Source organism: Ptychodera flava, chromosome 3, assembly GCF_041260155.1.
Source record: "Ptychodera flava strain L36383 chromosome 3, AS_Pfla_20210202, whole genome shotgun sequence".
In the NCBI taxonomy this organism is placed as follows: Eukaryota; Metazoa; Hemichordata; class Enteropneusta; family Ptychoderidae; genus Ptychodera; species Ptychodera flava.
Genome location: NC_091930.1, coordinates 34,273,636 through 34,336,536, shown reverse-complemented (window position 1 = coordinate 34,336,536; position 62,901 = coordinate 34,273,636). Strand labels below are relative to the sequence as shown.

The 62,901-nt window shown below is 37.2% G+C and overlaps 3 protein-coding genes across 3 annotated transcripts; all 3 read right to left on the bottom strand.

The window, feature by feature from the left end:
* Window positions 1–4,974: 4,974 nt before the first annotated feature.
* Window positions 4,975–31,315, bottom strand: LOC139129229 (uncharacterized). Its single transcript, XM_070694872.1, has 10 exons — window positions 30,903–31,315; window positions 22,787–24,056; window positions 22,259–22,334; window positions 21,632–21,811; window positions 21,032–21,142; window positions 20,413–20,523; window positions 20,136–20,255; window positions 18,181–18,567; window positions 16,750–17,472; window positions 4,975–5,889 (listed from the first exon to the last, which is right to left on the bottom strand). The coding sequence occupies exons 1-10, from the start codon at window positions 31,013–31,015 to the stop codon at window positions 5,429–5,431; spliced, it is 3,552 nt and encodes a 1,183-aa protein (XP_070550973.1). The 5' UTR covers window positions 31,016–31,315; the 3' UTR covers window positions 4,975–5,428.
* A 17,538-nt stretch (window positions 31,316–48,853) lies between these two features.
* On the bottom strand, window positions 48,854–49,789 carry LOC139129228 (uncharacterized). Its single transcript, XM_070694871.1, has one exon. It carries the CDS (start codon window positions 49,787–49,789, stop codon window positions 48,854–48,856), a length of 936 nt encoding a protein of 311 aa, XP_070550972.1.
* Window positions 49,790–58,485: 8,696 nt separating this feature from the next.
* Window positions 58,486–59,100, bottom strand: LOC139129227 (uncharacterized). Its single transcript, XM_070694870.1, has one exon. It carries the CDS (start codon window positions 59,098–59,100, stop codon window positions 58,486–58,488), a length of 615 nt encoding a protein of 204 aa, XP_070550971.1.
* Between the last annotated feature and the right edge of the window lie 3,801 nt (window positions 59,101–62,901).

Here is a 62,901-nt window from a genome sequence, read left to right as displayed (position 1 = left end):
CCTTGCTCCGATCCATAAAATCATCATACGTATGTTTATTACAAATACCCGTACATAGCTATGTAGCATACAATTGTACCTGTGACGTTTGATAATTTAATCTCATAAAAATAAGGTGTTTCACCTTTGTATTCTGATTTTCACTTTTGGAAAGGATTTTGAAGACGCTGAAGACGGCATAGGTAAGAACAACTTTAAATAGTTTAAAAAAATGGGGAAATGATCATTAAACCGGATTTAAGGAGATTGAAATTGGACATATCTCGAATGATTTTAATTTGAAAACGAGTAACACCATTAAGTAACCACGATATGCTTTATTTTCCTTCAGAAAAACGCCGTATGCATTTGGGATTGCGAGTAAGTTGTTACCGCCTTCTTAAATATTCGATTATTGAACAAGTTCTATTCATTGCTGTGGCTCTTTGATAATAATGTTACCGCTTTTAAGAACGGCACAAATAAATAAAACTTTCATTTTGTTTTCAAACTTATTTACACGGAATTATTACTTTTCTTTTTCCGACGGCTACTTTCAGGACCTAATAGGTAGGTTTTAACAATTTCAATCTAGTATGCAAATTTTAAAATATGTTTGCTTTTTCTGTTAACTCAGAGAAAATTCCACAATGTTGAGAAGTCTAGATTTTAGTATTGCTTATCATTGACAACTATTCATGATATTCCACATTAATAATCTCATTGGCCCATTTTGTTCTACAGAAAAACGTCGTATGCACCTGGGACTTCGGGTAGGTAAACGGAATGTTACCGTTCAGTCGCTCGCCTGTCTATTGTTTGAAAAAGGTTTCACTTTCCTTTTTGTCATTTTGATTGTCTTGTCACCAATGGCTTCCAAAACAAATTGGATTTATAATATTTTGTCGAATACTTTTTTCTAGGACATTTAATTCAACGGGGATTGGAGACACAGACGGTTTGATCAGACAGACGCTCACAAAATACGCATCACATGGTTTTTCGTGCTGTTCAACTCACGGTGTCAGCAAAATGCCACTCTCCAGAAGAAACGCTGCCGGGAAGTGTTCTTCCAAGAATATTTTTTTTCACTGTGTAAAGAATTATACGATAAAAAAACCATCACCGACTGAACATCTCTATTATTTTGCATGGTACCAGAACATTGTGCATTACGATCTGTGATATCACTAACGCTCTTCTGATCGATGAAAATAGCAAATAAAAACCAACAAAGTTAAACATAATTTTTTGACGATATTTTTGCTTTTTTATACTGGTATGCCTGTGCGTTCTTTTTTGGTGTGATTGCAAATATCTGTTTGTTTGCCTTGTCGCTCATCACCGATCTTGGTAGGCATTGCTAGAGATGGTCTGAATTCTTGAAGCATATTGATATCAACACTGTCAACACAAGATACATGTTTACATCTATCTCAGCATAATTTCATCCGAAATTCTCCTTCCTGTACAATATTTGAAACAATTAGGCTCTCATATTTTTTTTCTTTGATGTAATGTACAACCGTTAACTCCTGTGAGAATGGATCATGTTTCACTGACTGACCAACATAAAGTGGGGTAGTTTACAGACATTTCTTTGTAAAATGTCACAAAAATATCTGAAATGATATGTGGTATGTCCAATCAACGATTATATCCATGTACCTCTGATTCTCTATCTGTCTCTCTGTCTCTGTCTCTCTGTGTCTCTCTCTGTCTCTGTCTGTCTGTCTGTCTGTCTGTCTATCTGTCTGTCTCTGTCTCTCTGTCTCTGTCTCTCTCATTATATTGTCTGCGGTAAATTACTCGTTGAGTCGATCGATCATCAATTACCTGTACCCAAGATCCGGTTTATCAATAAATCGAGAGTTTTGTATGATGTCACGGAGTTCATTTGTTGAGTCGTAGGTAAATGTCCGTCTACGCTAATCTATCCTCTTCCGGCCCGTCATCATTGATTCAACATTCAACAATTGATATAACACACTCGATATCAAATAAACAAAGGATGTCCGGCAGTAATAATCTCTATATGTCACTTTGTGTAACGCCGGTGACTTACGAAAAACACGATCACGATCTAGCTTTTAGAAAGTGCCGTTGGAAATGCCACAATAGCTGCGAATTTCACGCATTATTTTCATGGTTTTATTTTCAAACCAATGTTGGTTCGTGTAAATGTGCTAACTGAATGACGTGTATAGAAGTATCACTGTTCGCTGATTTGGACACAGTCACCTGCATTCTAAAATTCCGCTGAGCGCCTACACGCTCCATAGACGTGTGTACATATGCATGAGAAGATCTTCTTCTCAGGCATAGGTACACACGTCTGTGGGGCGTGTAGGCGCACCGCGGAATTTTTGAACGCAGGTGACTATTTGGACCATGCCTAAACTTTTTAACAGGTTAAAATATTAAACAACGGGTGCCACACTCGTAAAATGGCGCCTCCGCGGAAAGTACAAAATATGCAGTATTTACTGCACATACACATCGTGATCATACAAGAAACAAGCATGCTGTCATTTACTTGAATGCACAACACATGATGGCTAAAATTTTATTATTGTAATCTTTATTTTCCTCGTCACGCGTGACGTGATTAATTTTTGAAAATGACGGGGAATCTAAAATGATGGTAAAACTCTTGAATTTACATGCCACTTTTGACACTCATAAGAATGCTATAAACTGCTTCAGTCTCCGATGGGTCTTATTCAATGAAAACTCTTGGAAAACTGACGATATTTTGAGATCAGTTTATTAAACATTTACTGCTATTTTAGCTTTAAGTTCAACATTACAATGGTTTTCTTCAAATACAGGATCATTAAAAGAAGTGATCTCTAAATACACTATAGAAACTATGGAAGGAAACTTCACATCCTACAGTAACTTTATCCATTATTAAGTACAGAAAAATGAAGTGAAAATGTGTTCACGCATATTGGTGAGAAGTGCAAAAACACTCCAACGTTTCAACATTTCCAGAATATACATCGTCAAGTTTCATCGAGCCAAAGTGAAGCTGTGTCCTATAAGCTAAACATGTGATAAGGAACTTTTCTGTCAGAAGTACACAGGTGAATAAAAAAAAATCTTCCAGCTAGTAAGCTTATGGTTTGAACATAACGAACTGCGATACATCATGCATTGCGTGTAAAAGAAAAATTAAATAATTTACATACAATCCGACAAACATCTTTAGTGCAGTACAACGAATAAAAAACGCTTCACAAAATCCTCTTAAATAGAATAAAAATGCCAAACTAAATTGCACTACGAATAGTAATATCTCCGTGTGTACTACAATGTTACACTCTAAGTGTTCCGGGCTGATGGCAGAAATTGTAATAGCGCCATCTATCGGCAGATAACATACATGCGTCAGTATTCTGCGGGGATGTGAGCTGGCTCGATGTTACATCGCATATAAACAAAAATTCTCAAAAACTGAAATGATGAGAGACGCTTCAAATCCACTGCAAGAATCTATAACTATGTAATATAACATCAAAGTTTTCAAAATTTCGAAAACATCTGAATAGTGCTACTTTAAACGGGACTACTTTTGCAGTAGCGTAAGTTATCTGATGAGTAAAGCGTTCGCCTACAGTCAAAACACAGCTGACAGATTGCCAGCTGAAGTCATCTGTGGATTTACTCCTGGAATTTTATAAATCTGACGACGTTACAAGAAATCGGAAGGAATTATCCTGACCAGGATTAATAGCACAAGGTACGTACATTGTTCAGGTAAGATCTGATGAGTTTCTTTCTTGAAATCGAAACAAATATGAGAAGATTTCACAGCGATGCTTTGATGAATGTTTACAGTGAATACAACTGTCATTGCAATGCTGTACAGAATTAACAAATGTATTTTGTATAAAAATATGAAAATTTCAACCGATCACTTGGATTTCCACTTTATGAACGTAATTACATCAAGAGGTAAAATTCTAACCCAAACATGACCAGGGAAATCTGGACATTAACTCAGAAATCTAGAAATCATGTTGAAATTTGATTGAATGTTGAATGGAAGTCATGTCAACACAGTACATTCTACAGAAATATCAAAATATCTCTTTATAAAAAAACATGAAAATTTCAACTGATGACTTTAATATTATGATTTTCGAATTCCTTACATCAAGACGTGAAATTCTAACCCCAACATGACCAGGAAAATCTGGACATGATCTCAGAAATCTAGAAATCATGCTGAAATTTGATTGAATGTTGAATGGAAGTCATGTCAACACAGGACATTCTGCAGAAATATCAAAATATCTCTTTATAAAAAAACATGAAAATTTCAACCGATGACTTTGATATTATGATTTTCGAATTCCTGACATTTAGACGTAAAATTTTAACCCCAACATGGCCAGGAAATTATGAACATTTCTCAGAAAAATGAAATTATTTGTATTCACTGTGTCAAAACAATTGCATCAAAACAAACCTGATCACAATTTCCCTACAGTTTTCAAAAATCACTCTGAAAAATTACAAAATCTCAACTGATGTCTTTGATTTTATGATTTTTGAATTCTTTACACCAAGACGTAAAATTCTAACCCCAACATGGCCAGGAAATTATGAACATTTCTCAGAAAAATGAAATTATTTGTATTCTCTGTGTCAAATCAATTGCATCACAACAAACCTGATCACAATTTCTTCACATTTTACAAAAAGTTGACTCTGAAAATAATACAAAATTTCAACCAATGACTTTAATTTTAACATTATTGGATTCCTTACATCAAGATGAGAAATTCTAACCCCAACATGACTAGGAAATTATGAATAGTTTCTGAGAAAATGAAATTATTGACATTGTTCATGGCATCAAAACAAAGCAGATCACAATTTCTTCACATTTGACAAAAAATTCACTCTGAAAAAAATACAAAATTTCATCCAAGGGTTTCAATTCCACTTGGAATTATTTCCTGACATCATAACGAGAAATCTAACCCAAACTTGGCTGACAAATATTGAGTTTTGATGAGAAAATCAGGAAATTGTGTCAGTTATGGTGGTGATGTGTTTGCATGTTGTTCAGTTGTACAAGGTATTGGCTGCAATATTTGCATTGACTGTCTTCTCAGATTTCTTACTTGTAAATGACCTTGACAGTGAAACCAGCTGAATAAACTATTCTACCGTCTGTAAACACTACAATGTCATAAGGGAATCCATGTACAGTTACAGTTTCCTGGTATTCACCCTGTCTATCAAATTTCACTATCTTCCTATTATCTGCCACATAAATATTGTCTGCATTGTCAACTGTAACTCCCCATGGATCCACTAAGTGATCACTTCCAAATTGATTCAATATTTCAAGATTACTGTCCAAAACATAGATACACTTTTCATCACCCCGACATGACACTATGAGTTGATATTTGCTATTCATGGTCAGAGACTAGGGCTTACTGAGTTGTTGACTTGAAATAATGTCCCCATCTCCATTACATTTGATTACACAGTCTGCATGGTAGTCTGCTATGAAAACATTTCTGTCTTTATCAACAAATACACCAGTGGGGAATTTCAGTTTACCCATTGCTATTATTTGTTTCACTTCACTCTTTGCATCACTCACTACAATGCATTTGTTGCCGATATCCGCTGTGTAATAGTCACCATTGTCTGCCATTTTTGTGTCTGTTGGTTTGAAATTGTGAGGTAAGCCATGAACTGTGACAGATGTTAGAATCTGTGCAGTGTCTGCTGTTACTGTCTTCACACTGCCATGTCCATTGTCACAGACAAGTACATGTCCATTCTGGTTTATTGTCAATCCCCATGGGTCAAAGACTTCTCCTGATGATTTCTTGCCATCTCTGGACAATAAAACCCTGACAGTGTTGGACAGTGGTGTACCTATAGGTGTAAGGTAAGAATTTGCAAATGTAGGTCAAAGGTCACGAGCTGATAAAACAATAGTACTGCCATTTAAACATGGTTTTTTTGACATGAAGGTGACAATTTCTGGAAAAGATCTTTGGAAATGACAAATTAACATGCTAAAAATATTATTACTATGCATAATTAATTAAAATTCATTAATTAACAATATTTTTAGGCTGGTAAATGTATTTTTCAGCTATCAAAAAATGTTTGTTGTTGATCCGTTGATTAGTAATGTTGTCAGTGTTTGGCAGTGTCATTGCCAGTTTTACCAAGTAAATTTTGTCTATTTATTAATTACTAATTTGCATAATTAATGAATTTAAGAAATTAGGCTGTATCTCAATAACGGTTTGATGTAGTATGCTACAATTTTCTGGAATTGTTACTTACAATTTTGTGGTGTCATTGCATTTTTTCTAGTGAATTTTATCTTTGTGGTAATTACTAATTAGCATAATTAACGAATGTAGGTAATTAGGCTGTATCTCAATAACGGTTTGGTGTAGTATGCTACAATTTTGTGGAATTTTTACTTATACCTTGGTGGTGTCATTGCATTTTTTCCAGTGAATTTTATCTTTGTGGTAATTACTAATTAGCATAATTAACGAATGTAGGTAATTAGGCTGTATCTCAATAATGGTGTGATGTAATATGCTACAATATTGTGGAATTGTTACTGTATGTGTTGTAGTATCATTGATTTTGTGCAGTGAATGTTATTGCTATGATAATTACTTATTTGCATAATTAATGAATTTACATAATCAGGCTGTATCTCAATAATGGTATGGTATAACATCCTGGAATTTTGTGGAGTTACTTCTGAAGCCGTGACAGAATCATTGCCTTTTATCCGCGGCATTTCTTCTTGGTGGTTATTTGCAATTTGCATAATTAATGAATTTAGGTAATTAGGCTGTATCTCAAGGAATAATTGGAGTAGCATGCTAGAATTTTGTAGACTTATTTCTGAAGTCATAGCAGTGTTTTGTTTAGTGAATTTTATCATTGCTGTAATCACTGATTTGCATAATTAATGAATATAGGTAATTAGGCTGTATCTTAATAATGGTTCAATGGACAAATATGCCACAATATTGATAGATTATCATTGACGCCATGGCAGTGCAAGGCTTGAACCTAACTTTTTTACGTCCTTGCCCTTTTGGGCAAATATCCAGAAATTTTACTTGCCCAATAAGTAAACTTGCTTGCCCCAATTTTTTTGTCTGTTTACATTTTTTGTTTTGTTTGTACTGATGTTCATGTCAATTGTAACGATCCATAAGTGTTTGTCCTCGTGATCTCTGCGTACTCGTCCACCAATATTCCAGTGCAGGGTTGGGGTCATAGAGGTGAAGTGCAGGCCTATCAGTAGATATTGGCAGAAGCATATCAAGTGTCTTTGGAGTTGTGATAAGTGCAAGTTTTACGTTAATGAGATTTCCCAATCGAGGAAAGACATCAGCTGGATATCACTTTGAGTTGTTGAATGATGATGTCTCTCAGATTAATTGTTGGCTTGTCAGTGTAATCCCCACTTCAGTGACTTGAAACTCTATAACAGCGAGCATTGTTCAATAAAATTTCTTGAGTCTTTTATTTCAAAAATATGTAAATTCAATCAAAGTCTGTCACTTGCCCGAACAGGAAAGTGCAATTTATTTTGTACTTGCCAATGTCAGGTTTTACTTGCCCAGGGCAACTGTTAAACTCCACCCTGCAGTGTCATAGCCTTTTGTCAAGTCAATTTTATTGTTATTAAAACATATTTGCATCATCATTAATGATTTTGGTAGTTAGGCTTTTCAAAAGTAATTTGATGCAATATGCTACAATTTTTTGGATGTTTTGCTGAAGCCATGGTAGTGTCATTGCATTTTGTCTCTCCATGGGTATATATTATTTTCATAACTAATGAATTTTAGACTAGGGTATTAGGAATTATCTCAATTTTTGTGTGGTGTTATGACTAATATCCTACAAATTTTTGAAGCTTTTACGTTAGCTATGGCAGTATCTTTGCCTGTTGTTCAATGAATTCTGTGGTAATTACTCTAATTACTAATTCAAGTGTCTTTTGAGTTAGTTGTGACAAGTGCACTTAGGTAATGAACCTAGGTAATTACCACATATCTCAATGATGGTCTGATTTAAGATGCTACAACTTTGTTAGTATTATTGTGTTTGTCAGTTTGATTTTATCTGTGTACGGTCATAGCAGTGATGTTCAGGGTTACAAATAGATTTTTGTCAACATGCAGACTATGCATGTGACTTTGTGAGATTTTTATTCAGCTTTCCTGAACTTGGTAAGTTAACAGTGACCCTTTATACCTGTAGTTGTTAATAATATATTGAGATTCACACTTCACATCATCTAAGGTATGTTCCTTCTTTTTGCGCAGCACTATTCATGTTTCATATGATAAAAGCAACACATTACATGGAATGAAACTGTTAGCAATCAGCAGACAAAACACAGATTTCTCCTATTCAGATTTGCTTTCCAATGGCAAAACAAATTAGTGTTTTTATTAAACCCCAGCAGTGGATGGAATTAGTATCCATCAGCATTTTTGCTGGCTGTAATTCAGGAAAATTAGTATTTAATATCAAGGAAACTGATGATGACTTTGACTTCAATATCAGGTGGTTTACATAAAAACGACAGATGTTTGGACCCCATAAGGACAGCAAGCTTTTATTAGATTGTCATCAACATCGCCCCATATGAGTTCAGAGTAGTTTTTAGTGTTCGCGCCATATGCATTATATCAGAGGCTGAAAGTAAGCCTGTCCTTCGTTTTAAGTACAGGGTTGTCAATGTGACAATAGATGGAGACAAAATAGATGGCAAGTTGTCAAAGATCACTTTGTGGTGTTGGGTTGCACCTGATACAGTCTTCCTATAGATTTCTGATTCATTTTGAGGAAGTATCGAATCAGGAATTTAATTTTTTTACAACTTGAATGTCTATTTAGAGCAGATTATCAAAACCATGTTTACCACTACCCCGGTATGTATCATAAAATCAGGAAAAGTTTTTTTTCAAGTGGGGTTGGTTTACAAGTGATCTTACTGTTATGGTAGCATTCTCAATTGTAAATTATACGTCTAAAATACTTGAATATAGTTTTTAAAGTTATAATTATGGTATTAACAGAAAATAGTGGTTCGTAGAAATATAGATCGATCTTCATGTTGCCCTGCTTTGATGTATTCACTCAAAATTGTATTAGATTCAATGTTGTTTCCTGTTTTGACATTGACCAAACACAGTGGTCTGTTTGAACACGTCAGTCACCACTCTACTGTTAAAGATGACACATATCAAAACCAGACGGGGTTATTGGAAAATCTGATTCTCCTTTTATTGGGTTTCAACAAAACAGTAATATAGATACAAATAGTCGCTGTATTGTTTTTTCCATGCTGATACCATAATTGATTCACCAAAACTCTATTCTGTTTAATATTCTATTTTTGTATTTGAAAGCATACTTTATCAGCAGTTGTGTTCCTCAGATTACTCCCTAAACTGCATCAATATTGGTTGAAGTTTTTTCATATTGGCTTACCCTCGCTATTTCCTCCAGTTTAGGGTTTGAAAAAACTAAATAGGCCAAACCCGGAATTCTAATCGACCATGGTACAAACAAAGCCATGTGCGCAAACGCGCATAGACGTACGTGCATTGCCATATGCGTTAGTATACATGTGGGTTTGTTTGTACCGGCATCACGTGATTAGTTGGGCGTACTGAGTCTGTAGAACGCATCGCATCCTTTTTATTCCGGAGTAGAACCATTACAATACAAATTACTTTTACAATATTGTGTGAAGAAAAATGAGTGTTGCTGTCTACTTGATGTTCAAAATGATATATATTTTTCAAAAGTAACTGGGAAAAACTGCTGAGTCAGCATTTTTGTGAAGGTTCATTTGTACTGAAAGGAATTTAATCTTACCATTTTATCCTGAAATGTAGATTGGTGTTTTCTCCTTTTGAATGCCATTTCGAAAATTTACTTTTTATTCCAAATCTCTTATGAAAGTTTTAAGAAGATTAAAATATTACAGAAATGTTTTTTTTCTTGTAATTCTACATTCAAACCAAGGAGTTGGTAGACACTGTCAGTGTTTTTGCTAAGGTTCTGGAGTGTTGGTAAATGATTTGGGAAGCCCGGTAACATTACTGTCCCCTAATCTGATTGCATTGATATACCAAAGGGAACACCTGCAAAATGACTGGGGAACCCTTAAATATCTACCAGGGTACCAACCTTAACTAAAACACTGACTGCGCCATTCATGGGTAATCCCTTACCTTAGCATTGCCCTTACATTTAGCTTAGCACATTTGTGTATTATGGTAGGATATTTCGTGAGTATGTTGCTAAGCTACTGTTCCAGTGTTGTGTTGGTTTAAAACAATTATTATGTAAACAACAAGTATCTTATAATATAAGCAAACTTAAAATGTTCATCTGCAAGCTGTACTACTTTTACTTTGTAAGAGAAACAACTTCAGACAAGCTAGATTTCAAGGACGATAGCTATGGCAAAGCTATATGTAACTGTATATTTTTATATTTTTGTAAGTATACATAAAGACACACAAAATAACATTGATTTAGACTGCAGTGTAATCCCTCACAGTATCCATTTCTTTTCCTCACAATCACGTCATCTCTGATAGGCTCCAGCTCTTGTTTGAAATAATAATATAGTTCAACTGTATTTATTTGTTGTGAATATCTTTACTGTGTTTGTAAAGAATTTTGCTTGAACTAAATTATTAATGAGTATGTATGTTTAATTCTGTTCTTTCCCACCCTGATTGCTGCAAAAGGCTTGAGTTACACCTATTCCGCAAATACACTTGTGTACATTTGAACAATTTTTACCCAATCATAACTGGGGGTTTGGCAAAAGTAGCCAATGAGAAGTCAATGACATTATCAAAACCTGTGTACGAAAGTAGGAACTTGGTACATATCATTCATTCCACTGAACTTCAGAAGGCGAAGTGTCAGACTTGCTTTCACGTTTAGCTCACATGTAACTTGGTGTTCAGGTGAGTATGTCGCACTGATGTGTCTATCTGGAACATCGATTCTGTTTGGAAATGGCAAGAACTGATTAGTTTTCAGTGGGTGTGGCTTGCATATATCATGCTCATTTGCATAATTTATGATTTTAGAAAAAAACCATATACACTGAGAATGGGTGAACAGAATGCAAGCATTCTGCTGTCCTAGCATGAGCGTCTTCTGCAGATATACCAGATTAGCTCCCATGCAAGTACATCACGTTTGCTCTGTCTCACCATGGGGTTCTGTCATCCCTTGATACTATTTATATGCATGCATGCATGTATGCATGCATGCATGCATCCATACATGCATCCATCCCCTCCCTCCTTTCCTCCCTCCCTCTCTCCCTACATCCACCCTGTGACCCACCCACCCACCAATTTCTTCTGGTAACTTAAGGGCTAAGAAAACATCATCGATATTGGCATAGTCATATGATCATAAAATACTCCTGCAAGTCATTCATTATCATAAATGGATAATGCAGAGAGTCCTCAGTCATAACAGATTGAAATTTGTCGTAATACTACTGTTCTGAGAAAACTTACTCCGGTCAGTCCTTGGGAATGGAGTCATATAGCTATGACATCACACATCAATATGGGAAGCGTTTGCAAACATGAATGCAGTTATGAATAGCTTTCACTTTTCCATAATTCAGTTTAATGTAAGACTTTGCTATTACAGTTCCAGTTAAATTTTGTTAGTCTAACCTGCTGAACAATGAATTATCTTCTCTTTCACAGATTCCACCTTAGAGTCTCAAAATTTATTATGATTTTCGAAATTGCCAGGAAAGATAGAGATATACCATGCCATACTCTCTCTGACTGAGTACTATTGTTTCCGAATGTCTTTGAAAAGAGAGCATATTTTCAGCAATATTATCTTCCTGAAATTGCATGCACAAAAGGCATCACACTTGTTGTTTTTTGTGTTATTTTGCAAATGTGTCATAAAACTCAGGGAATAGCCCTTCTAATATACACTTCCCAACCTGGAATTTAACCGCACATTTTCTTCCCCAATAATAGTATACGTCATTTCTGTGTCTCAAAAGAATTGAAAGCCTCAAGTGTTTCAAGTGTCTAATTGTAATGCTTTCATGAAATAGCAGTTATCAGATTGATTTTTATGATCTTTTCCCAACTTTCTAAGATGAAATGAGTGCTATAAAGATCAGGCTAAGACCGGTCATGAATTGCATATGATTATTCAAATTCTCAAAGATATTCATCAAGTATTCATGTTTTATTTGTAGTAACTAACACAAAGTATTGTTGAAATATATGTACTGCTAGTGTTAGTCTCTGACTGAAAAATGTAGACACCAGCTGAGTTGCACGCAGTGGTAGGAGAATTGAAATTCTACTATCATAAACGTAGATGTACCATGTTTACATGCAGAATTTGACTTAACCATATTTTTATTGATATCTTTCAGAATGATTGCAACATCTGATTATAGTATGGTGAAGATGACTTCAGTGTAATGATACTTCACAGTCATGGTTGTAACTTGATGCAGTTGAAATTCTCATGGACTCTGAGGGCAGTATTGATGATGGTAACTGCATATTGAATGACAGCTGCCACAGTTTGAAACTGATGGTACTGATGATTTTGATGGATATTCTGATGAACTAGTAATGATGAATCAAGAGTTGAAACTCTCATAGACTCTGATGATAGCACTGATAATGATTACTACAAGATAAATGACAGCTGTACAGTCTGAAGATGATAGTGATTGATATTGTGATGAAGACCTGGACAATCACAGACACGTCACTCTTTATGGCGCCCAAATTAATGCTGAAATTTGTGACCAAGAATGAAAATCGCATTTGAGAAAATATGATTGGTCACACTTGACTTTGTCTCACTTAATTAAGAGACTTGTGTATCCCAGCATACAGTAGACAGACAGTGGGGGAAGCTTAATCTATACAAACACACAGAGAGGAGAGAATATTTTGGCTGCTACAGTGTGATCATAGAGGCTATCACAGTTTAATTTTCACAGTTAATATGTATGTCAGATAGACTCTCATTACGATACAATTGTATTATCAGTTTCTGCCTAGTCTTATTTACTCTGCATCAAACTCATATCATTACATTGTCTTTGCTGTCACAAGTTACTGATGTTCTGTATTGTAAATACAAGATGAACCTTGGGATGTTTGGGCTGTATGCTGTATGTTTGCTTGTACGCTAGTTTAATTGACAACATGTTAGTACATGTGATCCGTGAATAGCATCCATGGTGTAAGTCTTAGTTTTGGTTCCTAGAAATTGTATGAACACATACTGTGTCTATACATAGAGGGTCTGAGTTGGTCCAGAAGTGGAATTTTCATGTTCAATAATATATTACGTTTTACTTGAGTTCATTTAGAGGTGTGTATATGTGCATCAGTTTATTTTGAAATACTCTCAAGAAAGCAAGGTATTTTTGTTTGCAGACATAAATTCATTCCCCAAGTGACTTCTTTAATAGTTTTCTAAAATGCTTCATGCAGCAGAGAAAATGACCTAGTTAAACATTTTACAATGTACTTGGTGATCAATCTTTTTAGACTCAGGTACTTATGAATTGGGTTCCATGCATCTGTGTATCTGTCTGTCCACACAGACATCTCAGATATGCCTGAGCCAATTCCTTTCAAAGTTGGTACTAGAATGAAACACTTTGACATACATTGCATCTGCATTGTTTTGGGTGTGGCATGCATAGTAAGTACTAATTTGCATAATTAGTGATTTTGGAAAAAGCTCTGTTTTTGGAGCGACTACTACAAATTTTATGAAACTTTGTAATTATGTTTATCACACAGAGCTCTAATAGCACACAATGACATATGTCAATTGCTAATTTGCATATTAAGTGAATGACATAATTTGGTCGATATGCCAAGAAATACTGACTCAACTTTGATTAAACTTGGTACAGATGTTCATTTACCAAAGTTGTCACTCTTTGCAAAGACATTAAAGGTATACTGTCACCTGTTCCAATTTTGCCACAGTTACCATGGAAAGAGAAAATCTAACCAATCACAGATTTTAAGCGGGTGGCTGCTTTTTAAAAACAGCGCCCTAACATGGGCATTTTGAATACCAAGGAACGCCCCTTTGACCATATATGGGCATATTTAGATTACAGGTGACTGTATACCTTTAAGCAGTATCATGTCAGTTAATTGCTAATTTGCATATACGGCTAGTTCGAACCCACAACATACGGCATCAGTCGCCTAGTGGAGAGGCCACAGAGAGAACCGCTCGGCTAAATCTCCAATCCCAAAAAGAGTGGTTCAATAGCATTGAATATTGAATGAACTTTCATAATCATTGTACTATGTCCTGATATAATGCATGTAATTTGATTACACGTGGTACAGGCCTTGATCTTTCAGTACTGTAAGACTGTGTGCAGAAATAAAGCATTATCATGTCAATTAATTGCTAGCATGCTTATTTGTTGTACTTTCATAATTAGTGTGATATGTCTACAAATGCTGCAGCAAATTTGATGCAACTTTGCAAAGATGTTGATTTCACAGCCTTGTAATAGCATGCAAAGACATTTAGCAGTATCATGTCAAATAAATGATGATTTACATATTGAACTAATTTTCAAAATTAGGTTATTTCAATAAATGCTTTATTCAATTTCATGAATCTTGGAATAGATGTTGAACTTGCATTTTATACCTTTAACAGTGAATAAAGGCGTTTATCAGTGCTATGTTAATTAATTTTTAATTTGCATATTTAATGAAATTTCCTAAATAGAGTGATGTGTCCAGAAGTACTTTATAAAAATTTGATGAAATTTGGTACGTACGTTGTTTTTACAGTAATGTAATGGAATGCAGTGACATTTACCAGTATCGTTTAAATTACTTGCTAATTTACATACATATTGAATTTTTGGCTTTATGGTGAATGTCTAGAATCACCGCATCAAATTTTATGAAACATGGCACAGGTGATAATCTGTCAGTCAGCGGTATAATGGTATGCAAAAGCATTCAGCAACATCCTGTCAACTGATTGATTGATTGCCTTGTTTAATGACCATTATTTTTATGAGGAAGGCAGCCCAGCCTGGCTTTCACCACCATAGTTTGGACCAACCCTATTGTTTTCTGTGGTGAAGTCAGGCGTCTAAACAGGGAAATATTTTTTTTTAATAATAGACCTATATCCTGAATGAATGCACAAAATCTGATGAACTTTGTTGCAGATGTTTATCATACAGAGAGTTAAGAGTCAAAAAAGGCATTTGGCAGTATCGGTAGTATCTTGTGCACTGAACACAGGGGCATTTTGGTTCATATCTGCCTTTTGATTTTTTATGTCAAGAGCCATTACTCAGACATGCCTTGATAAGTTTGTTTCTTGCAGATATGTTAATTTTTTACATTTCAAGAGCCAGTACATGACACACCTAGTTCTGCATAACATAACCCTATGCCATTCATACTAATGCCTACTTGTTCACAATCCAATCCAATACGGGCATGAGTCACAGACAGGTCTTTTGTACCTCCACTTCATTGTTTTACCAAAAAATCAAATCATCATTTTGACTTTAATTTAGTTACTTCCACTGTCAAGTTCTCAATAACAATCTCAGCCTATGTCATTGTCAATAATTTTTTTATCATGTATTGAAAAAAAATTGCTAAAGTTTTACTTCTGAAACCAAAACTTACTCTAAAGTTCCTTAGTGTCAGCTTTGATGTTCGGCGTGTTTGAAAAGATCATTGCCCATTACAATCGAAAAGCAGAGTTACTACTCTCGTGGGATCTTATGGTAACAAGTCACAAGACCCACTTTAATCCGAGAATGGATTTCTGACAAGTCGCCACAGAGGGCGCTGTTTTCTTTTCAAACAGAGCTCGAAATTATAATTTATTGTAGTTGTCTATGTAGTCAATTTTAATACATTAAGGTGAGTTATGCTATGCGATCATTACACTACATAATACAGAAAAAAACAAGTTCGAGTTCTCGCTTTCGTCCCAGTGCATCATTTTATAAATGAAGCTTATGTTTCTTGTACTATTTAGTTTGCTCTTTCATCTCGACAAACGAAAATCTCTAAGCGTAATTTGGCTGTAAGGGTTCCACTGCAGTTGTATGTCGTTAGCTGTCAAAACTTTATTTCGGCGATACCAAATAGTGTAAATCATGACTTTTTTTGAATAATTGATCCTTGGTAAAGTCCAAATTCTCACGGCTGTGAAATCGGAGCAGATTAGGTATAAGGCACCTTAAAGACATGCGACTCTCAAACTTTTACTGTACTATACAGGTCTACCGCATGTCGAGGATTATTTTGACGCTCATGGAGTAACAAAAATTTGAATGGCTTATTTTTTTGATAATCGAAAATGTGTTTTTCTCCACAGTGTTAGCTAGTGAATGAAACCATTTTGAAAGCGTCGGTAAGTATTTGTTTCTTCAGTAAAAAGTGTTGCACAGTGGGCCATGATTTGCATTCTTAATTTAGATTCCTTACGAAACGTTTCAGCGAAAGTTGAAGTCGTTCAATTTCGAGGCGCCTTCTGCCTTAATCAGAATTCCCTCTTGTCTAGGAAAAGCAGCATTTTCCAATGTCAGTGGAAAGTAGTATATGCTAAACTGTTTGACGAGAAGGAAAGGAGAAAGTACGGTAATAATAGTCATAATAGTCTGTAGGAGTGACATACCTCTTTCAACTCGTCTCCAATTGACGTAGGTCTCTTTCAGTTGATCGGGAATATTTGCATCATCGACAATCGCATTTGCCCGTTCCTGGAGTTTCACTTGCTGCGCAGTCAGCCGATCTTTAACTGTCATCTTTTTCGACTCGTCCTTAATGAAGTCGCTGAATCGCTGTATTATTTCTTGCTTCCTTTCTGTTGGGATGTCGGCATCGTGAACTGTGTTTTCCACGTAATCCATCAGTACACTGCCTTCAATCACTAGCTTTGGATCAGGCTCGGTGGTCTTCTCTGGACCTGCAGGCAAAAATTTCTGGAAAACTAGGAGTAACTCTTGCTTTATTTCTAAGGGAATGTCGACTTCATGTATGATAGCTCCTGCCTTTTGAATGAGTTGCCGTCTAGTGAAAACCAATCCAGATTGAATTTCACTAACATCTGTCAAATTACTCTTAATATGAACCCATTCACTCATAAGTTCATCGATTTTAGCATCGCAATCTCTCTTTTCCTTATTTTCCATTGCTCTGAGGATATCTCTGTTTTTCACTTTCTCTCTTTTCTGACTTTGTTCTACACTATTACTCATCTGCTTTGTTTTGATCTCCCTTTCCATCTTATCATTCATCGATTCTATCTCTTCAAGTTTCTTCTGCTGCAAGTCGGTGACGTCCGTGTTGTCAGCTGATATTCTTGGTTCCTTGGATTCTACTCCAAGTATATCTGCGTCTATAGATGTGAATACAAAATATATCATATGAGTACTTCAGAAATGTGGAAAAACTAGCTGTGATAGTTAAAGGGACAAAGTCGGCCATTTTTCATGAATTTTGTTTGATACGAGGTACTACTCATACAGTGTTTGACATGTTGAAAGATACTGAATAAATGGGTGACCATGCATATATTCGACCCCGGTTTTACACAAATTAAATGAAACCATCGCAAAAATGAATTAATGGTCATGACCATTAATTCATTTTCGCGATGGTTTCATGTTTCGTGTCTGTAACCGGGGTTGAATATATGCATGGTCACCCATTTATTCATTATCTTTCAATATGTCAAACGATATAAGTAGTATCTCCAATCAAACAAAATTTATGATAAGTTGCCGACTTTGTCCCTTTAAGAAATCATGTGCAAAAACTAGCTGTGGGGTAAGACTGGAATCAAAAACACGACTCCAGTATTAGCAACTGGCCTTTAAGACAGTAAAATGCGCCATCACAAGGTGAACATTAACATTGCATTGTTACATATTATTTTAAGTCTGTCTTGCTTTATTCTTATAATAAGAGAGACACAAATATAATTTGTGTACTAGGGAGTTCAACACAATTAATCCCTGTCTGTCTGTGTCTCCCTCCATATCTCTGCCTCTCCCTACGTCTATACTTCGACTTATCACCAGTACACTGATATTTCAAAACTCACCTTCTGTATCTTTGAGCTCTTCCTGGCATAAATAGTACTCTTCATAATCTATCGATACGCCCAATGAAAGGTAGATAGCTCCAATATCCCCCAGGAGTTGATCAGACACGAATGTTGTCGTCACTGTCCTCTGAAGACCCTCGTTTCTGTAGCTATCCATTAGGGACTCCAGGGCATCGAGCGATCGGCACGTCATGACGTAGGAAATGCTGCTTTTACCAATCTTTTGTAACTGCATGTTCTTGTGGCGATTGTCGAGGTCTTTTCCAAACTGGTCGGCATTAATCTCGGTTTGTGTGTTGGAGTAGAACGCATCATTAACTTCTCCTACAGTTCTGCCTTTCTTTGGGATAATACCAACTGGTTTCACCTTTATTTCAATTTCCTCTGTAATAGCAATCAAATTTTCAGTCACCGAGTGACTTACAATGCTATAGAGAAATACATATTTACAATGATGGCAAGTCGCAAAACACGATCACACTAGAATGTTCATATCGCTAATGAAAAATAATCAGTGTCGTTCAATTCTTAAATTACAATATTGATGGAAATAACCACCGGCCGCCGTGTACGTTATTTCCTGGACTGTGTAACATTTTAATGTGCTGTAGTAATATTTCGAAAGTGTTTCTTTTCCCCTGTGTTCTTTTGTTGGTGAAACAGGATGAGATAGTATTCTTAATTTTAGTGAAAATTTAACAATCAACGAGCACACCTTTTTTCAAAACAAAAGACAGATATCGATTAATCACATAATGTTGCTACAGACAGTTTAATTGGGTGTGGATAGAAACTTAAAATTACTTTTTCCAATGATTCAACACAACACAAAATAGTGGTCTTTACTTTGCTAAAAAGATCATTCTGGAATTGATTTATCTTACTCGATTGTCGCTGTCTTTTTCCCTTCTTTTTCCACATTCTGGAAAGAGCAAATTTCTTAGCCTTTCTTTGTGGTCGAGTAGCATCCAATCTGCTTCCTCTAGAAATGCTGTCTCCTGATTTAAATTAAAAATGACAGAAAATAAACGATTCCTTCATATATATCGGGGATATTGATATTAGACGGTTACTTATTGTTCGTTAAAGAAAGAACGCTCCTGCTTGCGGAAGCATTCATTGAGGATAGAGTCTCTCGTGTCCTCTGAACAAGGTGCTTCAATCTTGGTACATTGTCGCAGAATTGGAACCAAGCATTCCACACGGCTACAGGTGTGTGAATCGGAAACACAACAATACAAAGAAACATAAATACATGCATTCAAATCGATGTCATCGATTCAGTTTTGGCTGGCTGAATGGGACAGGAGGTTACACAACTGTCAAAATTGCTAGCCCAGACCCATACACGCACTTTGTTTCTTTTGCTATCCTTTTGATCTTAGTATATTTACCCTGCATGTCTACCAATAGGTAGGTAGGTAGGTAGGTAAGTAGGTAAGTAGGTAGGTAGGTAGGTTGGTGGGTGGTTGTGTGGCTATTTGAATGTATATATGTTCACTGCAAGAATATATAATTCCTATGTAGGACTCAAAGACAAGTTTCTAAATCTATGTACACGATTTGTCACTTAAACTAGAATTTCCATCGAAAGTGAAAAATTTTAACTTTTGCTCAAACCCTCTCAATGACACTTTCAACCATACAATTACTAATGAAATGCAGAATAGAAATAAGGGTTCGCAGCGAAAAGTTCAAAACTAGAGGAAAAGTACCTAACAACATTTAACAATGTTTAATATTTAAAATGTTCGCCATCCCCGGGTACGCTCTAAGGGAAAAAGTAACATTAAAAAAAAAAAAATGGTGAAGAGATTCCTTACACCACGAGCTTAAAATAAGTCCCTATAATAAGTCTTTGGCCGACCACAAGAGTGTCAAAACAATTTTTGAGTCAAAAAATGTGCCTAAAGTGATCCTTGGTAGGTAAGTTCGTTCATATGGCTACTTACCGGCAGTTTGGTCATAGACGTTGACCCCCTGATTTATCTGACGATCGGATTGGGCAAAACCCGCTGCCTGTGATGTTGTTGGTTTATCTTCCTCACTACCCTCATCAACGAAAGATTTTGCTGTGAAAGAGGGGGAAATGAACTGATTACTTTGAAATGTTATAGATACTTAAAGGAAAGAAAGAATCTCTCTCTCTCTCTCTCTCTCTCTCTCTCTCTCTCTCTCTCTCTCTCTCTCTCTCTCTCTCTCTCTCTCTCTCTCTCTCTCTCTCCTTACTTTTTGAGGTTCTCTTTCCTCGCTTAGTACTTTTCTTCTCTGACGGATCTTCTGAGATGCCAGAAGATACTGGGTTTACTTGTGCCGACTCTCGTACTTCTCCCGCAGGAACTGTGAAATGTCAATCAGAAACAATGTCGTTTTTATGTGTAGACATGTAACGTGAAAAGGTACCGGAAGAGTAACACATAAGGAAAATATTTATGTACAGCTGCATATACGTTTTAAGCCCAACAGAAGTATAGTCAATATCAAAAGCATACAGTGCAGCTCTAACCAACTCTGTCATACTAACGTACAACGATTACATTCATTAGTTTGGCTCCGTTACTCATGTGATCTTTCCTTTAAAATTATGGCAAATTTGTATTTCTCTCATGTAAAATAAAACAACGGGTTGTCATTGAATTTAGCGGTTGATGAGAAAACAGATGGACTTGAAATCAATGACAAAGTGATATTGATGGCAGGGCAAGTCCTTCTTCAGTGATCACACAGTAGACTTCTTTTCTTAAAAAACAAAACAAAAACGCTTAAGTTTCCTCCATTCAGTGAACATATTTTCTTTTCCCCCACGGTTATTTAGGTCTGAGTTGAGTTGCATAAAAACTAGGCGTACCTAGAATGTGTTCTGCTTTCCTTGCTTGTTTCGATTTAGAGCCGGATTCCACTTCTCTCTCTCCCGTTGATGCCGTCTGTACGTCAACTTCTGAAGTCTGAGCTTCATTGCCTGAAGTTGTTAAAAACAGCATCAATACCCGCATTGATATAAATTAAATTTTCAACGGGGGATACAAATACCTCAAGGGAATTTCTAATCATTTAGAGAAAATCTTGATAATGATTGGTGAGATCAACTCAAATTCTTCATATTCATTTATCTTATCGAAAGTTTAAGACGAGGACAAAAATTAAATGTAGGTTCGGTATTCATACTTTCCGATCAATATACCGTGTTTTCTAAGTGACCGTAATAGCGGCTCATGTAAAATTTCCGTCGGTCCAATACAATCAGTATTTGAAACGATTTGACCGAAGCTGTTGTTCCATGGTGTCACCTTTCCTTTCCTTATTAGCTTGCCTCCTATTGATGCCGATGAGCCATTGTTCTTTATCTTTTACCCTTTCTTTCTTGACGTTTTATATCTAGTCATTCTCTATGCCCTATGCCCTTTTTCATAACCTCTGTATCCCTGTTTGTATCCCTTTGCATACTTACTATGGCGCCTTTTTCTTCGACTCGTACTTTTCACCTCCCCGGGTCCGATTTGAACTCCTCCAACATCGCTGGATGTAGGGGTTGACCCTACCTGTTCTGTAACCATTTCATCTGGAACTCCTCCAACATCACTGGATGTTGGGGTTAACTCTACCTGTTCTGCAACCATTTCACCAGGAGCTATTAAATTATGAACGGATGCAGATGTAACTGTTTTGTAAATACGAATCTCTGCCATGAATAATCGTGGTAACGTACAGCTAAGTGTAGGTAAGTGTTGCCGTTCGTTAGAGAAACCAGTGAAGCAGGCAAATGCTAGAGATTAAAAATTATCATTTATATCGATATCTTTGAAATAATACAGTATTTGTCATAGACCAACATCAATATGTTGGCGTGAAGTTTGTGTTCATATCACAATTGTATTCTACGTCGCATATGTGAAGTAACATAGTGCTTTACAGATTTTTAATCATAAGTCGATCTTATGGTAGTAGAGAAAAAAATATAACCTACATGTAGATGTGCAACTTCTCATCAGCGACGTGTGTCCATTTCCCGAGCTCCTATTTCAATACCTATACACAGAAACAAATGCATCTTGCTATTAATTAATTATTTACATACCCTGCTCGTGTTCTGCTCCCCTTATCCGTTTCATTTTAAGGACAGACTCAGTTTCTCCCTCTTCCAGTGATACTGTCTGCATATCAGTATTATCTTGGCTCATTGAAGCTGTTGAAGTTAGGCATAAACACAAAGTTCATTTCCACTTGAATATGTTTTTCACAATAAGGCAACATTTTTAATTTTCATAAATTACGTGGAAAATCAAATCGAATTTGGCAAGAATATCGAGAAGATCAGATTGTATTGCTTACATTATTTTCACGATACTCATTTTACTAGCATTTGGTAGGGATTGTAACGATTGCAGACAAAACCTGTCTGGTGATTAAATTTATATTTTGAAGCACAGAAGCCTAAGCATCTAAGAGAAAGCTAATTTCTATTTGGTGGCTTTGTGTCTAGTACAGTCTTCCTGTTTACCTCACCTCGTTTCCAATTTCTGCTGAATATGCTGTCTATATATAGCAAAGAGGTATGCCCTAATCTTTCTCGACACGTGCATTTATGTAAGTATGATATTTGTACCTTTTGTTCACCAGGCAAATCTGCTTGTCCGATTACTCTGTGTTCATCATCTGACGATGCTAGCATGTCACCACTTAGGGCTGCAACGAATTCTTCATTGATGCCTTGTTGATCTACGATGACCTTCTCCCTTATGTGCTTTCTAATTCTATTTGCTCTCTCCAATGCATTGCCATTCTCAGTTATAACTGATAGTATTCGCTTCTTCAAATCATCTGGACCTCCATACATGTCAACGGCACAGTCTGTTGCTTCAAGTATGTCTATGTGCTTATTCACTGTTGCATGGCAGTGGGACATTTTAGGATAGACCACTGGAATTCCCGCACACATAGCTGCCAGCGTAAGATTCGAATAATTTGTTGAGGACGGTGGGATAAGTACAAGATGAGAAGAAAGCAGTTCTTTGTCAAGTTCTTCTGTGGTTGTTACCCAAGTAGGAGTAATTGTCATTTTTGAAGTTCGCATCAAATTATCTAGTATAGCCTCCACTTTGTTGGGTGGTATTCCCACAATTTTCCATGATATGGAATTTTCACCAAGTGTATATATAGTTTCTGCAGCTTCCTTCAGGGCCTCTATGACAACTTCAGTTTTCTCACTGTCTTGCAATTCATATTCTTGGAGAACGGATATAATTTGAAAGAGTTCATTTTCACGAAGTTCGCCTGATGTTACGGACTCTACGTATTTTTCATTTACCATGGGAGAGAGAAGATATTGCTGTGTTTCCTGATAACACCGTTTATACCTTGCGAATACACTTTCTCCGAGTGAAAAAGCACATCTTGCTCTTTCAAACTCCTTAGACAGAATTCGCTTTCGAAATTCCAGCTCCTCTTTACTGCAGCCGACAATCAAAGGTGTCAGGTCATCTTTGTCAAAGAGATTTATCAAATAGCAAGACACCCTCGGAAATACCTTGCTTGTGATTTTGAAAGCAGCTTCTGAAGTGAAACCACTGAAACCAAACACGAATTTTACATTTGCTAATTCTTCTAAGTGTGGATAGTACTCATAGTGGTGCAACAACCAATCACGATGTGGCTTTCTGAACTGAAGTGTACCGGATTGTGTCGGAAGCACAAGTGTTACACCGTGTTTTTCAGCATCTTCTACTTCCTCAATCGTCGCTTGTAAAGCGGTGCAATGGACAGATATATTCATGTCTTGTAGCAGTCGTATAGCTAGATGAAGTGCATCGGGAAGTCCTCCACAAATTGATGGTCTCCAACGTTCACACACTATCAGTGCTTTGTTTGCCATATTCCTTTCAAAGATATTAGTATTTTAAAGTGTACAATATCATGAAGTTGAAATGTCTTCAAATAAACAGATTTATTTATATAGCCTTGTAATCACGCCTGGGAGAGAGTCACTCTAAAGTAGTCGGGTTCACAGGACCGTAAACGAAGGAAACACACTGGTTTTGGAGACTTGGAGAAACTTTTTAACGTTGGTTGTTTAAATATAGCATTTTGTGTTAAGATTTTTGTAAAGTGTATGAATGAATATTATTTTATTATTACTGAATTCGAATGGCACTGAATCAAGATCATGAATTTTCATCAAGTTTGACAGTTGTACTCTCTGTATAATGATGTTATTTGTTTTCCCCCTCGGCAATATTTCTTCAACCTAAAGAATCTAAGAGGTTATTAAATATTTATTTTGTACAGATAAAGAAAAGTCATCACAACAAAAAAATGTTATTTGACACCACTGCAGAGGTACTACTTTAGAAAGCATATCAGTTGTGACCTATGTTCATGACCATGTCGATATTCTTGATAAGATATAACGTAAACCTCATGATTCTCTGAACACGATTGGAACTAATTTGGGATAATTTGATTTTCATATTTTGCAAATTTCTCAAAATTGTTAGTTGGCATATAGCTGAATATTGCAATATCGCAAATTACTCATAAAACAAGTGTGTAATATAAAATGAAAAGCAGATGAGATAACATTAGTAGATTATATCGACATTACTTCACAATCAAATTATCCCAAATTAGTTCCAATCGGGTTCTCATAGAAATAACCATACAATACCCATTGTGACTCTAGTGTAACCACTTCAAGTGAATTGCACATAGAAATTAAAAAAAACGCCTTATTGCTACATCGTCATTTTCTTTGAAAATACCACGAAAGGCTCTGTACAAGAGGTGATTTTGAAAAAAAAGACATGAAAAATGATGTCACCAGTAATATTTCAAGATAACAATGAACACGATTGAAACTGACTGAGGATAATTGGATCTTCAAAGTTTTCAAATTTCTTAAAAGTGTTAGGCGCCCTATAGCTGAATGTTTAATATGACAAATTACTGATAAAAACAAGTGCGTAACTTAAAACGAAAAGCAGATGAGATTACATTTGTACATTAAATCGACACTACTTCACCGTCCAATTATCCCAAATTAGTTCCAATCATGTTAATGACAAGATTATTTCTTTGTTTAACAAAGAAAAAAACAAACAAAGCCACCTACTGGCCGATTAATAACAAAATTAGCAAAAATTTATAAATAGCAAAAATTTGCATATTTCATCATTAGTATACATCCCCTGTTTCTTCACACAGTTTAAAATTCATTTGTAAACAATGTTGTAGAAATCTACGCTGAAGCGGAATAGCAATGTTTCTATCATAGTTAGTCGGTTGTTTTATTGTAGTGACAAGAGGTCGAATCACACATTCTGTTCAACAAAACATACTGTACATTAAAGATAACCTCCCGGTCCTCTGGACTGATATGTACTTTGAAAACAGAAGCATAAACCAAATGGAATACTATACGCTGCATAAAAAATTCAAAATATCGAAAAAAAAAGCAGGTTGATCATGGTTAAGTGCGTTTATACAAACTATCTTGCCTTCGATCAAATGCTCTTTCAATACATTTCGCCATGTTTCAAATACTGTCTTGCTGAAATAACAACTTTAACTTCTCAGTATCTGGAAAATCACCAGGAAGATAACTCTGACAAAGTTCCCCAAGCTTTCATCTAAATTTTCATGGCGAAATCTTCTAGTTGCAAATCGAAGAGGCGACACATAATTAAGTCCCTACAATTTGGGGGAGGGGGCTATAATTTGTCAAAAGGCCTTGCTGACTGCATAAAATCCGAATGTAATCGATACTCGGTAAGACATGTCTCAATAAGTGGGATAACATAAGTATTGTATGTTCACTGCTACTTACAAAATATGCATTTGAAAAGAATTAGGTACATACTTCTGCAGTTATTTTTATTTTGTTTTATTTTATTCGCAGCAGGAGCAACGGGATTTCGCGCAGGTACAGTCCAATAAGAATTGTCAAGTCTACAAAGCCAAAAACCTAAAATAAAACCTTAGACAACTTAGTTTAGAAAACATCCATTAAATAACATTACAGCATATAAATGAAAATAATACAATAACACAGCATGTTACATATTAGAACGGAATTGAGACGCATAACATTACGAAACTCTTGGTAAGAACAGATAAAAATATTAATGTCATGTTGACATACAAAACTTTAAAAAGATCATTGATTGTTGTAAAAAAGATTAAGAGTGAACTTTTACTCTGGAAATATTTGTTTTGAATGTTGCTTTGCAACGGAGTCAACGAGATGGAACAGCAAAATTTATACCACAAAGAATATTTGGACAGTATTAAAAAGAATGTAAGCATTAAGAAAAGAAAGATGCATCTGAAAACTGTCGACGTGATTCTAGGCTAAGTAACTGAAAAAAAGGAGGCTAGAAAATTGTTATTGTCATCAGAATAATCTATGGCACTCTTCCAACACAGTTATTTAATAAATTGCGTTGGACACATTGAAGTTTATCATTCAAATACTTTTGATGAAGGACCATAAGAATGGAAGAATTTTTTAATATAATATCTTCTTGCAATTGTTCCCTATCAAGAGGTTTACACTACTTTAAATCTCTCTCGATTTTGATCACACTCGATCGTCGAAAGGAGCGACAATCTTGTTTGTTTACACTTAGAGTTGCCATATCAGCAGGTGTCGCGCCCGGGACATCGCTGTCAGGACACGAGTTCACTACTTATTTGGAGGTAGACCGTGCCGTGCCAACGATAGAATCTTTGCTTGAGGTTGTCCATTGTCAATGTGGTATGTTTGCTACCTTGCCAAGACAATCTGACCAGTATTTATTGAAATTTTCACCAAGTCCATTCAAATCCTGATCGAATTTGACATCTTCAACTGAGATACATTTCAATGTTAATTATGTGCACAAAGACATTGGGGTGGACCATTCGATACTTTGGGGGATCAGTCTGGAAGACCGATAAGTAGAATGATTGTTTTTGTACATGATCCATTGTACATTTTCCCCACTTCTCCCACCTTACCTTTTTGTAAAGCCTTCTCTGTCTGATTTTTAATGGGCATTTGCTTGGATTTTTTTCATTCAAAAATCTTCCAGACTCCCCCAGGATATCAAATGGTCCTCCCCTTGGTATTCTCCGTGTTTACATAAAGAGATACAATGTCCAGATGGCAGGAAGTGAAAAATATGTGAACAATTTATAACCTTTATACCCTTAAAAATATGGAATATATTTGTTGGAGACCAAACCTGTTAAAATCACCTTCAGCTTTGCTTTCTAATGATTTTTTACTGCATTTCAACACCAAATACAGTTTACCACATCAAATACTTACTTAATCACCACATTATGTACAACGTTCCTGTAGGTATAAAATCGCCAAAATAAGACAATCTTTTCAAAATATTTATTAATTTTGTTCATATCAACACAATCTGAATAAGTTATGGTACTACCACTCAAAGGAACCTTCAAGCTAAATTTCAAACCAGCACTTGTTACCAAGAACAACAAAGAAAAAATATTACAATTGTTCATCTCACTCCGACGTGGCAATATGTATGAGAACATTTGTACGGATTTACATGACGAAATTTCAAACCATACAACATACTATTTCTGTTATTGTTTTCCTGTCAAAAGTTAGGGAAAAACTTCACAACATACAAAATGAAGATATTTCTCTGAAATTTAAATCAAGTAAACTAAAAGCCGAAAGAGATCATTTTTGTTATGTAGAGGTTAACCTATTGTCACAGTGACACATGTTGTTGATGAGGGAGAAATCTTTGATATACCACTTCAGGTCGGCTTGAGCAAAATGGTAAAAATAGTTGCAAAAATACGTTATTGAAGATTTCATCATAATTTAACATATTAAGTTTATCCGTTGTAACATGTATACTAAATATCGAAACTATCAGATGAGTAGGTTTTGAGAAACAAATTTGTGACCAAAAATGACAAAAAAATAACCCCAAAATACAGAATTGCCAATTTCATCAGAATTTCAATACATCACACTTTAATCAACCTTATGAAACTGTATACCAAAAGTCAAAGCTATCAGATAAGTATGTTTTGGAGAAAAAAATTGATCGAAAATCTGGACAATTCCCTCAAAATTACAATACAAACATTTCACTACATTTTGAACAAACTTGACTGAAGTCATTTATAGAAACAGGGATACCATCTGTCAAAGCAACCGGATGAGCCATTCCAGAAAAGAAGAGTTTTTAACAAATAACCAAAAAATACAAGCATGCAAATGACACCCAAATTTATAGACACCAAATTTAGAATACCCAAAAGAACTCCATACTTAGTTGCTACAAAATCTGATGAACGTTTAGAGTTTTAGAAATGTGCAAGATTTTTCCGTTTTGCCTCATTCGCATAATTTTGTCACTGATATATTTATTTGATCAAACTCACATCTGAACCCCTGGGTGCACATGTACACCAAAAACCAAGATGGTAGGTACTGCGGTTTAGAATTTTTTTGATCTGGATGGACGGACGAACGAACATGCATGTATGCATCCATCCATCCATTCAATGTTACATGCATACATACATACATGCAAATGAGACCGATTCATCTTACAAGATAAGCCCTCTTTGGTATATACACATATACCAAATGTGAGCTAAAATCCAAAGTTAAGACGTATGCATCTTTAAAAGCTTACACTTCCCGGAAAAATACCGTTCAATTATTATCTAAAGTGTATCCATCTTCTGCTCGTTTCTCTAGTGGAACTATGCCATTGGTCATTGAACAGGAAGGCGACAGATTATCGATTTAAGAGAGAGAATCTTGTACATTCTGCCGGCATGCTTTGAATCGAAGAAATATTTCAATTGGTAAGACTCATGAAAAGAGACTAAACATACTACTCATGAAAAGAGACTAAACATACTGTATTATTATTGTATTTCTTTAGCGATTCGCATATTGACCGGAGGCTGTGACGCATAATAAATCCTATACCGCATCATTCAATTGGAATTGCCAGGACAAAACACTTCCATGCACCATTTTGTTCAGTAATCGTAAACATTCTGCATTCAACACCGCCTTTGAACGCTTGATTTGTGCTATCTTTGTCTTTGAGTCTATGATTATTATTATATCTCCATTACTGATGATCAGACTGAGATGGAATTCAGTTGGTAGGTTCTTGAGTCAGGATAAATTTTTTGTATGAGTCGCATATATATATATATATATATATATATATATATATATATATATATATAATATATATATATAATATATATAATATATATATATATATCAGCCTTTATTTGCCTAAATATTGATTTGTCTGCCACCATCGTAATGTCTAAATGCCACAACGACGAAGCCGAATATTAAAGGCTTTTAACTTGGTGTGATTTCGTTCGTTGTTTGTTGAGATGCAAAAAGGAAAGGATTCCTGTTAATGGACCAATTTTAGGAATAATTTCAAGGATTTTGATGGAACTTTTATGGTTTTTATACATGTCGCGGGGTTTAGTGACTAATAACTGATTTCGTTACGGTCATTGCGATTTTATAAGGCCGCCAATGTCATTACCGGAGTCAATATTATAGTTTGACGCGGTTGGTATTTTAGTTGTAGGGCTGTGCGTTTAGAAGAACTCAATTTTAATCAACTCACTTGAAAACTGTTATTAGCGAATTATTTGCCTGTATTTGTAAAAAATAAGACTTTCCATTGTATCGATTCGCGGGTCAATTTCCTAATTTTGCCTGGATTCTCTGCAATATGTCCTACAGCTTTCAGATCAAAGAGGCACATGAATAGCCATTGCAATATGAGAAAGAATAAAGAATACTGCTATTAAAACCTTTTTTTGTGTACAAGCATTTTTTTCCCTGGTTCTCTTCATTCTTGCCCTATGTTTCCTCGCTTTGTGCATTCAATCCTGACAGGTCGGTGTTAGCATAATATATGTAGTACGTAGTGTGCCCTCTCTTGGTGAACGTTCATATAGGATTTCTGCCTCGACCTCTGTACTGTTGCCGAGGCTATTGTGATTATTTAAAGAAATTTGAATAAAAATGCAAAAAATGCCCAAAAAATACAAATATCAAAATTTTACCACAAATTTAACAAATATAACTAAAGACACAATAAAAACCTGCATACCAAGTTTCTATCAAATCTGGTCTGAGGTTACAGGGTTTTAGCAATTTGCGGGATTTTCCTTTTTTATACCTAATTTGTATATTTGACACTGACATGTTCATTGGAACAATTCACATCTCCACCCCTTGGTGCACCTATGCACCAAATACTGATATGATATGTGATGCGCTTTTGGAGTTTTACATGTGGACGGACATACATCCGAACATACTAACATACATACGCACTACACAGACATGCATACGCCGCCGACCTACCGTATAAACTTTTTGGTATATACACATGTACCAGATATGAGCTAAAAAGGCTTTAATAGCAGTAGACTTTATTCTTTGTCACATTTTAATGGCCATTCATGTTCCCTTGTGGTCCGATAGGGGATTTTACGAGATGCTAGGTGACAAGAAATACCAGTCGTAATAAACACGACATCGAGTCAAAGATTTACAGAAATTTTGATACTAATAACAAACATTTGTCTATTTTGCGATCGCACAAGATTTTGCATATAATGAAACCTACATTCTTCGAGAGTGTACAGAGCATGTGGAATGCGCGACTATTATATCAACGAGTCTTTCGGTTTACCTTTTGGGCTTCGTTGTCGCTGTACCGCGTCGGCCGCCATTACCATAGGAGCCTGTAGCGGCTACACCCCCTCTTCCATCTGAAGTACTTGGTCTTGCGTCAGAGCTTGCCATGTTAACTATCGCAAACAGAAACTCAGGTTCTAAGTGACAAGATACCGAGGCTCAATCAGATGACGTAATTCCAATCCAGGTTAAAATGGACAGAGCATACACAACTATATCCACCAAACACTCGTTAGTGTTTCAGCTGCAAAAATGGTGACGTGCGGGTAAATTATTAACTTCGACTTGTCAATATGCAATACAAAGACACGGGTCTGCATTGCACTTCAAATCAAATTGAAATAAATGATTCAAAATAGACAGGATAACATAAACAGACATAGAGAATATGTTCACTATTATGCCTGAAGTGCATGGTAGGGTTATGTGAGTAATATTCGAAGTCTCAAATTTATCGGTTGGTTTAGTATCTTCAATTTTGACGCATATACTATCAGTAAGTTACGATGAGCCATCACCTGATAATGTAAGATAACCTTCTTACCTTTTTGTAAAGTCACGCCACACAAACACGCTATCCTACCAAGAAAACTAATCAATTACTGCATCCTCTGTAAAGTCAGACGTCTATTCCGTGAAGCGAGCAGAAGAGATTTTAAGCAAACATACGATTAACTCTACATAGAATGAAACCTCCAACCTATAAACCTTAACGTTCAGTTTCAATGAAACTTTAAGCGGAAACATCTGTTTCCTAAGTACATCTGTTTTTGCCAACATTTGTTCTTGTTGTTAAGGCGTCGTTATTTTGTTTCGCTGGCCATCGATTTCCAACGTGTAAACAGGCTCTACTTGTAAACTATGTGATACATTTGTAATCAACCAAACACAAATTATAACCGGTGATAGAAACAGTATGTGCGTCGTACAGTATATGATGTGGTTAAAATTTGCACTGAAACTGTACTCTGGAAGGATATTTCTGGCATAATAGATATGGTCATAACATCGCCAACGATCAACGTGTCGAAATGAAATCAGGCTGAATCACATGTGAATTTTTGAATGTGACACTATAACAAATTATTATACATCTACCATCGAGAACAATAGAATTTAGCGTGCGCTAAAAAAGCCGTACGGAACTCGCGCCCATTCCGTACGACTTACGGTTTCAAGGCGCCCCATTCCCTGCGGCTGTATCTGCCCATTCACTGTAGAACGGTTTCAAGGGACCCCTTGGACGAGTGCCAGAACAAGTCTCGCGCGTGCTCTGTACGTACGTATGTGTGTAGTGCACACACTCCAAAACTTGCAGAAGCGCGTCCGAGGTAGCGTTGCACACTGGCGCGATAAAATCGGAAGAAAAATTGTTGACGAAAACGGTCACTACTTCGACAACTTGATGCCCCGATCAGGAATGTAAGATGTATAATAATAAGGTTATTACGATATTACGATATTACGATACGAGGACATTGGCGCCGCGCATCGCCCTCCGCTTCGCATCGGGCGATACGCTGCGCCACTGTCCTCGTGCATCCTTTGCGGTATTTTCGTAATAACCTCATAGTATCGGACGTCCCTGGATAACACGTATTGCATTTGATCAAAATAATTAAGAGTACGACAAAAATTTGGAACTTGTAAGGCGCTTTAGAATTCTTGGTTTGCCGTCCGCGTGCTGGTAGATTTTCAGAGAAAATTAAGAAAACAAACACAATAATAACACTGTTACAATAAATATTGATTTTAAAAATGAAACCAAAAGATGAGCGTATGTTAATACACTGTGTTTTTGTCTGTGTTTGATCTCTCCCCTTGCTGGTTGGTAGGTTTTCAAAAATCCAAGGACGGCAAACAAAGAATTTTCTTTAAATGGCCTCATTCTTTTCAACATAAATGTTCTTCTCAAGTCCTGTATTGATTTTTTTATCGGTAATGGGCTGTACCACTCTTAAATAGGGGAAGATGAGTGAAATACGGTACTGATCGAATTGTACTGAAAAATAACATTTCCTTCACCCGCCCTCGCGCTTACTTCTATGACCAATGCAATGTCCCTCCATCGAACAGTACAGTGTTGACTTGCAGTTGCTTACTTACGGAAAAGAATGGTACTATCAGCAACACCCTTGTAAAATGGTATCGTCTGACTGGATGTAAATGCAGCACGTAGTCGTGTTGTTTTCGTGGCGATTTTGGAATGTTCACCCTTGCCATACTTATATACAGTGCGATTGGGCTAGCAAAATCGTCGATGACAATAAAAGCTGATGACATAAATGATGAATCTATCATGCCCTCCTCCTCCTCCTCGTCCCCCTTTTCATCATCATCATCATCATCATCATCATCATCATCATCATCATCATCATCATCATCATCATCTCATCATCATCAGGCTCATCAGCATGACGGATCCATTCACTCAGAAATGCCAATAAACCTACATGTTACCCAATTTTGCGTCGTTTGACGGTATCTTAAATTAAAACTTGCAATGATTTTTATTTACCTGATTAATTTACTCACTTTGATCTGTAAATGTAATAATCTAGTTGGAGTAGTACATCACGAACAATTAATTGAAGAAGAAGATCGAGAAGAAGAAGTTAAGAAGAAGGAGAAGAAAAACAAGTGTAAAGCCATACATTGCTCGAAGATAGTAGGATTAAACATAAATTCTGATGGAATTCTCTTTTTTAAAAGAGTGGCAACGGCTTTTTTTCGCAACATCAACTGACACCACTTAATGTTATGATAAAATGATTACACTAGATAGTAATTTGACCCTGTTTGAAACTTTACTTTACATTTAAAGACATTTTTTCTTTGAAATTTTCACTACGCCTGTCGTCAGTCGCACCATACAGGGCCATGGTGTATGTACGACACTGTTAAGGAATATTTATTCTCTTTTCGATGATTGATGGCTCTAATCCGAAGGGAAATGGCTTAAAAGCTCAACACATTCTTCTGTATCTAAGTGTACATACTGATCATGACTAAACAGAGTGTTGAGGAGGTAAGTCTGATCATGGTTGCACGTAGTTTATTTTGTGAATAAATCGTTTCATTATGTGAGAATTAAAAGAATGGAGTGTGATTTCGTCAATATCATTAATTTTCTATTCTGTTAGGGTCTACTGTCTACTGTCAAACGTTTGCAGCCTTCGAGTTTGAATTCCTCCAGCAAATCTGCCTGCCTACCTCTCTGTCTGTCTGTCTGTGTGTCTCTGTCTGTCTGTCTTTCTCTTCCTCTTCTCTCCCTCTATCTCTCTCTTTTCGAACAGTTGTAAATATTCTGCTTTTCTGCCATCATAATTGTATGGTATACTCATCAGCCATTTAGCGTATAGGCCCATGTCGGATGTAAATTGCCACTGGTTACCCGCTGTACAATCAGCAGTGGCCCTTATCTCCATGGCGGGAAATGTCTGAAAGCACACAAATATTGCAATTGGTGCTTAAACTCTTGTGTGTCCATCATCTGAACTCATGACAGCTTCACAAAGTATTTACCTGTACCAACCAGTACGGACGTCTGGTCACAAGAATAGCTGTTGTTAAACCTTTGCAAGGACACGATAATTTGTCTTAGCGGGCTCTAGAATAAATAGTCAATTCCAGTACTGGTTATTTCGTCCATTCCAACAAAAATTATAAAAGAATAATGTGCGACATATGGATACAGTATTCGAGTATTCGTTGCGAGTCATATATGAGGCATTATCAACTAAACCAGCCATAGCATAATTTCCACTTTGCTGTTCAACTGGTTATGAAACTGTCGAAACGAGAAAACGGTGAACATCAGAGGTTTATAGTGCAATTTATTGTTTTGTGATTATCGATGGCGCCGATCTGGCCGTAAAGGGTTGGAAAAAACAAACCAGACTGAGTGCAGGTGTTCAAATTCTTCCGTTACCCTGTATCCATACTGATAACGAGTATAAACAGGACTGGTGACCTGGGTAAGGTCAACCAGGTCACATTACAGTCAGCACTTAGCCGATACAAGGGGTGATTTATTTAGCACGGTGGGAATTTAGAGATTGGAGCGTCCTGGGATCAGTGTGCGAAATTAAGAGAAAATAGCTTCAGGTCATAAGGACCTGTACCAAGCCAAAGCTTCAGGTCCTTGCAGAAAACTGCAGGTCCTTACTAAATGCTGTTGTTAACGACTAGTCTGGCAGCAGAGACCCTGCGATTCGCGTTCTTCCCTGTTGGAACACGCGCGCGCCCTTCAGAGACGCGACGCGAATCCCAGGGTCTGGACGTTCTTGCAAACGACCGGTCGGATTTCTGCCTGATCCGGGTACTTTATAGAAATCCACAAATCCGTTAATCAAAACAAAAATGACAGGTAGAATAGCCAAATAAAATGTAAAATGAAAATAAAACATACCGCGTATATAGGTCTACCAGCTACTAGTATATATTCTCTACGCCTAGTTAGATAGGTTTTTCTTTTGACGTCGCTACCCTTATGAATATTCATATCTTTGCAAGAACGGACAGTCGCTGTGTCTGGCAGCGCGTGCTCACAGCTGCACAGCCTTCGAATGCAGGCCCCTCGTGGCGCGCACAAAACAAGGCACAGCGACTGTGGAGAGTCTAGTTGACCTGTATTACCATTAAAGTCAACCCTCTCTCCCTCGATACTATGCTTTTGAATGTTGTATGAAAATATACTATTCTTTTAGACATACGGCAATAATAGAGATTGGAACTAATCTTTAATTGTTCATGTCATTTTATCAATAGAGTCAGCAAGTATTCACTAAAAAGAACTATTGTTTATATAAATTACAGATAGTGTAAGTGAATGATCATGAATCATTCATCTTAATTATCTACAATCTCAAAAAGATCACAGCCCTCATCTTCCTCGCGGTCATTGAAGTCTGAATCACGTGATTGATAGTCAGAAACAGATCAGGGGCGGGGAAAACATTTTTTGAATCTCTAGCCCCCAGGCTATTTACAAGCCCAGCCTCAGCTCCACTAGCCCGCCATTGACTTGCTAATCAAGTTTTGTGAAGTTCATGGTTTCACCACCTGCTCGCAAATTGCAAAATCACACAGTCCCTCCGTGTGTGATGAGACTGTGGCAAAGTGTACGGGAAAATTGCGTTTGACAAAGGGGTTTCCTAAATTAACGAAACTTGTGAAGCAAAAATATAGCAAGATACCAATCACTTCTTTTTAGCGTAGTGCATGACCATTCTTTGAGCATATAATATGAAAGTGCTGTGATATTTTTGTGATCCCTGCTACCGCCATGTGAAAATCTAGTTGACCTTAATGACCCGATGCATTAGAACCATTCTGTTCTTGGATACCCATGTAATAATTGCGGAAAGAAATGAAATTACAGCGAAAAACAAAATAGCATTGCATGCACATGCTTCCAAGTGGTATCGATCGCGATGTCCTTTGGTAGTTGACTTTTCCATCCTCAAAGTGTTTTATGAAAAGTGACTTTTCGATCCTCAAAGTGTTTTATGAAAAGTATTGCAGGCTATGATAATGAGTTTATTTGTTGAAAATAGGTGAGCGAATATCAGGCAGATTTACAAACTCATAACGTTTGACAAGATTACCTTATTGATGAAATGAAGCAATGAAGGGTAATAATAATACTGATGTAGAACGGAAGTTCAAGTGACCGAACTGCTAGTACAGCCAAATTTCTTTGCAGTATTTTTAATCCTCTGTCCCCTTTCCCTACTAGAAGAGTTTTTTGATGTCATATCCGCCATGCCAGTGTAGCTATAACTCAACGTCGCGAAGGGCATTTACTCATTCTTCACATGGGCGATTTCATCTCTAACAGTACGGTCAAAATTTTTCTTATATCTAAATCTACATAGTGACTCCGCGAATTTCGCCATATTGTTTTTATTTTGATCTTTGAAAGGACTGGGTTTTTCCATGCTACAAAAGCTTACACTGCATAATACATGTACTGGAGCCACATCAGTTGAATTTTTACTCGGACGCATGATGTTTTCATGCATAACTCTTGTCTTTTTTTTTCCAAGAAAAAAAATCAAGCTGTATAACGTAATTTCTCAGAAATACGTATTCCTACATTAAATAATTGCGTACGTTCTTTAAATTTGAACCTGACTGAAGACTTGTTTTCGCTTTGCCCTTAAGCATTTCGGAGCTCTATATCGTTGAATGCCGATTTACATTGATACTCTCCTACTTTATGTAGCCTGTCAATCAGTAGCATCAAAAATCACTGCCCGGCGGTAAAACTGCGAGGGGATTTGCTCACGCCTGTCAGAATCATGGTCATCGTCTGCATTAAAAGCTGTTACAGGTCTTGACTGAGAATCGTTTTTCATTTATTCCAATTCCAGTCGGTCAAAAGGACCGACGTGTAGCTAAAAACGTTCGGCCCGACCAGAAACCTGTCGGTCGCGGACCGTCGGACCTACGTTAATTCGCACACTGCCTGGGATGGGGGAGGGGGTGAGCAACGCATCATTGTTTATTGCTGACTGAAATGTCGGAAACAGGCGAAATTAAATTTACTTCATTTCTGTTCTTCACGAACAAGCTGCATGAGTTGCGAGATGCAGCACTGTACGCCTAGTTGAACAGTGCAAATGTCGGTGTCCTCAACATACGTAAAGTTGCCTGACAGAATTAGGCATCGTGAGTCTTTCAGTCTGCAATGCCCCACTGTGTTTACTCTTTCAGTGACCTTGTTTCTGTTGGCTCCCCTCAGTAGTAGTTGACGTGAACATGTCTGATCGTCATTTATACGTCATTTATAACGACTTAGCAAGGACACCACAAAATGTTACTTAATTTCAAAATTTGTATACACATGGACAAGTCAATATTAAATCTATATACATGCATTGTACGGCGTTTAGATAAATCCGTGTTGTTGGCAGTGAGATTGTCAGCTCATATTGGCGCATTTTATTTTACTCGCGTCCATCAACAGACTACAGCGAACGTTAGGGTCGAAATAAAATAACAGCAATTTTACTGACGATTTGCCGTTGATTTAACCTTAATTTTTAGCTGTTGTATCACCACTGAGTCTATCGGTCGTCGTATGAGTCGGATACAAGAGATCAACCAGAAAAGTGGCTTGTGGGTAACAAAGAATCTCTTTTCTGTGACAGATGCTTACAGAAACACCCGCTGATGACAAAAGACCGCTAAACCAAAACTTCTACCTAATTTCAATACTACCGCTACACCAAAATTTCAATATACCTAACTTCAATACTCTCTTAGCTTAATTATACTTGCATATTTGATCCAATCCACTGTAATAACTCAATTTAAAACTAATCATATTCCGGCTTCTTTATGGTGACATCAGCTCATGCTGCCATCTGCTTAATGCTTTTCTCGATGTTCCGACAATTAAGCGAATTGTTGTAGATTAGCCGACACTTGAGTGCTAATTTACAATCGACTTTGTGGATGTTCCGACAAGTAAGCGTATATTGTCTTGATTGAATGGATGGAACTTTGCGCCAGTTTTACAGAATTTTTCCTGAAATTAAAATCAAATTACCTTCGAAACAGTTGTGTAAACCATCTTCCAAGATGGTAATATAAAACGTACTGGTCACGGGCACAGATTCCTTAAACAAGCTCGAAACAACCATTGTCATCCTTCTTCGAGCTCAGGTTTATTTTAATTTTATATTAAATATTTCTAAGTATTTTCTACCATTTCCACAACCAGTGCTTGATTCATTTTAAATCATGAAATGAATGGAGACGCATCAATAGACAATTTTAGTATCATTTGAAAGGACGCTAGTGCGCCTCCGAGACTATGCCTATGTACTGATGGAACATTTGGACGGTGTTTGCCATTAGAATTTAGTAAACAGAAAATCAAGATCTGGAACAGGGAATTATAACTTTTATAACATCCAAGATCAAGCGACTTAAAGTGGCACTCCCATTTTGTAACATTTTTTAAACACATTTTTTTAATGCCAACGGTCGATGTTTAACGTGGTGACTGCGCGCGGATCGCGAGATATCGATAAAAACATGTCATTTCCCGAGCGTACTTTTCACATCTCGAAGTTTTACGATCGTTTCTGAATGTGACCCGAAATCCCCCGAAAGTTAGTTGTTGTGCTGTTTGACGATATTCTAGGGAGTCCATAATAAGTTCGAATGACGCGATTAATTTATCTCCCACTGCGAAGACTTTATATACAACATTATGCCTTTAGGCCTACCTCAGGTAGGTTTTTAAAAACTTTTCCTTAGTTTTTGTCGTTTCATTATTTTCAATCAGTTGTATTATATTTTTAACCAGTACCACATCGATATTAGAATTTACGTGTAATAAAATATTAGCCGCCTCTCATGACTACATTTGTACACAGTCCCTGTGATTTGTAGTCTGCCACACGGTTACGCGTGATTCGATACATAACGGCCGCCGCGTGGTATGCGTCTATTCATACCACGCGGCGGCCGCTATGTATCAACCGCACGTAACTGTGCTAGTCACCTATGCGAATTCTGGTTGAATCAGCAAACTTTGTTTTTCGATTTTTTGCCGAGTCAGTAAGACCAAGCTTTCTCCCACGGGGCATGACCGATCACCGACGCGAGTGGTACTGTGGCGTACAGCAGCATCAGCGTAGGCTCGTACTCCATAGCTTAGTTGACAACGGCCCCAGTGCCGAACGTTCGATGTTCGGAAGCTGAATTTAGGTGGGCCACCGGAATTCAAACTTTTACTTTTTGAGGACATGTTTTTATCGATATCTCGCGATCCGCGTGCAGTCGCCACGTCAAATATCGACCGTTGGCATTAAAAAAAGTGTTTTAAAAATGTTACCAAATGGGGGTGCCACTTTAATTCTGCCGTGAAATTGAATTTACCCATTTTATCTGGCAGACGTACTCTTCATTTAAATCACCCTAGGCTTGTATTTTATTAAGGTCAAGCAGTTTAGTACGCCCATGCAGCTACACAGTTTGAGTTTTGGTCGAAAGGCTATAGAATCATACTGAACGGAAACTTAGGCAAAAAAAAAATGGTTTGTTTCTGGTCAGCGCGCGCATCACTTCAAAGTGTGCGCGTCAACTCTTCTTTTTCCTGTTTTTCATTTGCCCCTATGGCAAAAAGGGAAAAATGTATCAAATTCCACCCAAAATAAAAAAAATGAAAAAAAAATCGCGTCGCCGAATCATTTTTGCCACATGTCAATGACCAGAAACAAACCTATTATTTTTTTTTGCTTAATGCTACAGTAACACTTCACTGTAATATTTTATTGGCATAGCGAGGCTGTCGAACGGAATCTTTTGGAAATCTCTCTGCTTAGTGTGCAATAAGCCACCTTCCTTTGTCACAAGCTGTTATGACGCAGCGGTGCTGTGGAGGCGTATCGCCAGTGCTCGGGTCAAGGGTCATCGCCAAAGGTTCTGTGGCGCCGACCCTTGACCCGGGCGCGATCGATACGCCACGGCACTACTTTGTCACCAGACTGTGAAAATGTTGGCTTGTGGTGGCCTTATGGTGATCTGTAGTTAATTCAACATTTTGTGAATATCCCGCTGACACAGGGAGAGTACTTTTTTCTGTGTTGTTGTTCGACACTGGCGGGGTTATAAAATTTTAACAGCATCGATGATGCTTTCAGACGATACTCGTACTTCCACGTAACCTATGTTATAACGACAATTTTACTACAGACAATAAATACATGGTCATCAATCAGGTGAATAAGTACACAAGAAGACTAAACCTGTTTACCCTAATTCATTGTAAAATGTCCACACTTACCATCTATAGGTATGGCCCAAATGATGGCGGTAAAAGGGTTAAACATTAGGCAAGCAAGACAAAATGGGCAGTCTGCCCCTCCAAAGTCTATGATTCAAGGTTCGAAACGAAATCAAAAGACTGAAACTTTTGTTCAAACTTGCCTCAAGGAAACTGCTAGTTATTGTCGTTCGAAACCAAGAAAAAAAATCGGAGGTCACCTTGCCAATTTTGAAACTAAAGAAACAGATTATCAGTGATTTGCCGATATTTGAAATTCAAAATGACCGCCATCCCTGTGTTTACTCTATGCTTTGGGAGCATGAGCCCACGCAAGCTGTGTTGCAAAAAAAAATATTCAAAAACATTTAGAAGTCTGAATGTATGTCCACGAGGATCATTTGTCTACATATATACCTTACACAAGTTTTCACTATTCCGTCGAAAGCGATTTTGAACGTTGGTATACTGTCAAAATCAACCTGTGCACAGTGAGTAAATGTATTGCCAAAGCAGTAGATTTGACAACCAAGAAATATCCAGAGAGCTTAGATGGTTTAGGGAAACCAGGCATTAGGGTAGCTTTATTTTAGCACAATAATGTCTTTATGCATACGCGAACGCATTGAGTTTATGACCTAACGCGTCTGTGTTGCCGTTGACTAGAAGAGCACAAATATGTAACTGAAGATAGATTTCAGAAGCCAATGCAGCAAAACTTCTCCGACATTTTGAAATTGTATCTATTTTACCTGTGTAAAGGCTAAAATAATAATTATTAATATCAAAATAACGTGTTAATGTGCTTCCGAAAGATAATGTTATTTTGGTGCAGCAAACGTCTTTCATATGTATATAACTTCAAAATACGGATTATGTACGTGTAAAGAAAACCATAGCTTCGTTTTGTCACATTTTCCGCTCACTTCTCAGATTAAAATGTCCCCGCATGAGGAAACTTGCTAAATATAGGAAAGCTATAAAAATCTCCAAATTTCTGTCAAAAAGACCCCTAAAACGGATTTTAAAAAGTACCTCAGCAGCATATAAAATCATAAGAATTCACCCAAACTTCACTTCTTAGAGCCATTGTAACATTTGCCATTAACAGATATTCAACCAAAATTACTGCAAATAGATGATTATACTAATTGAACATTTCGCACTCTATTCACGCAAATACTTTATATCACGCAATGGCCTACAGCTGACACAGTTTGCAGAGCTGTAAAAGATGTTAACTTCTGCATTAATGCTGCCGGGTGTTGTAACATGCTGGCCCCACGTAGGCACCACTATTCTCCCATGTTAAAATAAATGTGTTTTGTACACCATACACACATACATGCATACATACATACATACATACATACATACATACATACATACATACATACATACATACATACATACATACATACGTCCTGTTCGCGATATGAACGGAGGGTAAACGCATACATACATGCATGCATGCATGCGTGCGTACGTACGTACATACGTACGTACGTACGTACGTACATACATACATACATACATACATACATACATACATACATACATACGTCCTGTTCGCGATATGAACGGAGGGTAAACGCATACATACATGCATGCATGCATGCATGCATACATGCATACATACATACATACATACATACATACATACATACATACATACATACATACATACATACATACATACATACATACATACATACATACATACATACATACATACATACATACATACATACATACATACATACATACATACATACATACATACATACATACATACATACATACATACATACATACATACATACATACATACATACATACATACATACATACATACATACATACGGACAGACAGACATATATACGTACATACATGCATACATACATGCTTGCACTCATGCATTAATTAAATCGAAATGTTATTTATAGTTTGAATAATATGAGACATATAAGCTACCCATTTAACTATTTTCCTTCATAAATACGCCATGATCCGAGTAACTAATTTCACTTTGGGAATTGGAAACTCTTCCAGCGTTCGCTGGATAATTTTTAGTGGCCTGTTGGCTTAACAAGTTTATTTGGTATGAAGGTACATGGTGTACAGGCTGTGCCATCGTCAGACAGGAACCAATGACCCCACAGTTTCGCTCTTTGTTCTTTTCTGTCGTTTCCTTTTATGAAATTATTGTGGATGACGACTATCGATTCTGCCGTCTCTTCATTGTATTCATCGCCTCTGTACCACTTCCCACCGGCGAATTTGTCGTCTGGTAGCCACTGCACTTTGATCGGCTCACTTCTTATCAGTTGATTGAATGCGCCAATATCACTGCCGCCGACATCGTCTGCGTTCCCCGTTTTGTACATTTGGAAGTTTCGATCGCAGACTTCCACCATTTTAGTCCACAGACTCCGTGTTCTGGCCGTCGCGTTCAAGTAAGCCATGGCGGGAAGTGCCCTCTGTGAGTCTTGTTCTCTTCGCGTGTATTGGCTGCCAAAATGAGATCGTTGTTCTGATATTGCTCGAATAGCACCAGAGGATTTTGCAGCCACACCATGTCTGATTCAACGAGGAAAACGGAATAGTTTTCTCGCAGAATCGCGTCAACCGATCGTGCGCGGTACACCAGGTACTCAAAGTAACTCTCCGTGCCCCACGTCATAGCGTTGGTCGTTCCATAGCGGTGAAGAATCACATTTAGTGATGGTTTCCAGTTTTTAAGAGACCAGTATGCTTCGTCATCGCTACAGACAAATAAAGTCTGTTCCAGAACACCCATACATTCCACGTTACATATCCAGCTTTTCGTGATGTTCAAAAAGCCGAGATTCAGATACAAAAGAATGATAAAGCCTTTGCGCTTACCAATTTTCTCCATCATTGTTTTAAGATCGGTGTTCTTCACTTTCGAAAATCTTTTACCATTCTTGCCGCTGTCTTGCCCGCTATAATCGCCACGGTCGTACATTGTCGTTGCTTTCTTCTTGTGTGTATTGCTGCCGAGTGCCCCTGAATCGAGCTGGCTTACCGCGCGCACATGTTGTCTTAATCTCATAAAAGTGCCAATAACCCTACCTTTCAGAATTTTAGTTGTCCTGTCCATCAGAAGATGTTGAGTATACATTTGGTTGGTACCTACTGATGATCCGTTTTGATCAGAATTGATTTCATCATTGTGGGTTCATCTACCACGGAGTCTGATTTTATCTCTTTATTTTTCTAATTTTGCTAATGGTCTTATTAATATATTTTCTTCGTGGATTTAACTTACATTGGATTCATCTGTGTACGTCATTATTGGTAATTTGTATTTTATGTTGAATACTTTATAGCAACAAAACATGTAATCGGTAAGTCCTCGATAGCTTTAGATTTTGAAACATGGGAACACTGATGTGTGATTTCATAAGAACTTTCAATGACGGGATATGTATTCTCTTTGCATAATGATTAACAAACTCTTCCCTCTCAGAGTTCGGGATTCACATAGACAGACTGTGCTTCTACGGTCTACGGTTATCATGACCGGGGTCTGCCGGTAAACGCTATTCCGTCTTTGTGAAGATGGTCGATGATCCCATAAAGATGAACATAGTCTGGGCCTGTGTAAGGAACCAGCTCGCCACTTCTCGATCAAATATACATATCTAATATATCGTATTCTTTGTATTATTTACACTTTCTGTTAATTAAAGCTTTGTCAACACCAGACTAAGTACATCTTCTGACGTCAACCATGCAGATTATTACTGATATTTTATCAAATTATCAAGTATTGTTGCCCCAAATTCACTTGCATTGCTAAAACAAAAAGCAATAATGATAACCTGTAGAAGCACAGTCTGCCTACGTGATTCCCGAACAGGACGAAGAGCTCGTTCATCATTATGCAAAGAGGAGTATATATCCCGTCATCTATTAAAAGTGCTTATAAAATCGCATACCAGTGTCCCCATGTTTCAAAATCCAAATCACGATTGCTTACCGCGCGCACATGTTGTCTTAATCTCATAAAACTGCCAATAAACCCTACCTTTCAGAATTTTAGTCGTCGTGCCCATCAGAAGATGTTTAGTATACATTTGGTTGTGTACCTACTGATGATCAGTTTGTCAGAATTGATTTCATCATTGTGGGTTCATCTGCCACAGAGTCTGATTTTATCTCTTTATTTTTCTAACTGTAACAAGGTCCACAAAAAGAAAATGAGTGACTTTGCATGGGTCAGTGCCTGTGTGACGTTTTTGAGAGGGCGTTGTAGTGACGCCATTGCTCGCGACCTACCGATTATAAACACAGTCAGATTTGAAGACCAATGGCTGTACGATCCAGCTATCGGAAGACGAGCAAGGAATGACGCACCGACACTTTTATTTCTTCAGAGTATATATATATATATATATATTATATATATATATATATATATATATTCTTGATTTTGAATAGAATGGTTGTAAGATTCCTTGAGGAAAGTTTTAGCTAAAGTTTAAGTCTTTCACGTTCGAGGAACATACTACATTAATTCAGTTCAACTACTTGGCACCCGAAATCATACACTGAGACCAGTACCTCTAGGCGAAAAGTGAGGTCCCTCAATGGAAATTTTGTGGCGGTTAGTAATAATATTTATTTAGATTGGTTAGCTGGGTTACGGATATTTAACTGGTATGTCCACATGCACTATTTGGGGAAGATTTCAGATTACAGCTGAAATTTCCATGCCACCTGCCACCTTAACACAACCACGGCCACATTATACAGGGTCAAGAAAGGGAGGAAATAAGCAAAAAGAACTGACTATTTCCATTGGCTGTTTCAATTAAATCCTTCCCATTCACTGCATATCATCCAACACGAAATCAAGCTCTCCAGAAGGCAGGCGCAAAAGATAGGGCGTTATTTTCTGAATTTTCTTGGGGAAGTCGTTCACTCAGAATTAAAAGGGGCCGTAAGATCGGTGTTGTAACCAAAACACCCGTAGAACCCGGATACCCTAATCGTACGAAAAATATGGCACCTTAGAGCGCTTTTTGTTGAGAGTATTTACCTAAAACATGATTGAAACAAATTTCGATGAATTGGATCTCAATATCGTTCAAATTTCTCAATAGTGTTAGGTGGCCTACAGCTGAAGGTGTGAATATTACAAATAACTCATAAATACAAGTGTATAATTAAAGAGAAAAGCAGGGGAGCTTACATATGCAGATTAAATATACATTACATCACTATCCAATTATCCAAAATTAGTTCTAATTGTAAAGAGCGTGCTCTACAAAACTGCGAAACGTTATGTGGTGTCTTGGATCAAAATGGACGCTGATGACTCTTATTGAGGCAGCCCTTCCAGAATTGAGTGGCGTCCATCCCTAACATCTATACCGTCATGCAACTTCCTTTGCAGCTGTGGGTCATGGTTTATTCATCATTCACCAGACAAAAGTGAAAAAGATGAAAAAATTGATAGGCCTAGACATACGAGTACACATGCACGAACTATTCACCACCACCAAAGGTTTGCGACTTTTTAAAATCATAAATTGACTCTGTTTCCATGGTCGTACCGATTAGGCTGTACGAAAGAACTCCAACAATCTCTATTAATGCAATTTTTGGCAATATTGTTATAATGTTTGGGTTAGACACGAATATACTCAAGCGAAAAGTATAGACTATAATAATAGCGCCACGCGCGCTATGCGCACTTATAGACCTGTATGTCATAACTAAAGATTGGCATGTATGCTTTCAGACCTCTTGAATATCTTCTTGTGCAAATATTGTTGGTATGTCCGATGATTGAGAATTGATCAATAAATCAGCGAGAACATATATCCGGCCTATAAACTATAGTGCTGTGCTCGGAAAACGACTACAATGTCTTTTTGAATTCTCCCAAAGCCTTAAAAAACATGAATAATCGGCTTAACGCCACTCCATATCGCAGTCTACTCTACCTAACTAAGCTCTAGTCGTAAAGTGCGTCAAGCTGGTTGTGTACCGTTTTTACTGTCTGGCCGGGGATTTACATCCAATTGATCATATATTCTCACTAAGACAGTAAGTTATGTTTACTTTATGAGCTGTAAATACCTCTGGCGCTTGCTTTGTTCGTATCCTGTCTTTTTGATTAAAATATACTCAGCGCTTAACCATTCCATAAGTAGTTGAAGCAAGCTTGTATAAGGGCCCAAGTGAAATAGCAAATGAACTTGTTAGAAAAACGTTCTGTAGGAATAAGTGGCAGAGTACACCCTTGTAAATTTAACCAGAATAGGAGCTTAATTTGTTGAATATAGGCATCCTTTAACTGTTATCCTCTCCAAGTGGGATTATCGTAAACTATATCTGATCTAGATTGGTCCTATCATGTTACAGCTGCTTTGCATGAAACTCAAAATGCATATGATTGTACATACTGATTGAATATATGGGCAAAAGAAATGATGATGAGCGATCTATTGTCGACATGCCGAAAAAATTGAAAAAATCCAACAATCACTTGACGATCAACAAAGTGTCATTTACATTTAAGAATAAAAGAAATCTGCAGACGCCAGAGAGAGGGACATCTTTAAGCCGGCTGTTGTAATCGACTTGATGCATCAGAGCACTTTGAGGTAGACAGCGCCTCCTGGTGTCGATGTCGGTCATGGTGAGTTCTCGTCAGATTTATTCATATTTGCTTCATTAGTAAACGACGGAACTAGCAAATCTATCGATCTTTAGTTATTTTAAATTAGTTGATTGAACATTAGCGTTAAATGGTGTTTTGCCGCCAAATTGTTATTCCCATGATGCTGAGGCAGCCATTGTTTTTCTTTGTTATTGAATGAACTAAAGTAGTAAAGCTAGTACGCTGATAATTAACCTAGAGTACTAACTAAATAGGCCCACGAGGTAATATGTTTACATAGTTTGAATTGCATGAGGTTTTGAGAAAAGTTTTGAATGCTAAACTAGTTTAGAGCATTTATTGATGTGATACAGATTCGTTTACAGTGTGTGCAATGTACGCGGGCAATTTCAATATCACTGCATTCAGATCGTAGCGATGTCTGTTGTATTCTATAGGACAGAGATCAGGCAGAGGTTACGCTCATTTGTAATGATGGTGTCACTTAAGTTAAGACATTGTGAACAGTTATTTATTGTGATCAATGCACACTGTTAAGACTAGTTGTTTGGTTGTGTTAAGGTATTTGTATATATATTTATTAATAACTTTCCAAATTCTGTCAAAGAGACCCCTAAATCGGATTTCAAAAGGTACCTCAGCAGCATATTAAATGAAATGAAATTCAGCCACACTTAACTTCTTTAGAGCGATTTCAACATTTGCCATAAAATATGTTCAACCAAAATAACTGCAAATAAATGATTATACTAACTGCATATTTCGCACTCTTTTGACGCATATACTGTATGTAACGCCCGGCTAACAGCCGACGCAGTTTTACAGCTGTTGAAAATATAAACTTCTGCATCAATGCTCCCGGTTGTTGTTACATACATACATACATACATACATACATACATACATACATACATACATACATACATACATACATACATACATACATACATACATACATACATACATACATACATACATACATACATACATACATACATACATACATACATACATACATACATACATACATACATACATACATACATACATACATACATACATACATACATACGCACGCACGCACGCACGCACGCACGCACGCACGCACGCACGCACGCACGCACGCACGCACGCACGCACGCACATACATACATACATACATACATACATACGCACGCACGCACGCACGCACGCACGCACGCACGCACGCACGCACGCACACACACACACACAACACACACACACATACATACATACATACATACATACATACATACATACATACATACATACATACATACATACATACATACATACACAAGTACGTACGTACATACGTTCATATATGAGTACATACATTCACGCATGCACTCAAACAAACATTAAATCAAAATGTTATTCAAAGTTTACAAACGTATAAGACATTAAATCGACCCATTTTACCATTTTCCATATACACAGGTCATGATCACAGTAATTAACTTCGCTTCGATGGATAATTCTTTAGTGTCCAGTTGGCTTAACGAACTTTTTTGGCATGGTCGAACATGGAGTACAGCGTGTGCCATCGTCAGACAGGAACCAATGTGCCCACAGTTTCGCTCTTTGTTCTTTTCTGTCATTTCCTTTTTTGAAATTATTGTGGATGACGACTATCGATTCTGCCGTCTCTTCATTGTAAATATCGCCTCTGTACCACTTCCCACTTGCGAATTTGTCGTCTGGTAGCCACTGCACTTTGATCGGCTCACTTCTTATGAGTTTATTGAATGCACCCATGTCACTGCCGCCGACATTGTCTGCGTTCCCCGTTTTGTACATTTGGAATTTTCGATCGCAGACTTCCACCATTTTAGTCCACAGACTCCGTGTTCTGGCCGTCGCGTTGAAGTATGCCATGGCGGGAAGTGCCCCTCTGTGAGTGTCGTTCGCTAAACGTTTATTGGCTGCCAAAATGAGATCGTTGTTCTGATATTGCTCCAATAGCACCAGAGGTTTTTTCAGCCACACCATGTCTGATTCAACGAGGAAAACGGAGTAGTTTTCTTTCAGAATCGAGTCAACCGATTGTGCGCGGTACACCAGGTACTCAAAGTAACTCTCCGTGCCCCACGTCATAGCGTTGGTCGTTCCATAGCGGTGAAGAATCACATTTAGTGATGGTTTCCAGTTTGTAAGCGACCAGTACGCTTCGTCATCGCTACAGACAAATAATGTCTGTTCCAGAACACCCATACATTCCACGTTACATATCCAGCTTTTAGTGATGTTGAAATACCCGAGATTCAGATACAAAAGAATGATAAACCCTTTGCGCTTACCAATTTTATCCATCATTGTTCTAAGATAGTAATTCTTCGCTTTCGGAAATCTTTTACCGTTCTTGCCGCTGTCTTGCCCGGTATAATCGTCACCATCGTAAATTGTCGTTGCTTTCATCTCGCGTGTATTATTGTTGGGTGCTTCTGAATCGAGCTGGACGGTCTTTTTACTATTGAGTGAGCCTTTTGAAAATGATGTATGCTTTACATGACGCATAGCACTGTCCTTTCCACACGGGTATGGTAACGTCAACCAAAGGACGAAGGAGGTAGCCAGAACGAAGAATGCTACCCCAAAACAAGCATTTGAAAACTTGTTCTTGACAATATTCATAGACCGGACTACCCTTTACAATCGTACTTAATCTTTTTTCCCCATTTCTTTCAGCAACTCCGAGTCAATTCTTCTTCCCACTGTTTTCATATTACAAGCACGCGGTTACTCCGTGCATGGAGGTACCTGCAGTGGTTACAACTCCATGCTCTGTCACTGTGTAACAACCGTGTATTTTATCCAAAACAAGCGATGCATATCACTCGTTGAACGGATTGTGTTTGGTTTTTGAGCAGTTTAGCAATCATTGATCACTTTTATGCTATGAATCCTTTCTGTCTTCAGGCTTCGCCAAGATAAGTCTGCACACGCCTTGCGAATGTTCAATTCACTGCACAACACCAAGCCATGTGGCCTAACGGTCCACGCCGGTTTTTCTTGGACTAAGAAATTCATGACAAATATATGCATAATACATGGTAAATTCAAGCCATGAAAATACATTCCAATGAATTTACACCATAGAAATCCATGGCAAATACATGATTGATACATGGTGTATTTGTAATCTGTATTCATCATTATTTACCTGTATTTATAGTGTATTTGTAAGAGTGCATATACAGGTAAATACGGGCAAAAATACAGGGTCTGTATTTTTGTTTTCTGTATTAATCTATATTGTCCTCTATTTGCATGTATTTACCCTAAATACAGGTTAAAATACATGCCCGTATTGGCCTGTATTATAGCGTTTTCACCCAGTGGTAGCCAGCATAACACAGGCGATTACAGTGCCATGTTTGAAGCTTTTCATATTTGGAATTCTTAAAGAATGAGAACGTCGGCCAAAACCACGACTTCAAAACTGCAATGATTGAACGTCGTTGGAAGAGCACCGATAAAGAACGTAAAAAAAAGATAATTTTGTTCAATCCAGTGGTATGTCGATCGCCTCCTCGCCGCTTTTTTGATTCAATCTGATTGGCTGTTTCAAGGTCTCCGTCATTTACGCAAGGGGGAAATCCCTACAGGCCACGCCTAAAATCAAATAAAAATTAGATTTTTTGTTCGAGTTTGCAGTTTGGTTAAGAGTTCCATCCTCACAAGGAATATTTACAAATATTTCATAATTTAAGTGCCTTTAAAAACATCTTCATTTCGAAAAGTGACGGTCCAGAAGCCTTTTCAACAACACAGGAGAAACTTTGAAAATTGATTATCAGCCTTATTCTATTTTCTTTTTGACTGCATGAATTGGAATCTTTGCAGGCCGCAACGTACTACGGATTATATAGTAAACGCGTTATTGATAGTCTTTTTTATTGAAATATGAGAAAGTAAAAGTGATATGATGTAATCAAACCGAATACTCCTGTCAAAATACGGTTAGAACCACCATAAATTGCAACGGGATATTTTTGTTCAGAATGCATTTTCGAGAGGTACCCGGAACAACATATTAAAATATTACAAGAATTCATCTTCGAGTAACCTGTCTAATTTGAATGAATCAAATATGGCTGCCATGAGTCCGACAATGTAACAAAATTGGCTGTATACCACATGTTAAGCAAACAATTTTAGTAATTTAAAAGTCTGTCATTACTTATTACTTATATCATTGTGGAGATATGTTTACATACTAGGCACTTTGGTAATCTGCATAATGCCAATATTGATGCCAACATTTCAACAAAATGACATTTTTGCCTGTAAATAGCGTAGTAAACAAACTATATTAATGATTTTAAAGTTAAAGTATTTCTTTTGCATTCACAAACGGTTTTGGTAGTACAAAGTTTTGCATAGGCTGTTTCATAATGTGTATACATCCGATATGGTAGCTAACAATTTTGCAAACGACATTTTCGGTCATAGACCACGTATTAAACAAGCTATTTCAGTGATTTTAAAAGTTAAATATATTTCTTGGGTATGAAGAAGCACTTTTGGAGGTACTATGTCACAAAGGTACTTTGATAATTTCCATAAATTTGCACATGCCCAAGATTAAATCCGATATGGCTGCAAAATTAATGCCACTTTGCTGAATATTTACTAATATAAATAAGGTTCAGGTAGATTTTATTCACAAGGAATCTATCAAAAGGAAAATGCCAAGTCCGGTCTTTGTGAAGATGGTCGATGATTCCATAAAGATGAACATAGTCTGGGCCTGTGTAAGGAACCAGCTCGCCACTTCTCGATCAGATATACATATCTAATATATCGTAATTTTTGTATTATTTACTCTTTCTGTTATTTATGGCTTTGTCAATACCAGTGCATTTTCTGACGTCATCCATCCAGATTGTTACTGATATTTTATCAAATTATCAAGCATTGTTGCCCTAAATTCACTTGCATTGCTAAAACATATGATGTTAGCAGTAAAAGCAATAATGATGACCTGTAGAAGCACAGTCTGCCTACGTGATTCCCGAACAGAGAGAAGAGCTCGTTCATCATTATGCAAAAAGGAGTATTCATCCCGTCATTTGCATCTATTAAAAGTCCTTATGAAATCGCATACCGGTGTCCCCAGGTTTCAAAATCCAAAGATGGAGGGCTTACAGCGCGCACATGTTGTCTTAATCTCATAAAATCTCATAAAACTGCCAATAAACCCATGCGCAAATTTTAGTTGTCCTGTCCATCAGAAGATGTTGAGTATACATTTGGTTGTGTACCTACTGATGATCTGTTTGTCGGAATTCAATTCATCATTGTGGATTCATCTGCCACGGAGTATGATTTTATCTCTTTATTTTTCTAACTGTAACTAGGGTCATAAAAGGAAAATGAGTGACTTTGCATGGGTCAGTGCCTGTGTGACTTTTTGAGAGGGAGTTGTAGTGACGCCATTGCTCGCGACCTACCGATAATAAAAAGATTTGAAGACCAATGGCTGTACGATCGGGCGATCGGAATGACGCGCCGACACTTTTGTTTCTTCAGAGAGTGTATATATATATATATATATATATATATATATATATATATATATATATATATATATATATATATAATATATATATATATATATATATATATACTTTTTTGTATGTCAACATTTTTTACCACCACTCTATAACTGCTGTCGGTTCCCCCGCTTAATAAATATCGTGCATGGCAGTCTACTGGTTATTTTAGCTTAAATATCTGCCAGCAGCTTATTTCTTATTGAATGAAGTCATTTGAGAAAGCTGCATTACTGTACCCCTTCATAGAGGTAAAACGGGACAGCCATTGTTCTCTACGAGTAACGTTCAGGTAGAATGCGCCTTGGGGACACAAATTTGGGCTCTCAAACTTTTACATTTTTGTTCTTCTGGTCTAGCACTTTAGCACTTGTCGCGGCTCATTTTAAAGCTCTTGGTGAAAGAAAGACTTTCACCGGATTGGTTTTTTGAAAATTTGTTTTTCTTCTTAGAGTTAACACAGAGATGGCGGCCATTTTTAATCCCAAATACCTGTAAATCTTAAGAAATATGTTTCTCTAGTACCAAAAGTTGAACGATCCCGATTTTCATTGTTGATGTTGAAAGAGAATGGTTGTAAGATTACTTGAGGAAATTTTTAGCAAAAGTTTAAGTTTTTCACTTTCGAGGAACACACTACCTTAATTCAGTATAACTACTTGACTCCCGAAGTCATACATTGAGACCAGTACCTCTAGGCGAAAAGCGAGGTCCCTCAATGGAAATTTAGTGGCGGTTAGCAATAATATTTATTTAGGTTGGTTGGTTGTGTTGCGGTTATTTAACTGGTACGTCTGCATGCACTATTTGGGTAAGGTTTCAGATTACAGCTGTAATTTCCATTCCTCCTGCAAAAGCGCAAAGTCAACAAAACCACGGCCACATTATACTGGTCTGGAACGGCTGGAATAAGTAAACAGAATTGACTATTTCCATTGGCTGTTTCAAATCCTTCCCATTCACTGCATATCATCCAACGAGAAATCAAGCTTCCCGGAAGCCTTGCGCAAAAAGATAGAGAGAGCGTTATTTTCTGAATTTTCTTGAGAAGTCGTTCACTCAGATTTAAAAGGGGCCGTAAGATCGGTGTTGTAACCAAAACACCCGTAGAACCCGAATCGTATGAAAAATATGGCACCTTAGAGCGCTTTATGTTGAGAGCATTTACCTAAAACACGATTGGAACTAATTTCGATGAATTGGATCGCAATATCGTTCAAATTTCTCACAAGTGTTAGTTGCCCTAAAGCTGAAGGTTGAAATATTACAAATATTACAATATTACTCATATAATTACTCATAAAAACAAGTGTATGATTAAACAGAAAAGCAGGTGAGCTTACATTTCCAGATTAAACACACATTACTATATTATCCAATTTTCCTGAATAAGTTCCAATCGTGTTCTAATTGGAAAGAGCGTGCTCTACAAAATTTTGAAACATTATGTGGTGTATAGGATCAAAATGGACGCTGATGACCCTTATTGATGCAGCCCTTCCAAAATTGAATGCCGTCCTTCCCTAACATCTATACCGTCATGCAACTTCCTTTGCAGGGGTAGGGTCATGGTTTATTCATACAAAAGCGAAAAACATGAGAAAATTTATAGACATACTAGTAAACATCCACGAAATATTCACCACCACCAAAGGTTTACGACTTTATAAAGTCATAAATTGACCCTTTTCCACCCAATGGTCGTACCAATTAGGCTCTACGAAAGAACTCCAACAATCTGTGTATTCGTGAAATTTTGGCAATATTGTTATACTAGTACTGTTTTGGATTAGGCACGAATAGACCTAAACGAAACGCTTAGACTATTATATAAGCGCGACGCGCTTTGCGCACTCATAGAGTTGCATGCCATAACTAAAGACTGGCATATATGATTTCTGGCCTCTCGAATATCTTCATGTTCAAATTTTCTTTAGATGTCCGATGAGTGAGAATTGATAAATAAATCAGAAAGGACATATCTCGGCGTATAGTGCTGAATTATCCCCCCAAAATACATAATCAGCTTAAGGCCACTGCATATCGAAGTTTACTCTACCTAAGTAAGCTCTAGTCGTAAAGTGCGTTAGGCTGGCTGACGTGTACCATATTTACTTTCTCGCAGGGGATTTTCATCCAATTCATCATATGTTCCCGCTAAGTCAGTAAGTTATGGTTACTTAATGAGCTGTAAATGCCTCTGGCGCTTGTTTTGTTCGTATCGTCTTTCTGATTAAATATACTCGGTCAAGGCTGTGTACGCTACCTGTTGAGTAGCAGTAACTGCTGGGGCTGCTACAGCTGTAACACTTGACACTGTTGAATTAAGCACAGATTGCCTGAGGAAGTGGACTGTAAAATACAACCTTTTGAAGTCAGAAATATTAGCATGAACCATAACACTTGGTGTCACTGTACTCTACTTGTATCTAAAGGAACTCCAGAAAAGTTAAATGTCAAGACGTGTATTTGGAAAATGTACAAAATACAGTAATAGACCCTTCATATGCTGGTGTAACCTACTGGATTATAAGCGGTTGTCTCATGACGGTTAAAAAGGTGAAACCATAAAAATGAAATTCAAAGTCACAACACATTGTAGATATAAAAGTTCTCGCTATAACCAGTATCCAAAATATAGTATTGATTAATTGGGATGGGTATCATGGCAGGCCTTTTCAGTAAGATATTTGGCAGGGCAGAATTTGAAAGTACGGGGGAGAACACAGGGGAGGCCGAGGGGGAACTGTCAGAGGAAGTTGTACCCTGTGTATCGTGGAAAAATTGATTTGTGCAATGGTGCAGTCTGGTGCAGCATGAGAGGCGTTTACAATTTGTAATTTTACCAAATAAAACTGCTACAACGCTCCATGGGGGAAGAGCGAGAGGGTTATTTCCCCTCTGACATTGAAAAAATTGAGAAACTTGTATGTGAAATGGTGCTATCTCAGAGGTGTTTCAATTTATTTTTTGCATCCCCCCTTTTAGCTTTTCAATTTTTCGTAGGACTCCTTCATATTCTTTCCACCCCAGGCCCTAAATAAAGACGTCTCCCTTACAACAGGAAACAGTTAAGAATAAAAGAAAGGCCCATTACGTTTTTTGTCGTTTTCCAAAAAGGCGAAATATTGAACCAGCGAAAATGATTTTAAGGACTACGCGCCTCAAACTTGAAAGACATAATTTTTGCTTAAAACTCTCTGTAAGGAAACTTTAAATCATTCCTCTTTTGTTTTGAATAAATTGGGGATAAAAATTTATTCACTCCAAGAGCTTCAAAATGGACGCCTACACAAGCGGTAGACCAGAAAAGTATTGTAAAAATTCAGCAACCCGAATATCTGTACCGTGGCGCATGAATTCTACCTTCAACCATTAGGAAACTTTAGAAAGTGTGATCGAAGAAATTCGAGGTAACAGTTACGACAAAACAGGCATTTCAACCTCCAGGGACAAAATAACTGAACAATCTTCTAACGTCGTGCTGCAAAAAGATATGAAAGTGATGGACTGAAATATTCTGTTCACTGATATATGCCGACGCCTGTTGTCGATATTCAAAGGGGATTATCGCGAGACGAGACCTCTTGTGTTGACTGAAATGATTCACTCAAATATGCAAAGTGTGATTTTTGTTACTTCATGTTTTCAAATCTGTAGATCATAACTGTGCTATTGAATTGAATGGTGAAATGCCTTATTGAAAATATAGCTCCATATTACCACAGTCTGTTATTACATTGACTTACAGTTGATAATTGGGGATAATTATGTGCTTATTAGTGAGAGACAGCGAAAATTACATTGCCGTCGACTGTTTCTTCCCTGCAAAGCAAAAACGTTTTAAAGTGTTCGATGTCCCACTACCATATTCCCCATCAAATCGCGATGACATTCGTACCGACGTAGGGCGTCGGTCTGCTCTTCATAATTTTGTCGAAACATCCTGTGACGGTAGGTTTGTAAAGCTTGACAAGATTTTTATAAACCCGAACATATATGTCAGATAGCCAATGAAGCAAAAACATTTTTCCATAAAGACATTTTGAATTTGTATCGATTTTAGATGTGTAAAGGCAAGTTGAAAAATGATAAAATCATTAATATTAAAATTACATGTTTCAAATGCTACAGAAAGATTATGTTGTTTCGGTGCGGCAAACGTCTTTCATCTGTATATAACATCAAAATACGGATAAGTAACGTGTCAAGAAAAGCATAGCTGCGTTTTGCCAGATTTTCCGCTCACTGTTGACATTAAAATGTCTCGACATTAAGAAACTAGATATACATAGGAAAGCAATAAAACTTTTGAAATTCTGTCAAAGAGACCCCTAAATCGGATTTCAAAAGGTACCTCAGCAGCATATTAAATCAAATAAAATTCAGCCAAACTTAACTATTTTAGAGCGATTTCAACATTTGCCATGAAATATGTTCAACCAAAATAACTGCAAATACATGATTACACTAACTGAATATTTCGCACTCTTTTGACGCATATACTGTATGTAACGCCCGGCCTACAGCTGACGCAGTAGTAGAGCTGTTGAAAATATAAACTTCTGCATCAATGCTCCCGGGTGTTGTTACATACATACATACATACATACATACATACATACATACATACATACATACATACATACATACATACATACATACATACATACATACATACATACATACATACATACACACATACACACATACACACATACACACATACATACATACATACATACATACATACATACATACATACATACATACATACATACATACATACATACATACATACATACATACATACATACATACATACATACATACATACATACATACATACATACATACATACACACCTACATATATACATACATACATACATACATACATACATACATACATACATACATACATACATACATACATACATACATACATACATACATACATACATACATACATACGTACGTACGTACGTACGTACGTGCGTGCGTGCGTGCGTGCGTGCGTGCGTGCGTGCGTGCGTGCGTGCGTGCGTGCGTGCGTGCGTGCGTGCGTGCGTGCGTGCATGCATGCATGCATGCATGCATGCATGCATGCAGCGTGCGTGCGTGCGTGCGTGCGTGCGTGCGTGCGTGCGTGCGTGCGTACGTACGTACATACATACATACATACATACATACATACATACATACATACATACATACATACATACATACATACATACATACATACATACATACATACATACATACATACATACATACATACATACATACATACATACATACATACATACATACATACATACATACATACATACATACACAAGTACGTACGTACATACGTTCATATATGCGTACATACATGCACGCATGCACTCAAACAAACATTAAATCAAAATGTTATTCAAAGTTTACAAACGTATAAGACATTAAATCGACCAATTTTACCATTTTCCATATACACAGGCCATGATCAAAGTAACTAACTTCGCTTTGGGAAACGAATTCATTGAAACTCTTCCCCCGTTCGATGGATAATTCTTTAGTGGCCTTTTGGCTTAACAAGCTTATTTGGCATGGACGAACATGGTGTACAGGCTGTGCCATCGTCAGACAGGAACCAATGTCCCCACAGTTTCGCTCTTTGTTCTTTTCTGTCGTTTCCTTTTATGAAATTATTGTGGATGACGACTATCGATTCTGCCGTCTCTTCATTGTATTCATCGCCTCTGTACCACTTCCCACCGGCGAATTTGTCGTCTGGTAGCCACTGCACTTTGATCGGCTCACTTCTTATCAGTTTATTGAATGCACCCATGTCACTGCCGCCGACATTGTCTGCGTTCCCCGTTTTGTACATTTGGAATTTTCGATCGCAGACTTCCACCATTTTAGTCCACAGACTCCGTGTTCTGGACGTCGCGTTCAAGTAAGCCATGGCGGGAAGTGCCTCTCTGTGAGTCTCGTTCTCTTCGCGTTTATTGGCTGCCAAAATGAGATCGTTGTTCTGATATTGCTCCAATAGCACCAGAGGATTTTTCAGCCACACCATGTCTGATTCAACGAGGAAAACGGAGTAGTTTTCTCGCAGAATCGCGTCAACCGATTGTGCGCTGTACACCAGGTACTCAAAGTAACTCTCCGTGCCCCACGTCATAGCGTTGGTCGTCCATAGCGGTGAGGAATCACATTTAGTGATGATTTCCAGTTTTTAAGAGACCAGTATGCTTCGTCATCGCTACAGACAAATAATGTCTGTTCCAGAACACCCATACATTCCACGTTACATATCCAGCGTTTCGTGATGTTTAAATACCCGAGATTCAGATACAAAAGAACGATAAAGCCTTTGCGCTTACCAATTAATCCATCATTGTTTTAAGATCGGTTTTCTTAACTTTCGGAAATCTTTTACCGCTCTTTCCGCTGTCTTGCCTGGTATAATCGTCACTGTCGTAAATTGTCGTTGCTTTCATCTCGTGTGTATTGTTGTTGGTAGCGAATCGAGCTGGACGGTCTTTTCACTACTGGGTGAGCCTTTTGAAAATGCTGTATGCTTTACATGACGCATAGCACTGTCCTTTCCACACGGGTATGATAACGTCAACCAAAGGACGAAGGAGGTAGCCAGCATAACACAGGCGATTACAGTGCCATGTTTGCAGCTTTTCATATTTGGAATTCTTAAAGAATGAGAACGTCGGCCAAAAACACGACTTCAAAACTGCAATGATTGGACGTCGTTTGAAGAGCACTGATAAAGAACGTAAAACAAAGATAATTTTGTTTAATCCAGTGATATGTCGATCGCCTCCTCGCCGCTTTTTTGGTTCAATCTGATTGGCTGTTTCAAGGTCTCCGTCATTTACGCAAGGGGGAAATCCCTACAGGCAACGCCTAAAATCAAATAAAATTAGATTTTTTTATTCGAGTTTGCAGTTTGGTTAAGAGTTCCATCCTCACAAGGAATATTTACAAATATTTCATAATTTCAATGCCTTTAAAAACATCTTCATTTCGAAAAGTGACGGTCCAGAAGCCTTTTCAACAACACAGGAGAAGCGTTGAAAATTGATTATCTGCGTTATTCTATTTTCTTTTTGACTGCATGAATTGGAATCTTTGCAGGCCGCAACGTACTACGGATTATATAGTAAACGCGTTATTGATAGTCTTTTTTATTGAGATATGAGAAAGTAAAATTGATATAATGTAAGCAAACCGAATAACTCCAGTCAAAATAGAGTTAGAACCACCACAAATTGCAACGGAATATTTTTGTTCACAATGCATTTTCGAGAGGTACCCAGAACAACATATTAAAATTTTACAAGAATATATCTTCGAGAAACCTGTCTAATTTGAATGAATCAAATATGGCTGCCAGGAGTCCGACAATGTAACAAAATCGGCTATATATCACATGTTAAGCAAACAATTTCAGTAATTTAAAAGTCTGTCATTACTTATTACTTATATCATTGTGGAGATATGTTTACATACTAGGCACTTTGGTAATCTGCATAATGCCAATATGGCCGCCAACATTTCTACAAAATGACAGTTTTGCCTGTAAATAGCGTAGTAAACAAACTATTTTAATGATTTTAAAGTTAAAGTATATTTCTTTTGCATACACAAACGGTTTTGGTAGTACAAAGTTTTGCATAGGCTGTTTCATAATGTGTATACATCCGATATGGTAGCTAACAATTTTGCAAACGACATTTTCGGTCATAGACCACGTATTAAACAAGCTATTTCAGTGATTTTAAAAGTTAAATATATTTCTTGGGTATGAAGAAGCACTTTTGGAGGTACTATGTCACAAAGGTACTTTGATAATTTCCATAAATTTGCACATGCCCAAGATTAAATCCGATATGGCTGCAAAATTAATGCCCCTTTGCTTAATATTTACTAATATAAATAAGGTTCAGGTAGATTTTTTCACAAGGAATCTATCAAAAGGTAAATGCCAAGTCCGGTCTGCCGGTAAACGCTATTCCGTCTTTGTGAAGATGGTCGATGATTCCATAAAGATGAACATAGTCTGGGCCTGTGTAAGGAACCAGCTCGCCACTTCTCGATCAGATATACATATCTAATATATCGTATTTTTTGTATTATTTACACTTTCTGTTATTTATGGCTATGTCAATACCAGTGCATTTTCTGACGTCATCCATCCAGATTGTTACTGATATTTTATCAAATTATCAAGCATTGTTGCCCCAAATTCACTTGCATTGCTAAAACAATATGATATTAGCAATAAAAGCAATAATGATAACCTGTAGAAGCACAGTCTGCCTACGTGATTCCCGAACAGATGGAAGAGCTCGTTCATCATTATGCAAAGAGGAGTATACATCCCGTCATCTATTAAAAGTCCTTATGAAATCGCATACCGGTGTCCCCAGGTTTCAAAATCCAAAGATGGAGGGCTTACAGCGCGCACATGTTGTCTTAATCTCATAAAACCGCCAATAAACCCTTGCGCAAACAAGCAGTTTATCTACCTTTCAGAATTTTAGTTGTCCTGTCCATCAGAAGATGTTGAGTATACATTTGGTTGTGTACCTACTGATGATCTGTTTGTCGGAATTCAATTCATCATTGTGGATTCATCTGCCACGGAGTATGATTTTATCTCTTTATTTTTCTAACTGTAACTAGGGTCATAAAAGGAAAATGAGTGACTTTGCATGGGTCAGTGCCTGTGTGACTTTTTGAGAGGGAGTTGTAGTGACGCCATTGCTCGCGACCTACCGATAATAAAAAGATTTGAAGACCAATGGCTGTACGACACTTTTGTTTCTTCAGAGAGTGTATATATATATATATATATATATATATATATATATATATATATATATATATATATATATATATATATATATATATATATATATATATATATATATAAGTTTTCACATCAACTTTTTTGTATGTCAACATTTTTTACCACCACTCTATAACTGCTGTCGGTTCCCCCGCTTAATAAATATTGTGCGTGGCAGTCTACTGGTTATTTTAGCTTAAATATCTGCCAGCAGCTTATTTCTTATTGAATGAAGTCATTTGAGAAAGCTGCATTACTGTACCCCTTCATAGAGGTAAAACGGGACAGCCATTGTTCTCTACGAGTAACGTTCAGGTAGAATGCGCCTTGGGGACACAAATTTGGGCTCTCAAACTTTTACATTATTGTTTTTCTGGTCCAGCACTTTAGCACTTGTCGGGGCTCATTTTTTTTTAAAGCTCTTGGTAAAAGAAAGATTCTCACCGGATTGGTTTTTTGAAATTCGAAAATTTTGTTTTTCTTCTTAGAGTTAACACAGAGATGGCGACCATTTTAATTCCAAATATCTGTGAATCCCAGGAAATATGTTTCTCCAGTACCAAAATTTGTACGATGACCTCCCGATTTTCATTGTTGATGTTGAAAGAGAATGATTGTAAGATTCCTTGAGGAAGATTTTAGCAAAAGTTAAAGTCTTTAATGTTGGAGGAACATACTACCTTAATTCAGTATAACTACTTGACTCCCGAAGTCATACATTGAGACCAGTACCTCTAGGCGAAAAGCGAGGTCCCTCAATCAAAATTTAGTGGCGGTTAGCAGGAAGAAAAAATAAATTGTTCATCGGAATCGCCGCTTCTACTTTGGCATATTTGGAATTTTTTTTTTGATCGCGGCAAATTCTTACTTCCGCATTACAAATATTTTTAGTACTGCCGCTGGTGGCGCCCTACACTGTGTCGGTTTTCGCGGCAAGGGATTCTGAATGAGACTTCATTCGTGTTCGGACTTAGTTGACCGCCAACACGTTGTTGTTACGTCTGAATTTGGCGAATCACAACGCAAAGTGGGTCGATTTGGCCAGAAATTTGCTCGTTTTGTAAAGGTTAGTACATGTCACATGAGTATTAATTTGATCGCCAACATTCGACG

Coding starts and splice junctions, on each gene's coding strand:
- LOC139129227 (XM_070694870.1), bottom strand. CDS start 59,100: ATGACGTGGGGCACGGAGAGTTACTTTGAGTACCTGGTGTACAGCGCA.
- LOC139129229 (XM_070694872.1), bottom strand. CDS start 31,015: ATGGCAAGCTCTGACGCAAGACCAAGTACTTCAGATGGAAGAGGGGGT. Junction 24,057..30,902: donor GCGACAACGAAGCCCAAAAG/GTAAACCGAAAG, acceptor TATCTTTGAAAG/GAATATGGCAAACAAAGCAC. Junction 5,890..16,749: donor TTGGAGACGAGTTGAAAGAG/GTATGTCACTCC, acceptor TTACACCTATAG/GTACACCACTGTCCAACACT.
- LOC139129228 (XM_070694871.1), bottom strand. CDS start 49,789: ATGAAAGCAACGACAATTTACGATGGTGACGATTATACCGGGCAAGAC.